Source organism: Pseudophryne corroboree, chromosome 6, assembly GCF_028390025.1.
Source record: "Pseudophryne corroboree isolate aPseCor3 chromosome 6, aPseCor3.hap2, whole genome shotgun sequence".
NCBI lineage: Eukaryota > Metazoa > Chordata > Amphibia > Anura > Myobatrachidae > Pseudophryne > Pseudophryne corroboree.
In genome coordinates, this window is record NC_086449.1 from 778,245,444 (window position 1) to 778,317,532 (window position 72,089).

A 72,089-nucleotide genomic window follows, 5' to 3' on the forward strand; every position below is an offset into this window, starting at 1 on the left:
CCCACACAGGAGTAAAAACACAGTGGCCCCTTACACATGAGTAAAAACACAGTGGCCCCCTACACAGGAGTAAAAACACATTGGCCCCCTACACAGGAGTAAAAACACAGTGGCCCCCTACACAGGAGTAAAAACACAGTGGCCCCCTACACAGGAGTAAAAACACAGTGGCCCCCTACACAGGAGTAAAAACACAGTGGCCCCCTACACAGGAGTAAAAACACAGTGGCCCCCTACACAGGAGTAAAAACACATTGGCCCCCTACACAGGAGTAAAAACACATTGGCCCCCACACAGTAGTAAAAAAACATTGCCCCCAATCAGTAGTAACAATACATTGCCCCCAATCAGTAGTAAAAATACATTGCCCCCAATCAGTAGTAACAATACATTGCCCACAATCAGTAGTAACAATACATTGCCCCCAATCAGTAGTAAAATGGCCCCATACAAGTAAAAAAAAAAGGCTCCCACAAAAAAATAAAACATATACTAAATAAACATATACTAAATTGTCTCAGACCCCGCTCCTCCTCCCTTCCCCTTCCCCATATAACAATTCAATAACACCGCTAATCACTACCTACCGAGCAGGCAGCCAGGCGGAACAGCAGCTCCCTATGAAAGCACGCAATGACAGGCAGGCCAGGCAGTCGAAGGAAGAGAAGCAGCGGCGGTGGGCTCCTCGCAGTGTGCGGGTGACATCATGACGTCACCGGCGTGCCACAGTACTGGGAGCTGGTTAAGTTTAGCTAAGTAGGTCGCGATCTACCAGCAGGTGCTCCGTGAGGTACTGGTAGATCGCGATCTACCTTTTGACCACCTCTGATTTAGACTGTCACATGATCTTGATGCATTCTGTGCCATAAAATACTACTCATACAGTAGGCCTCTGTATTGCAAAGTGAGAAGCTAATGACAAGAATTATTGGGTCGGATGTAATGAAATCCAAGTTGGACAGAAGTGCAGGTCCCTGGCCGATTTCGGACTTTTTTTAAAAATGGCATTCATTTTGCTTTGTAAATGGTTGCTGCTTTAAAAGAAGTCCAAGTTCGTCCGGGAACCTGCACCTCCACCCAATTTGGACTTCATTACATCCAGCTCATTATATGTATAGGGTGCAAAATAACTGAACTTAATTATGAGGAAGGTGGGAGGTGGGGGGGGGGCAGGGCCGGTGCTAGGGTGTTCGGCGCCCTCCTGCAAACCATAAATTTGCGCCCTCCCATACTTTACAAAGGGACAGCGCCGCTGAATAAAAGGATGTGGTCCAGGGCTGTTTTTAGCCAATTTGGCTCCCAGTGCGAGATTTCAAAATGCGCCCCCCCCATTTACATTTAAAAAAAGCGCCCCCCCCCCCATAGCTATAAAAAGAAAAAGCATGGGCGCGCTCCCGGCAAGGGGGCATGGCCTCATTGATATGGGCGTGGTCTCATCTGATATCATCACGGCCACCACAGGGGGGAAAAAACAAACATCAAAAGTCCCCATTTTACACATTACGGCAGGCAAGAGTCCCCATTTTACACAGTGCGGCAGGCAAGTGTCCCCATTTTACACAGTGCGGCAGGCAAGTGTCCCCATTTTACACAGTGCGGCAGGCAAGTGTCCCCATTTTACACAGTACAGCAGGCAAGAGTCCCCATTTTACACATTACGCAGGCGAGAGTCCCCATTTTACACAGTATGGCAGGCAAGAGTCCCCATTTTACACATTACGCAGGCGAGAGTCCCCATTTTACACAGTACGGCAGGCGAGAGTCCCCATTTTACACATTACGCAGGCGAGAGTCCCCATTTTACACATTACGCAGGCAAGAGTCCTCATTTTACACAGTACGGCAGGCAAGTGTCCCCATTTTACACATTACGCAGGCGAGAGTCCCCATTTTACACATTACAGCAGGCAAGAGTCCCCATTTTGCACAGTACGTCAGGCAAGTGCCCCCATTGTACACATTACGCAGGCGAGAGTCCCCATTTTACACAGTACGGCAGGCAAGAGTCCCCATTTTACTCATTACGCAGGCGAGAGTCCCCATTTTACACATTACGCAGGCAAGAGTCCTCATTTTACACAGTACGGCAGGCAAGTGTCCCCATTTTACACATTACGCAGGCGAGAGTCCCCATTTTACACATTACGCAGGCAAGAGTCCCCATTGTACACATTACGCAGGCGAGAGTCCCCAGTTTACACATTACACAGGCAAGTGTCCCCATTTTACACATTACGCAAGCGAGAGTCCCCATTTTACACATTACACAGGCAAGTGTCCCTATTTTACACATTACGCAGGCGAGAGTCGCCATTTTACACATTACGCAGGCACGTGTCCCCATTTTATACAGTACGGCAGGCAGGTGTCCCCATTTTATACAGTACGGCAGGCAAGTGTCAAGTTGGTAGGGAGGAAGCAGCGCCGTAACTAGCGGTGTGCCATCGGTGCCTTGCCCACAGCGCATGTGCACTGTGGGCGCACCACCTGGCAGCACCCGCATGGCCGCTTCCCACCACACTGCCGCTCGCCGCCTTTAGCTGCAGCGCTGCCCGTTGTCCCTCATGTAGTGGTGCGCTCGGCTCCTTCTCTGCCGGGCGCACCATTACATACAAAGTAGCGCTGCAGCTTCTCCCCGAAATGCTCCGCCCCTTGCCGTGTGTTCAGAGCCCAGGGAGAGACGTGATGACGTCTCTCCCAGCCAGTGCCCCTCCACAGTGCCCATCGCTGTGAAGAGCCTCCGCATTCGGGCGGGAGGGGGCAGTGGCATAACTCCTCCAGCCATAACCATTTGCAGATGGGCACCAGCTGTCATGGGAGCACCACAGTACGGGCGCTGCCACTGGGACAAATCTGCCAGCTCTTTCATAAGGTGAAGAGCTATACGGTTTTCTTTCACCTTTATCTGTATTTTTATCCAATTTTTATGTTTATATATATTGTGTGTGTTTAAATTTACACTGTTAACGGTGTAGCAGTGCATTATATCTCTTGGGCTTGATATTAAGGTCTTAGAATATATATTCTGTTTCTTATTATTGCAATTTAATATGTCTTAAATCACAACTGGTTTGGATTATTGTGCCTTTTTTTTTCCCAATCCACCAGAAGCCTATTAAATTTGTAACCCCTCATAAGATTTCAGACGCGGTCCCCGCCTTGACTCTGCCTGCCGTAATGTATAAGCGGGGGCTCTACTTGCCGTAATGTGTAAGAGGGGGCTCTACCTGCCGTAATGTGTAAATGTGGGCTCTACATGCCGTAATGTGTAAATGTGGGCTCTACCTGCCATAATGTGTAAATGGGGGCTCTACCTGCCGTAATGTGTAAGAGGGGGCTCTACCTGCCATAATGTGTAAATGGGGGCTCTACCTGCCGTAATGTGTGAGAGGGGGCTCTACCTGCCATAATGTGTAAATGGGGGCTCTACCTGCCGTAATGTGTAAGAGGGGGCTCTACCTGGTGTAATGTGTGTAAGTAACGCGTAATTTGAAGAATGGAGACTAATGTGCAGCGTAATATGAATTGGTATTATTTTGTGGTCACACCACTTCCCCATTAAGCCATGCCGCTATATTTTTGCAGTGCACCCTTGCCCTATTTTCAGTATGGGTAAGTGGGATTGGGGGGGGGGGCGCCGATGCTGTGTCTTGCACACAGCGCTAAAATGTCTAGTTACGGCACTGGGAGGAAGGGAGAGGGAGGGGGGGAGAGAGAGACTACTTACATTTGAAGAGGATCTTCCCGCTCCTCTGTGGTACTGCAGTCTTCTGGTTCCGTGTAACCCCGCCCCCTTGTCGGCAGTGAAGCCCCGCCCCTTTTTCATCCGTGAAGCTCCGCCCCCTTCGTCCGATCAGTTAGGGCAGGATGTACTCAGCTGCCTTCACTGCGCTCCCTTTGACATTCTCCATGGTAACAGTTCTCCTCCCCCAGCCAGCGCTGCCATACGCTCCCTGTTGTTTTGTCCCTGGGCTTCCCCTCGCTGGTATTACACTTGCTCCGCCGTGGCAACTCAGGTCTCAGCGTCGCTGATGCATACTTGCTTACCTGACCCTGTCCATGAGGGAGAAAATGCTCTGTTCCTGGACTCTCCTGGTAATGTATGATTGCCATCACCTGTGGTGAGCTAGTTAATTGATAAGAAAGGTGTTTCACCGCAGGTGATGGCAATCATACATTACCAGGAAAGTCCAGGAACAGAACATTTTCTCCCTCATGGAGAGGGTCAGGTAGGCAAGTATGCGCTGATGCCGCGCTCCCCCTTTGCTATTTTCTTGTGCATGCGCACATGCCACAGCTTGGGATGTCTGAGTGGCCGCTGCGGAAAAGAGGCGGAGCAAGTGTAATTCCAGCGAGGGGAGGCCCCGGGAGAAAACAATGGGTAGTGTATGTTAGCGCCGCCTGGGGGAGGAGAACTGTTACCGTAGAGAATGTCAAAGGGAGAGGAGAGGAGGCTTTAATCTGCCGGCGCCGCTGCCTGTCATACAGTGACAGGCACAGCAGCCGGCAGCAGGGGGGGACAGGACGGCGCAGCAGCGGGGATTCAGTGCAGGGAAAGCGCCTCTCCTCCCTGGCGCCTACCTGCACTGCATCCCTTTGCTGAGCGGGTAGCGCCGGGCTTGGGGGGGGGGGGGGGGGGGAGAGAGAAAAACGTGAGAGAGACGGAGAAAGAGAGAGATGAAGGATTATATATTACCTCAGATTTCCATGAACTGTATAGAAAGCATTTTTCTTGTGGTATTGTGTCTTTGTATTGTCAAGGAACTTATTAGATGACTTATAATATCCTTGCATTCTCAGGTGTGCAGCACATTACCCCATGTAGCATATTTGATGACAGGAGCTGTCATCAAAAATGGGGAACTGTTGTCCTGAATCTTTCTCCAGTCGGGACCAGGATTCTAAAGAAAGCAACCAGTTTACTCCGAACTGACAGACAACCACAAAAGTGCTATGAGAGCAAATGGTTCCTCTGGGACCAGTAGATGAACGATGCTTAGTGTGATAAAGGGTGAAGGAGAGTTATGGTTTCTACAGTGACTGGTTTATGTCTCTCCTTGTGCCGACCGTACCTACTGTATGACTGCTTTATTATTTAATATTGGAGGCTGCCTAACAATGGTGGTCATTCCGAGTTGTTCGCTCGCTAGCAGTTTTTAGCAGCCGTGCAAACGCTATGCCGCCTCCCACTGGGAGTGTATTTTATCTTAGCAGAAGTGCGAACGAAAGGATCGCAGAGCGCCTGCAAAGTAATTTTGTGCAGTTTTAAAGTAGCTCAAAACCTACTCAGCGCTTGCGATCACTTCAGACTGTTCAGTTTCTGTTTTGATGTCACAAACACGCCCTGCGTTCGCCCAGCCACGCCTGCGTTTTTCCTGGCACGCCTGCGTTTTTTCGAACACTCCCTGAAAACGGTCAGTTGACACCCAGAAACGCCCACTTCATGTCAATCACTGGGCGGCCAGCAGTGCGATTGAAAAGCTTCGCTAGACCTTGTGTGAAACTACATTGTTCGTTGTAATTGTACTTCGCGCGTGCGCATTGCGCCGCATACGCATGCGAAGAAGCGCCGTTTTTTTTGCCTCATCGCTGCACAGGGAACGAATGCAGCTAGCGATCAACTCGGAATGACCACCAATAGCCGCACGTACTTTCTCCACCAATTGTTATTCTGCTACCTTCTGCATTATGTCATCCCCACATCTCTTAGATTGTGCGCTCGTTTTAATGGGGACATATGTACCTACTGTTCATGTCTGTATGTAATTTTCATCATGTCTTGATCCACTTAATGTACAGCACTTCAGAATATGTTGGCGCTTTGGAGAAATCAACAGATAAAAGTAATGATTGATAACAGAGATGAGCGTCTCGGTTTTGTCTGGATCTTCCCAGCAAGTTAGGGTCTGAGAACGAGGCCACATGTCAGTTTTCAGAGGCCGCATTTCACGTTTATAGAAATCCTGGCTGTCCAGTGTTTTTGATCGCCTATAAATTATATATGCGATCCAAAGCCCATAAGTTTGGAGATTTTCAAGGAGATGACCTGTGGCCTCTGAAAGATAACATGTGGCCTGGTTTTCCAGATCTGAACTTGGCAAAACCAAGCCGATCATCTCTAGATACCAATAATACTAAAAAAATAAACATAAATGTTCTCCTTGGGTTTATTAATTACAAAGTTTAATTGTTTAAATAATAAAGCAACATGCAGTACTGAATTTAGTCAACTATGTCCCCTTAACCTCAGAATGTGTGATCTTAGGTGTACCTCTCTAAAAATAAAGAATAATGAGGGGTCTCTGTGTCTTGGGAAAATCACCTGTAGATTGTGTGGAAACACTATGCAAGAATGAATCAGGCTGTTTCTTCTTTGGGAGAATAACATAGACACTATACTTGTATTCTCTAAGGCAGGGGTGGGGAACCTTTTTTCTACCAAGGGCCATTTGGATATTTATAAAATCCTTCGGGGGCCATACAAAAATTATCAGCTTAAAAATTAGCCTGCCCCCAGTTATACCCTATTAGATATGCCCCCAGTCAGTTGTTATGCCCCGTTAGATATGCCCCCAGTCAGTTGTTATGCCCCCTAGTCAGGCCCGGCGACAGGGGGGGTCAAAGGGGACACCCGTCCCGGGCCCCGTTGTTGTGAGGGGCCCCAAGGTCCAGGCAGTGTAAATAATTATATATTGCTCCCGACATCGCGGCAGCCGCTGGCCGCCCGCTGGCCGCCCGCTGTGTGGTTGCGTTTTTTTTTTAATTCAGCACACGCGCCCCCCCAGCCCTCCAAAGTCCTGTGTTCACTCTTCAGTGCCCCTAGCCCCCCCCCCCCCCCCCCCCCAGGTCACCTGTCATCCGTTCAGCCAGTCCCCGGCCGTGCCGTGTGCTGTGCAGTGTACTGACGTTGCACCGCGCACCAGTCACACAGCAGGAAGCTCGTCCGGACCGCCCCTCCAGTGTCTCAGCACACGCGGCCTCCCTGTCTCTGCTGTGTGAGTGAGGAGCCGGACGGAGCGCCAAGCAGGAGCGGCCCGGGACACAGTACTGCAGCGGGACTTGGGGAGGCGAGCCTGGTCAATGAGCGCCGCGGAGCCGGCGGCTGTGTCACTGTCAGTGTCAGTGTGTTGCTGCTGCAGCCTGCTGGTAAGGCTTTTATCACTACATGCATCATGTATAGGGCTTTAGGATTGGTTTGGGGCGGAATGCAGGCGGGCACATTCTGCACATTATGCATGCATCTGCATTCTGCACATATGGATGCATCTGCATGCATGCATGTGCATGTCAGATGAGAGCAGAATGTCTGTGCTGTGGTAGTGGACGTAGATAGGATCCCGGCGGCCGGAATCCTGGCTGTCAGCATACCGACGCCGGCAGGCGGCCCAGGCATGTCGGTGTCGGCATGCTGGGGGCAAGGGGGGTTGGGCCGGGGAGGGGGGGGGGCACAGAGATGTCAGTGTACCGGGCCCCAAGATTTCTGTTGCCGGCCCTGCCCCTAGTAGCGCAGCTTACACACACATTAAAAGAAAAAAAAACCCACAATACTCACTAGCCTCGGTCCTGTTTCCGGACCGCTGTCTGCCCGCTCCTCGGAACTATGGGAGCGCTGCACATGTACACTGCCTGAGCTGGAAGCTGGAGTTCAGGAGTGAGCTCCTGCCTCCGGCTGCTGATGAGGAGAAGGAGCCAGGGGCCCACTGGTAACAAAATATCAGCAGGCGCCCAGCATCTCCCTCGATTAGGTGAGCCTGGCCGGGCCTGATCAAGTAGCTTTGCAGGCCTTATACGGCCCGCGGGCCTGAGGTTCCCCACGCCTGCTCTAAGGGGATGATTCAGACCTGATCGCTGGGCTGCTAAATTTGGTGTACTGCGATCAGATAGTCGCCGCCCAAGGGGAGTGTATATTCGCCATGCAAGAGTGCAATCACATGTGTACACCGTGCTGCTAAAAATCCTGTGTGTGCAGTGTGTGCGCAGCCCAGGACTTACTCCTACAGTGCGATGAGAACAGGCTGATCGTGATCTGGAGCTGACGTCACACACCCTCCCTGAAAACACTTGGGAACGCCTGCGTTTTCCCTGACACTCCCAGTAAATGGCCAGTCATGACCGGTGATGCCTGCTGTTGTCTGCCAAGGAGCATGCGCATTGCGGTGCATGCGCAGTCTATCGCTAATCGCCCGCTGTGCGAAAACGCAGAGCAGCGATCAGATCTGAATCACCCCCTAAATCCGAATTCAGCAATACTTCCAATGTACCACGAGGCACAAGCTTAGATGGTTAGCAGAGTTTCCTCCCATTCAGAGGGATTGAAATAATATCTTCGGGGCGTGGCCAGGCAATGGAGGAGAGCAGTCGCAGCTTCTCAAAGCTCCTGCTTATATAACATCTTTCCTGCCCTCCTTGCTGCCCAGATCCGCTCCTTTTTACTTTCCTGCCCCCTCAAGTCCCTTCATAACCCCCCCCTGCTCATCACTGACCTGGGCCGTGGAGTCGGGGAGCATCGTGACTGCTCCCACGGATTGCGGCCTGGTCCCCACGCCGAGGCCGTGACCTCGATTTCAGAGCTGACCCGCCGGCACCCGGGCACGCTGTGTCTGCATCCTCCAGCCTGACGTCTCTTGGGCGGCGGCGCCGGGCTGGGCGCACCCGTCGTGCCCTGTAGCCGCCTGACCCTGGGTCTGGGAGCCGCCGTGGGAGCAGCCTGACCCTGGCCTCTTCGCCGGAGCTGTGACGCTGGAGCCCGCCCGCGGGACGGACCACTGCAGCGAGTGAGAGCCTGAAGCCTCTCTAACACGGGGAGCAACCCTATGACCACCGGCCCAATAGTAAGTGCCTGGCTCCCGCTGCTGAGGGGGGGTCTCCTGTGTTCAGCCCTCAGCCTCCGTGGAACCTCCAGATAACCGGCTGCCTCCATCTTGCAGCGCCTGGCTCCCCACTCCTAACTCCCTCTGCAGCCATTTGCAGCACTCCCTCTCTCATCTACCTCTCAGAGGTGGAATACAAGGGGACCACCATAAAGGAGGCTTGAAGTGGCCTTGTACACGGGATCTCCTTTGTGCCCCCGCTCCGCTGAACCACGAAACGGGCCCTGGCACCCGACCGCACCATATTGCCGCCATCTATCTGTGCGGAGAAAGCCTGGCGGATACCCCACTAGACACTATTCTCCTGACCCATGGGCCATATTTGGTTTTATTGGCCAGCCGGCCTTCTTTATTAACCCAATACCTGCTGGGCCTGGGGACGACCCTCAATTCCTGCTGGCAGTGGACGCACTTTGCCTCTCTATTGTATTATTCAACGGTCACCCTTTTCATTTCTCCCCCTGTACATCTACATACCTCGACTACTAGGGTGGGGAGACGCCGCACCCCATATCTTCTGTGCTCCCGGCTGGGGGAACCTCACACTTATTTCACCTTTTGAGAGACATGACCAAAATGGGGTTGTTCTGAATACATATGCCTTGTAAGTGAGACCCGTTATACCCTTTACTATTCGAGCTCTTTGTGCCACAAATCTTGCCCTCATAAACTACCCTTGCATGGAAAAGTTCCTGATTCCTCTGCCCGTAATGTCCACAGGCACTACTCAGCACTCCCGAGAGGATACCCCCTGTGGCGATTCATCTGATTCTGACCATTCGACCACGCGTTCATTATCTCAGCGCTCTCGCAAATCACGGCCGCTTGTGAAACAACCTAAGATGAAACACAAGGATCTGCTAGCGGTCTTAGGACCACTCCTCGACGAAAAGCTGGCAGGCATCAAGGAAGCCATAGAATCCTCCTCGACCCTGCTCAGTCAACACTCCACTCGCCTGGACGAGGCGGAGCAGAGGATATCAACCTTAGAGGACAACTTGGAGGAGGCACAACGCTCTCTACAAGCCAAACAGTTGGAGGTCTCTGACCTCTCGGAAAAGCTAGATGACCTCGAAAATCGCAGCATACGTAACAACTTACGGGTCGTAGGCATCCCAGAATCGATCAAAGGTCTTGAGCTTCTGAACCTCCTCTCAGGCATTCCGGAGCAACTTTCTATGGATCTGAAGGGCCTTCCCCTTGTCATCGAAAGAGCCCATAGATTGGGGCCTGAACGCAGAAATTCTTCTGGACGCCCTCGCCCGGTCATAATGAGGATCCTGAATTATGCGGACAAATCGAGACTTCTTGACCACTACCGCAAGGCTGGTAGCCTCTCCGTCAATGGGGACCGCCTCCTCATCTTTCAGGACTTTTCGGCACTAGTGGCTACGAGACGCAAAGAGTTCGCTCCCATCTGCAAACACCTATTTGAGGCCAAGATCAGATTCTCCCTACTCTACCCGGCTCGCCTCAGGGTCTTCGAGGATGGCAAGCCGCGGGTCTTTGATGATCCAGGGGAGGCTGGGCGGCATTTCTCTCTCACCAACATGTGAATGTCTGATCCTGTCTGCTGGTGACCTTTTGCTACCCGAGCCTGCTCTTGGGTCTCACTTACGAACTGTCTTGAGTGTAAATATTACACACTCGAGACTTGTTTTGTTATTTTCTTCTTGTTATTCTTTGTTGTCTCTGTTTATGTTTTTAAGCTTTGTTAGCTTTGTTAGTTTAATCTGCCTAGGACGGGACCCCTACCCTCCATTGGGGAAACCCTCCTCCGCTCGCTGGGACGGGGTGGGACCCTACTTTACCTTTTACATTTTTCTGCTAATGTTTTGTCCAACAGGGGTGGGTTAATATGTCTTCTGACGCCCACCCACTGTCTTATGTAGACGGAGCCCCAGATATCTCATCGCTCCGAATCGATTCTTGGAACGTAGGGGGCTTAAATCACCTGGTTAAACGAAAGAAGGTGGCATCCCACCTGAAACGCATGTCCCTCCATGTCGTCTTCCTTCAGGAGACGCACTGGTTGGACGACCCTAGGCATACCCTACGTGCTCCATGGATCGGAGACTGTATCTCGTCTCCGTATCATTCCAAATCTAGGGGTTGGCGATACTTCTACATACCAATCTCCAATATTCTATACTGAGAAAACTTAGTGATCCTGGGGGTAGATTCTTACTATTAGACATTACTGTCAATAACACTGTTTATACCCTTCTTAATCTCTATGCACCCAATGTTACGCCTGACTCCTTTTTTGCAGATCTCCTAACAACCCTCCTTGTTTGGGGTGGTACAAACCTGATTATCGGTGGGGACTTTAATTTGGTAGCTGACCCATCCATGGATAGATCCGGGGTAAGTACCTCCTCTAACACACCCCAAACCCTACTACTTTCCTCCTTCTGCACACAATTGGACCTGTTAGACCCCTGGCGCATCCTCCATCCCACTCTAAAAGACTTTACTTTCTATTCCCACCCTCATTCCTCCCACTCTAGAATTGATTACATTTTTACATCCACTGGCCTTCTCCCCAAGGTAACCCACACCTCCATTGAGAATATCATTATTTACGACCATGCCCCGATCTCTCTCCACATTCAATTGACTCTGCCTCCACGTAGTACTCCTAGGTGGCACTTCCCTGCCTATTTACGCCATTCCACTGATTTCCTTTTACATTTGAAGCAATCCTGGCTTAACTACAACCTAGATAATAGCGATCAGTGCTCGGATTCGACAATATTCTGGGGTGCTGCCAAGGCCGTTCTCCGGGGTCACGTAATGTCTTATACTCATTCCAAAAGGAAGAAATTCACCTCTCAATTGCAGTCCTTAAGTGCCACTCTTACCTCGGCGTATCAAAGGTATACCCACCATGATACCCCCGCACACAAAGAGTCCTATCTCTCTGCCAAAATCATCTACGATACGTTCCTCACAGAGCGGGCCCAACTGTCATATGATTATCAACGGAACAGATTTCATAGGTGGGGTAATAAATCGGGCAAATTACTGGCCAATCTGATCAAGGGCCCTAAATCCCGCACGTGGGTGAACGCAGTCCACAGCTCTGGCAGGTTGACTACTGATCCCGAAACTATTTGCACTGAATTTAGAAATTTCTACCAATCTCTATATACTAAGGGTCCTGATGATCCAGAGGCAAACAGCTCCTTTCTGGAGAAAGCCTCCCTCCCGGTATTGACCCAGGAGGAAAGGGACTCCCTGGAATCCCCGGTTACGGTTGAGGAGGTGATAGATGTTATTAAAACCTTACCAAACAACAAAAGCCCTGGCCCAGATTGTTTTGGTGCAGAGTTTTATAAAATGCTTCGTGAGGAGCTGGCTCCCACCCTAACATCCCTTTACAACCACATTCTTACCTCTAAGCACACTCCGATTAGATTCAACGAAGCCACTATTATAGTTCTAGCGAAACCTGGTAAAGATCCTTCCTTACCCGGCTCATATAGACCGATTTCCTTGCTCAACCAGGATTTCAAAATTCTCCCAAAGCTTATGGCCAACTGGCTACAACCCTGCCTTTCCCGTGTAATCTCACCCGCGCAGATGGGCTTCATTAAAAATAGACAATCGGTTCAGGGACTTAGAGCTGCCTTTGCAGCCATTACACACTCGTGCACTCACAATTTCACAGATAACATACTGATAAATCTTGATGCGGAAAAAGCTTTTGACAAGATTGCCTGGCCCCACTTAAATAGAGTCTTGCTCCATCAACGATTTGGCAAGAATTTCCGTGGCCTTATTGACTCACTTTATAGTCACTCTACTGCGCAGGTGGTAGTCAATAATATTCCTTCGCCTCCCTTTGTCCTTGAAAGGGGAACTAGACAGGGATGCCCTCTCTCCCCCCTCCTCTTCGATCTGGCTTTAGAACCCTTTTTACGGTACATCCTGAATCTACCTACCTTTAAGGGAATTAAGATAGGCAACAGAGAGATTAAACTGATGGCGTTTGCAGATGACATCCTCCTTTTCACCTCTAATCCGAGACACTCTATTCCGGCATTGCGGGATGCTATTGAATATTTCTCCTCCTTTGCTGGCTTCTCCATCAACTATGACAAATCAGAGGCTTTAGCCATATTTCCTCGAATCACCATGGGTTGGGATACTCCTTTTCCATTTCGTTGGGCTCATACTCATATTACTTACCTTGGGATCCTTCTCCCCTCTGACCCCACCCATCTCTATTCTGACAATATACGTCCTGTTCTTGTCAAAATTCAGACTGAACTGCTGCTCTGGCAAACACTACCCCTCAATCTAATGGGACGATGCAACCTAGTTAAAATGGCTAGCTTTCCCAAACTGCTCTATGTCCTCCAGATGGTTCCGATAATGCTCTCGAAATCTGACTTATCTTCCCTTAACTCGTCCATCTCTAAATTTATTTGGGCCAATAAACGTCCCAGAATAAGCTTTTTCAAATTGTCCCAGATGGTACAGAAGGGGGGTCTGAATCTGCCGGACATAGAGCAGTACAATAGAGCATGCCTTTTACGTTTCGCTATGGACTGGCTTAGAGGCACTTCAGTCTTTACCGACTGGATGATTGACTCCCAGCTCTGTGCCCCTCTATCCTTGCACTTTCTTCTCCATGCGACTAAATCTGAATTATTGTCCTTGCACATTGACAACCCACTTTTGACTTCTACCATCATAGCATGGCGGCTGTCTAGAAAATCTCTGCAGCTACAATACACCTACTCATTATTTTTGCCTTTGGTCGGTAATCTGCAGTTTCAGAATAGTAAAGCCTCTTTTCCCTTCACTGCTTGGCACGCGGCTGGAATTGTGCAGATAGCTGATCTTCTGGACTCAGGGAGGAAGTTACTCTCCTTCGCTGATGTACTGACTAAATTCAACATCAACCCTCACCACATATTTTTCTTCTTTCAAGCCTCGCACTACATACAATCGGCCCTGTCAGATTTTACTAACTCCCTAGACACACTATTGCGCTCTGGTACGTATTCCATCTCAAATATTTACGCCCGCATACGTACAGAACATGTACCCACCTCTGACATACCTCAAGTTCAGAAGTGGTCCTCCCAAATTCCTGCTATGTCTCCTAATGATATCATGGATAGTTTTACGGCTCTCTAAAAATTATCCCGGCCAGCTTATACCAGGAAATGTCCTATAAGATCCTCCATAGAGCCTATATCTCTCCAAAGAGGAGTCATCTGATGGGTTTATCTGACTCGGCAAAATGTATAAAGTGCTCCGCACCGATAGCTGATTTGATGCATTGCTTTTGGCAGTGCCCTCCTATTCAGGCTTTTTGGGCTGAGCTGAAGGCCTATGGTGCCTCCGAGTTGGGCTTACACTTTCAATGCACTGCCTCTTGGGCTCTCTTTGGACATATTCGTGACCAGACTGATCTTCCCTCCCAGGATGCTAAACTGGTAGTAATCCTCTCAGCAGTAGGCAGAAAAGCTATACTTCAGCAGTGGATTCATGACACCCCTCCCACACTACCTCTAGCGACCTCTAGGCTCCTTTTCCTGTTCACAATGGACTGGTTAGAAACATCCCTCAATAAGGAAATACTGACCCCTGCGCTGTTTCAATGCTGGGGTCGATTCATACATAAGCTACCCACCATAACAAAATTGGCTATTCAGCAGAGTTTCTGCTGCACCCCATGGTATGGCCTACAACTCCTGACTGACAACCCTCCGGTTTCTCTCCCATAGGCACCCAACCTCCTTTGCTCTCTTATCTCTGCTGTATACACCTCTTTTCTTTTCTTCTGCTTTCTGGTTCTCCGTCAACCTCATATTTTCTCTGGCTCTGATGATGTCTCCATGGATGGGTCGGCGGTCCCTTGCCCTGGGCAGGTACTATTTTATTTAATTTTTTCCCGTTGGTTTTTAGTTTTTGGTTTCTTGTGTTCCCCGACAGGGAGGATGCATTTAAATGTTATACTGCTGTTATTTTTGTTTTATATTTTTATATCAGATTTGTGACTGTTTATTCTGCAGCATAGCTCTTATATGACTTCTATGATTCTATTGTCTATAATTTTGTTATGTTGTATGAGAAAATGGAAAATGTGAGATTTTACCTTGGGCTCCACCAACTATGTGTTTGGTTAATTTCAATTTGTGATACAACTGGGACTGATATTTGGTTGGTCCCCATGCTATTTCTTGCTACTTTTGTTTGTATTTTGCAAATCTCAATAAAATATATATTGGAAAAAAAGAAATAATATCTTCATTTAAAAAAAAAAAATATATATATATATATATATATATATATATATTATTATGAATATTAATTGTACTTTTATGGATAATAATAATAATAATAATAATAATAATACAAAACAATATTTCTAATAACTTTTTAGTACAATAAAATGATAGTTTATGTATTATGTGTTTTTTTATTTATGTAATGTCCATTATGATTTACTGCCTGTGTAATAAAATATACACTATTTGGATCAGCTGAAGAGTGTGCAGCATACTTTCATTGCTGATTTGTGACTGTGCTACCTTTGATTATAGCATTATAAATTATATAATGCAGTGTTATGCCATTCTGTGGCACAACTATGACGAGAAAAATGTGGCATAAAAACAAAGGCATGATTACACATATGGAAAACTGTTATTTGCTTTTTTTTTAGTTGCCAACATATTCCACAAAGCTGTATAAAATCATAACATTTAATTTATGCACGTGAGCCCTGAATTAAACTCAGCATGTCATTTTTACTGGTACACAAACACTAAAGTTAACCAGAAGTAAATTACCGCACCAATATGTCTTTGACTTTAGAAGAAAATCAAAATACCTCTAAAAACCTCTCATACAAAAGAGAGGGCATATAGGGCCTAATTCAGACCTAGCAGGCGATTTTTGCACTGCTGCGATCAGATAGTCGCTGCCCATAGGGGAGTGTGTTTTAGCTGTGCAAGTGTGCGAACGTATGTGTAGCAGAGCTGTACAAACAGATCTTATGCAGTCTTTGAGTAGCCCAGGACTTACTCAGCCGCTGCGATAACTTCAGCCTGTCCGGGACCGGAATTGACGTCAGGAACCCTCCCTGCAAACGCATGGACACGCCTGTATTTTTCCAACCACTCCCAGAAAACAGTCAGTTGACACCCACAAACGCCTTCTTCCTTTCAATCTCCTTGCGAACGCCCGTGCGAATGGATCCTTCACACAAATCCATCACTGAGCGGCGATCTGCTTTGTACCCGCGCAACGCGCCTGCGCATTGCGGTGCATACGCACGCGCAGTTTAGACCTGATCGCCCACTGTGCGAAAACGCAGCCTAGCGATCTGGTCTGAATTACCCTCATAGATTCCACATAGATAGTTCGCCATTGAACCCACATTAGTGTGCGAGTCAGTAATACTAAATGCAGCTTTCAGAAATACATGGAAATATATACTGTAATTAATAAATTTTATTGCACAGTTTTTTTTCTTCTAACATTTGCAACATTCAGCTTCAGAGTGCCCTTTTTATGAGATGATTGACCAATGTTGGTGGTCTTGTTGCCTAAAGGTTCTACTGTACCGGTTTAACACACACGACACACCCTGCTTTATATCTATCAGTTCTGTCACCTTTCAAGGCATTCGTTAGCTAACCTTATAATTGTGAATGGTTTGTCCATAAAATATGGTTCAGTTATTGCATCAGCAGCTGGAACAGCCTTTGCAATTAAGTGCAAAGTCTTCACCGGTTAAAAAATGTTCATATGCTGATTCATTTAACATACATCTGGTAATTTCAACTGCTGTAACAATTATTTTCACTTTCATTTTTACTGACATGTGAATTTAGGTTACTGGTATAACAACTTTTTTTTTTTTTTTTTGCTAATGGCCAGAAATGCATGTAGAAAATGTAAGACTTTTTTTTCCCCCTATGACTTTTTAGATAGGTTGTGAGTAAAATGAATGAACTTGTATGTTTGCAAGTAATAAAGTAAATCTTCTGGGGCATGTAAATTTACAAATCCTTCAATTTATGGTACACAATTAATCAACAATAGGTAACATGCTCAAACTATGGTTTATGCAATCCAATTGTCGTGTTTGGCTGTTATGCGTAGGCCGTGGGGACGGAAAGCAATGAAATAAGAAGCATCTGTAGAACATAAAGCCAGTCTTGAAAATGAGTTAAGACTATGAAAATCTATGACATGAGCATGCAATTTAGTTGCCATGGTCACCAAACATGAGCAAATAAGTCATTTTAAAGGCCAATAACTAAAGGTCAGATACAGCTTTCACAATTATGATTATAATATGATGGGAAAATGTAATGTGCTGATGTTCGGGCTTGTATGGAGAAAGTGAGCCAACTTGGAGCAAAAACCCTGGTTGTCCAGTGTTGACACAAGAGTACCGAAATAAGTAAAAAAGACAAGATATCCGTCTTACATTATGAGCAAACCCCCTAAATATATCCTTTTAATTTATTAGTGGGCTTGAGTAAAATAGTTTAATGATACAAACCAGACTGTATTGTTCCGAGTGTACATTATGAGCGGTACAATTTGAAGTTGGCCTGCAATCAAAAGTTAAACATGACCTTGCCTGCAGTGTCGGACTGAAGCATGTAGGGCCCACCAGGGGAAAGCAGTGGTAGGGGCCCATGTTTAGGGGTGTGGTCAGTCTGCAGAGGGGGTGTGGCCTGCCATCTCATCGGTTTGACTAACCATTAGAGAGTGCAACGTCTGGACCCCTTCATAAATATATACAGTAAATTCAGCTGCAGCATGCATGATAATGTTCCAGATTAATAACAGATTAATAACAGCAATGCGCTGCAGAAAATACACCATAGTCCAGTATAAGGTAACATATGTATAATGTATAATTCAAGTGCACCATCTGGAACCTCATCCTTAGAGCAGGAGGTGGGCCCCCAGGCAGTGGGGCCCACCGGTGGTTTCCCCTGTACCCCTGTGGGCCAGTCCAAGCCTGCTTGCCTGTATGTATAGGTTATTCTATTGGTAGGCAGACCAAAAATGTGTTGCATTGTGAGATAGAGATATCACAAAAATGATACAGGACAAGGCAATGATTGCATGGATATCCTTAAAACCTGGCCTGTTGGGTGTCTCGATGGTCAGGTTTGGGAACCACTGACTTCAGCTTTCCTTTCTCACTCTCAGGGGTACATTTACTAAAGCTTCTAAAAATAAAAAATGGTGGTGATGCCAATAGCAACCAATCAAATTCTAGCTATAATTTCTATATTGAGTCCTAGATAATGATAGACAGAATTTGTTTGGTTGCTATGGGTAACACCCAGGGGCAAATGCTGGATTTCTAGAGGGAAAGGGGTTCCAAATGCAAATAGCAATCTTCTCTCTGGAACACTGAAGCAAGTGCAGATGTCGGAGGGAGCAGTAGAAGAATCTAGTACTGACCCTGGACATATATGTGCATGTTGGGATTTTTTTTTTACACACTGGATAGTGTATGGAATACAGTAATAATAATTAATACTATAGATGGTGTCGATGGTATAAGCCAGGGTTACCCACCTCGGTTCTCAAGGCACACTAACAATCCTGGTTTTAGGGATATCCATGCTTGAACACAGATTGTAAAATAAAAATAACAGGTACTAATAATAATAATAATAATAATAATTTTATATATATAGCGCTCTTTCTCCAATAGGACTCATGGCGCTTAACAGATACATAGCATAATATAGTACAGAAAATAATAAAGTACAATTTCATAAAATACAGAAGCATGAAGATACTAAAAGGGACATTATGGAAATGCTTGAGTAAACAGAAAAGTCTTGAGTCTACTTTTGAAGGATTCTATAGTTGGGGCCTCTCGCACTGTGCGGGGAAGTCAGTTCCGTAGAGTCGGAGCCGCATGACTAAAAGCTCGACCCCCAGATGAATTACGGTAGATTCTAGGTACAGCTAAAAGTTCTTCATCTACAGATCGCAGTAATTGAGTGGGGCAGTATGGGGTCAGAAGCTGTTTCAGGTACCTTGGGCCTTGGTCATGTAATGCTTTGAAACTCAGTAAGATGATTCGCCATCTTACAGGCAGCCAGTGAAGGGAGTAGAGGATGGGTGTTATGTGGCTAGAACGGGGCTGGTTGGTTAATAGCCTGGCAGCTGTGTTTTGCACCAGCTGCAAGCGTTGCAATTCTTTTGCTGGTAGACCAAGGTAGAGGGCATTACAGTAGTCTAAACGAGATGATACAAATGCATGTATGACTTTTGGCATATCATCTGAGGGAATTAAGTGCTTAATTCTGGCTATGTTCCTCAGGTGAAAGAATGAGAATTTGATTGTGGCTGATATCTGATGTTTAAGTGTCAAGCCACCATCCAGGACAACGCCAAGATTCCGCACATGATCACTGGTCTGTAATTCTGACCCCCGAGTGTAAGTCCAGTTGGTTGGCTATGCTGCAGTCTTGTCCTTTGATGTTGCGGTCGTATCATAACTAGGACCTCTGTTTTATCCGGATTCAGTCGCAGCCAACTGGCGCTCATCTACTCCTGTAGTTTAGCTAGACAGCCATTTAGGGTTGCTATTGGGTTATCAGTGCCCGGAGCAAAGGACAAGTACAGTTGTGTATCATCTGCATAGCAGTGGTAGACAAGGCCATGGCGCCTGATTATTTCGCCCAATGGGAGCATGTATACTGCAAAAAGCATGGGACACCACATGGCAATGGCACTGGTGGTGATGAGTATAATCCAGATGATACTCTCTGTGACCTGCCTGTGAGAAATGATTTGAACCAGCTTAGGACTGTGCCATCCAGACCATAGAAATGTATCAGTCGCTCAATCAGAAGCCCATGGTCCACGGTATCAAATGCTGCCGAGAGATCCAGAAGGATTAATATTGAACAGTCACCTCTGTCTTTTGCCATCAGAAGATCATTTAACACACACACCAGGGCTGTTTCAGTGCTATGTCTTCTCCTGAATCCTGATTGAAATGGATCATAAATATCATGGGTTGTCAGGCGGGTTTCCAGTTGATTTGCAACCACTTTCTCAATAACCTTTCCTAGGAAAGGAAGGTTTGATACCGGTCTGTAGTTGGTCATGCAGTCGGGATCTAAATTAGTTTTTTTAAGAAGCGGTCTAACAATTGCTTCCTTTAGGGGTCCAGGAAAGATGCCTGTCTGCAAAGAGCATTGAACAATTTTTGCAAAGACAGGACCAATTATATCCATACAACCTATTAGAAGCTTGGTTGAGGCTGGGTCCAGTACACAGGTGGTGGGACGCAAAATCCGAGCAATTTCAGCAGTGTCCTTTACATCCACTGGGTCAAAGCTGGTTCATGAAGGCAGGTAGCTTATATTGGCAGGCTTTGTAGTTTGGCCCTCCTTTGATGGCACTGTGGAGATTCCAGCCTGGATGGTGGATATTTTATCTGCAAAGAAGTTTGCAAACTCGTTGCATCTTGCATGGGAGAGGTTTCATCAGTCTGCAGGCATGCTGGCTTGCAAAGCATCTCCACTGTGCGGAAAAGTTGAGCTGGCCTATTGTTTGCTGCTGTGATCTCATTTGACAGGAACTGTGCTTTCTTACGAGTGATTGTCGATTGATATTCTTCGTTATGCTTTATTAGTTTTATTTTGTCATCCACTAGGTTAGTCTTCCTCCATCGTCTTTCCAGTCTACGCCCCCTTTTCTTGAGCTCACTATCACTGTTGTCGAACCATGGAGCTTGACATTGTGGTTTACGAGGTCTTAAACGCACAGGGGCGATAATATCAATTGCAGCCATAACATCCCTATTATAATAACGGACTAGGGAACAGGGATCTTCACAGGCACCCAGTATAGCAGAGAGATCCAGATTTGCTGCAAGAGCCTGCGGAGTCATATTGGACGATACCTGGTCAACTCCACGGGCAGAGATCTTATTTGAGGGGTTGCAACTGAGAACCAGAGGGAGTAGTGGTCTGACCAGATGACTGGGTTTATTTTTAGGTCAGTGACTTTTAATCCAATCTGAAAGACAAGGTCGAGAGTGTGACCACTTTTATGTGTGGCAGAGGGAATGACCTGTGTGAAGCCCAGACCATTCATTGTGCACAGGAGGTCTTGGCCAAGGCGTGAGAGCTCATCATCCACCCATGCATTGAAATCCCCGAGGATGAGCCATCTTTGATGTTCCAGAACCAGGCCAGCAACAGTGTCTGCAATTTCTTGTAGAAATATCTTTCCATCTCCAGGTGGCCGGTAAATGAGAAGTACTCTGAAACCTAATCCTGTCGAACTCCGGGCAGCAAAGCACTCGAATGAGCGAGTAGTTTCAATAGGGTGGACCCTAAGTTTAAGTTCTTTTTTGAAGCAGATAGCCACCCCGCCACCCCTGCGGTCCAGTCTTGGGTTGTGGATGACAGAGTAGTTTGTTGGTACTGCAGCCTCCAATATAGGTGCTGCATTTTCATCTAGCCAGGTCTCTGTAATACAGGCTAGATCTGCAGATTCAATAAGGTCAGCAATTGTTGCAGTCTTGTTTCTTATAGATCTGGCATTACAAAGGACTGACCTGATTGGGCATACCAGAGGGCCTTTAGTTTTCTTTATGTTAAGTGCAGGAGCTCTGGGTATGGGGGTCACAAAGTGAGAGTTGACAGTTCTGTCCTTCCAAATACAGGGCTGTCTTTTCGGTATCACTTCTATTTGATTGTTCTTTGAGTATGGGGGTGAGCAGGTGGGCAAAGGACTTAGATGGTTACCGGGGGAAATACATTTCCGGCCTGCTCGCTTCCCACGAATGAGCCTGTGTTTTCTTTTTAAAATGCCAAGGGATTGGAGAATAGAAGCCTGTGATGGTGTGATAGGAACTGCAGAACGTGGTGGGCGGAGTGAAAGAATGAAGCTGGAGCAATACGTATACATTTGGTCATCAATGACAGATTACTATAAGTTTGAGCTGCATATGATGATGAGAGAGGGAGAGAAAGCAGTGGGTTTTTTTTTTTTGTTCTTGTTATTTTTTTTTTTTTTTTCCTTTTTGTGTTTTGTATTCCCCCAATTCGGTATGTGATCCAAAATTATAATGGGATTATGAACAAAGTTATTGCTATAACCTATTGGGTATATTTGAAGCAAGTAATAAATAAAATAACTACTATTTTAGTCAATTATCCTAGGATAGGCAGACTTTTGGAAAGGTGTTAGAAGCCAATTCCTACTGTGTAGGTGTGAAAAGTCTCAGTGTGAGAGGCATTTGAAGTAGATTTTTTTGGTGGGGTAGTGATAACGTGTCCTGGAAATGGATCCTGATTTTAAACAGTGAGCCTTCAGCAATTCAGAGCCTGAATATACTGATATTAGTAGATTAATGCAATAAGTCAGTTATTTGTTGCTCAGAGAACAGGGGTGGATGATGTCTAAGTGAGGGGCTGGATGTAGCCAAAGATAGGTTGTAATCCACAGTACCTTATCTGGGTAATGTCCAATGCAGAGTACAGCAGCTGCTAAACTGAAGGATTTCTCAGTGGAGATATGCAGAGGATTCAGTCCAGGATTCAATCCAGTGTGTATCTCAGCGCAGGAATGCAATCCGTTGGTTTTGATGAAATGTCCGCGTAGAGTAGTACAAGTTAAAGGTAAATCCTTGGATATTTATGATGATTCATAGGTCAGTTGTGGTGAATTTAAGCTGTTTTATGGAGATGATCAGGAGCATACAAAAGGTGAGGCAGCCATCTTGGGCGCCAGTCACAATACATATACTAATTAAGTATGGCTATCCTTAAAACCTGGACAGTTAGTTTGCCTTAAGAACCATGGTTGGAAACTCCTGTATAGGCTATATCCAGGGCCGTTTCTAGACAATTTGGCTCCCAGTGCGAGATTTCAAAATGCGCCCCCCCCCCCATTGCTATAAAAAAAAATTGCGTGCCCCCCCCCCCCCCATATAGCTATAAAAAGAAAAAGCATGCGCGCGCCAAAGGCGCGCGCGCTCCCGACAAAGGTGTGTGGCCTGATTAAAATGGGTCTGGTCTCATTAAAGTGGGCGTTGCCTCGTCTGATATCATCACGCCCACCACAGGGGAAAAAAAATAAAAATAAAAAAGTCCCCATTTTACACATTACAGCAGGCAAGTGTCCCCATTTTACACAGCACGGCAGGCAGGTGTCCCCATTTTACACAGCGCGGCAGGCAGGTGTCCCCATTTTACAAAGTGCGGCAGGCAGGTATCCCCATTTGATTTTACACAGTGCGGCAGGCAGGTATCCCCATTTTACACAGTACGGTAATCAGATATCCCCATTTTACACAGTACGCAGGCAGGTGCCCCCATTTTACAAAGTGCGACAGGCAGGTATCCCCATTTTACACAGTACGGCAGGCAGATATCCCCATTTTACACAGCGCGGCAGGCACGTGCCCCCATTTTACACAGCACGGCAGGCAGGTGTCCCCGTTTTACAAAGTGCGGCAGGCAGATATCCCCATTTTACACAGTGCGGCAGGCAGGTATCCCCATTTTACACAGTGCGGCAGGCAGATATCCCCATTTAACACAGTACGCAGGCAGGTGCCCCCATTTTACACAGTGCGGCAGGCAGGTATCCCCATTTTACACAGTACAGCAGGCAGATATCCCCATTTTACACAGTACGCAGGCAGGTGCCCCCATTTTACAAAGTGCGGCAGGCAGGTATCCTCATTTTACACAGTGCGGCAGGCAGGTATCCACATTTTACACAGCGCGGCAGGCACGTGCCCCCATTTTACACAGTACGGCAGGCAGGTGTCCCCATTTTACACAGTGCGGCAGGCAGATATCTCCATTTTACACAGTGCGGCAGGCAGGTATCACCATTTTACACAGTACGGCAGGCAGATATCCCCATTTTACACAGTACGCAGACAGGTGCCCCCATTTTACACAGTGCGGCAGGCAGGTGTCAAGTGGGGGGGGGGAAGGAAGGGGGAGAGAGAGAAAGATAGAGATAATACTTACATCTTCCCGCTCTTCGGGTCCCGCCGCCTCACGTCCCTCGCGCCGGCCGCCTCCTCCTTCCAGGCTAATCTCCTCTCCTCCCTCTCCCCGAGCGCTCCTGCTCGGGGGGCGGGGCTTCGCGGAATGACGCGTTTGCGTCGTGACGTCACGACGCAAATGCGTCATTCCGCGAAACTCCGCCCCCCCGAGCAGGAGCGCTCGGGAAGAGGGAGGAGAGGAGATACGGACACATAAAGTGCCGCGGCGGGCGCCCCGTGCGGTTGCACGGCTTGCCCGCCGCTAGAAACGGCACTGGCTATATCAAATATATTTAACTAATACAGGTTGAGTATCCCTTATCCAAAATGCTTGGGACCAGAGATATTTTGGATATCGGATTTTTCCATATTTTGGAATAATTGCATACCATAATGAGATATCATGATGATGGGACCCAAGTCTAAGCACAGAATGCATTTATGTTACATATACACCTTATACACACAGCCGGAAGGTAATTTTAGCCAATATTTTTTGTAACTTTGTGCATTGAACAAAGTGTAAACTATCTACATTCACACAATTAATTTATGTTTCATATAAACCTTATACACACAGCCTGAAGGTCATTTAATACAATATTTTTAATAACTTTGTGTATTAAACAGAGTTTGTGTACATTGAGCCATCAGAAAACAAAGGTTTCACTATCTCACTCTCACTCAAAAAAGTCCGTATTTCGGAATATTCCGTATTTCGGAATATTTGGATATGGGATACTCAACCTGTATAAACATAAGTGGTCAGGAAAAGGGAAAAGTTCCAAAATAAATAAATAAAACATAAACAAACATAATAGAACCAATAGGAGACAGAACTGCACTTTCTAAGCACACATTCTCCCACCTCATGGCAAGGCACCTGTCTCTTCTTCCTGAAATCTGCTCTCTGGTTCAGTGCAGTGATTGAACACTCAGATCTCCACACGCAGAAAACGTGGTGGTAGAAGGAACTGCATGTTGTGGTGGCAGCTGCAATAATTTAAGCTGCTGGCTATGTAGAGGGGGGTACCAGGAAACCCTAAACCACCCTGCATTTGCCTATGACACCATCACTCATTATTTTTAGAAGCTTTAGTAAATCTACCTCTCAGCCTCATCCTATTCATTGCTTCTCAGCTACTCACCCCCACTATAAGACCTTAGTCTCTTCTTTCCTCTTCAGCTACTTTCCCGATGCAGTTATCTTTTTTACCTTTGGTGGAGACAGGTTCTCCTCATGGGTTGTGTATGGGATCCCGGCAGTAAGGAGGTCAGCAGTCAAAATACCAACACTGGCATGCCAACAGCATGAAATCCTGACAGGGGTGCTAAAACACAGTAACCCTAATCCTAAACCTCCTCCTAACCCTAACTCTCCCTCCCCATAGCCTAACCTTAAATATCCCTCCCCATAGACTAGCCCTAACTCTCCTTCCCCATAGCCTAGCACTAACTCTCCCACCCGCAGCCTAACCCTCTCCCCACAAGCCTAACCCTAACCCCCCGCAGCCTAACCCTAACACTCCCACCCCGCAGCTTTACCCTAACTCTACCCCCACAGCCTAACCCTAACCCTATCCCCCGCAGCCTAAACCTAACCCTCCCATTATACTTACATTTGGGATTCCGGCTGTCGGGGTCCTGACCGGCTGGATCCCGTACGCCGGTATATCAACTACATCCCCTCTTCACTGAGGACGCATCCCATTACATTATATTAAATATGAATATAATGCTTTATAGAACAGTAATAAGGCAAGAACAACAAAACAATAGCTATTTTGCCTTACCAGCATTGTTGTACCATAATAAATTGGCTATGCCTAGTCACAAGTGGCCATGGCATCATCTTTACCACAGTGCCAACGGCAATTATACTACCTCAATTGTAGAATTTATTTTTTAAGGAACAACAATCCTGAAACCAGAGGTTCCCAAACTTTTTTGAATCACAGTGCACTAGAGCCTCAGAAGTTTTTTCATGGCACCCCTAGGCCAAAAGTTTCATATTAGGAAATTTAGAAAAGTATTACATACTGTATGTCATCCTTAGGTTTATTTGTGTGGTGAGCGACAGGATTTGCTTCTGCTTGTCCACATATTTTATGATGGGAATCCACAAGGCATCCGGATGATAGGTTGACAGTTTAAAGTCAAAAGGTTGACAGGTTAAATCGTCGACTTGAAATGGTCGACATGGCATATAGTTGACATGAAGTTTTGGGGATATTTAAAACAAAAATTCAACTTTTTCATACTTTACCATCCACGTGGACTATTATTGGGACTAGTAACCTTGCCCAAAGCATAGCAAGCCATGCGAGGGGACGCGGTGCACTAATTGGGGTTCCATGTACTGCACGGTAACATGTGACACAAAAACATGAAAAATTACTGTCGACCTTTTCATGTGTCGACCTTTTTAAACAGTCGACCTTTTGACCATGTCTACCTTGTGCATGACGACCACTTGGTGTTGACCTAGACAATGTTGACCTTTTGACTGTCAACCTATTATGCCATAACCAAGCCACAAGCACTGGTTTTGCCTATTACATTGACCCTCATTTGAATTTGTCCTGGACCACCAGCCCAAGGCAAGTGCTCCACGGCACCCCATGGTGCAACTGCATACAGTTTGGGAACCTTAAAGGGTTATTCCACTAAGAAAATACTGTTATTGATTAAATCCTCTAAGCCAGTGGTTCTCAACCTCGGTCCTCAAGTACCCCCAACAGTTAATGTTTTTCAGGTGTCCTAGCAGGTGCACAGGTGTATTCATTACTCACTGACACATTTTAAAAGATCCACAGGTGGAGCAAATAATTTCACTTGCAATCCTGTGAGGAGACCTGGAAAACATGAACTGTTGGGGGTACTTGAGGTACCGAGGTTGAGAACCACTGCTCTAAGCAATATGACAATACTTTTAACTACTAAATCTGAAAATACACTATTGTTACTAATTGACAGGCCCAGTAGAGTATTAATAAGTGAGCACAAAACAAACATCAAACAGCGCTAAAATGGAGGTGTGTATTTTTAATAAAAATAAATAAATGAATATAAAAATGTGTACAAGTACCGGCAATAATTGCACATAAAACCCTATATGCATACCAATTCCAACTTATTTGTTAGGATAACTTATTAGTAATCATGCACAGATGGTATATTAGTCCAAATAATAGGAAACATCATGCAGTTAAAGTCAGCTGAGATGGTAGCTTTTTTCAGTGCACTAAAATAGATGGTTCCTTGTCCGATTTGGAAATTAGAACAATGTTAGTTTAAAGATAAAACTTGGACAGGAACTGTAATCAAAGATGTTTAAAGTAGTGAAGCACATTGGTATTTGATATCACCTTTTGTATATACGCCCAACTCCCAACAGGGGGCAATTTTGGGAACTCCCGGCTCCTGGTGCCTTCAACACATTAGTGGTGCCATATCCGGAGGATCCAAACAGGGGGCTTTGCAAAGGATGGATTAACCGAGTGACAAGTGCCAGTACTGAACACCGTGGATGACGTCTTACGCGTTTCTTCACCTTCGGTCACGTCAGCGGCTTCTTCAGAGACGTTGTACAGAATGTCCCTGCGCTTCCGTTTATATAGCGGGTCCCGGCCGCTCACACCGGCGTGTTGCATTTGCGTTCCAAGCCTCGTCCTGGGCTGGAACACACGCGCATGCGTGTGGCTACGTTCTCTGTCATTTAGTAATGTATCAGCTTTCCGCGGCCTGACCTAGTTTCAAATACTCTATTACTTTTAACTGCAACTTTGTCACAAGTCAAATGTCCACATTGTAGCATGCAGCAATACATAGGACGACTCATTTTTATAAGTAGAGCATATGGCATGTTTTGACACAAGGACAGGTTTATAAATTAACATGGATCACAATAAACTTAACTCATATACTCAAAATGAGGATTAAAACAAAGCATTGGCTGAAATATATAAACCATTATTATAAAAAGCATATAAACGTAATGGCCACGCACATCTAGATGTGTGCCAGGGCCCCAAATATACGTAACACGATCATAGTCAGTCAGGTGTATCATTATATCGCTACATCTTCCATATAGAGAGTGATGACATTAATATTAAAATGTCTAGCAACCCCAATTATATATTGTTGGTGTCAGAGCTACCAATAAGAATTTTAGCCATTTGGGTAAAATAGATGTCATTATTGTAGATCTAACGACTTGGGACCATATGGTTTTAGATCTGGTTCATTACCCGGCCCGAAAAGGGAAATCTTTAAACCCCTACGTACACACATGCGTATTTGCAGAGACCTACATATACACATGCATATTAAAACACAAGCACATAAATAGTGTACATATTTACACATTTGAATAAAAAAATATATATAGAGAGAGAAGGAAAGGGACAAAACCTTGTGCACAGATGTGCACAATAGCAAAAACACATACATGTATGTGTGCACATTTCCATAAGTGCACACAAGCAAATGCATGGATATAACCTTATCACATAATAATGACTGAAAGAAGCAGAGGGAAGGGGACAGCCAATATAAAGCTGTACTTATACATTATTTAGTTCTACTGTGTCATTCAACCCCCCAGGGGAAAGGGTACCCAAAACATAAATCCAGTAGGCTTCTCTCTTGCATAATTGTTTAAACCTATCTCCTCCCCGTTTTGTTACACCAACATGTTCTATTGCCTTTACTGTTACCTCCGTCATAGTTTGTTTTTGACAACCTGAAATATGGTAGGAAAGAGGGTGCGATTTAAAGCCTTTCAAAATATTTCTTCTATGTTCAGAGAACCGCACATGTAACGTGCGAGTTGTGCGGCCCACATACTGCTTTCCGCAGCCACATGTAATCACATAGGCCCTCATTCCGAGTTGATCGGTCGCAAGGCGAATTTAGCAGAGTTACACACGCTAAGCCGCCGCCTACTGGGAGTGAATCTTAGCTTAGCAAAATTGCGACCGATGTATTCGCAATATTGCGATTACTAACTACTTAGCAGTTTCAGAGTAGCTCCAGACTTACTCTGCCTGTGCGATCAGTTCAGTGCTTGTCGTTCCTGGTTGACGTCACAAACACACCCAGCGTTCGCCCAGGCACTCCCACCGTTTCCCCGGCCACTCCTGCATTTTTTCCGGAAACGGTAGCGTTTTCAGCCACACGCCCCTGAAACGCCGTGTTTCCGCCCAGTAACACCCATTTCCTGTCAATCACATTACGATCGCCGGAGCGAAGAAAAAGCCGTGAGTAAAAATACTTTCTTCATAGTAAAGTTACTTGGCGCAGTCGCAGTGCGAACTTTGCGCATGCGTACTAAGCGGATTTTCACTGCGATGCGATGAAAAAGAACGAGCGAACAACTCGGAATGAGGGCCATAGATTACAAACACTGAATTGCAATTAAGACATTTTTTAATTTGAAATATTTCTCCATTTGTATATGAACAGAAACTTGTACTTTTTCTAAGAGAGTGCATGCAAGTAGTGCATTCTAGCCTCCCACACCTGTGGAAACCAACTGGCCTAACCGGTAACCAGTTCCCTCCACCGGTGCTGGAGGTTGTATAGTTCACAAAGTGATTTTGTACCAATTTTGATGTTAAATTCTCTGACTTTCTGAATACTACATGTCCTTCCAGGCTCACCTCCCCTTTTAGAATATCATCCATACCTAGTATGGAGGTATTGGTTTTTATGATCTTTTTAATTTCTTTAGCATGACTTTTATATTGGGTTACAAAGGAAGCTGATTGCAATTTATTATCTCCCTTTATTTTATTAGAGGTGTGTGAGTCTTGTCTAGACTCCAGGAGTTTTTCCCTCTCTATCTTTTCTACCTCTAAAAATGCTTTTTGCAGCAGATCTAGAGGATATCCTTGTTCTTCGAATGATTTCAACATATTTGCAGCTTGTTGTCTATATACAGAGTCTGTGGAGCAGTTTCTTTTAAGTCTAACCAATTGGCTTTTCGGGATATTGTTTTTCCAGCCCATTAGTTGGGAACTCCTATAGTTTAGATATCTGCTCTGGTCAACTGGTTTTATAAATATTTCAGTGACCAGATGATTATCCTTTACTGTAAGAGTGATATCAAGAAAATTAATAGTGACAGTGCTAATCGTGCAGGTGAACTTTAAACCAAATAAATTCTCATTTAAACTATCAGTGAAATTATGCAGTGAAGGTAAATCCCCATCCCAAATAAGGAATAAATCATCAATATATCTCCCATAGAGGACCAGGCTCGCCCCGAGATCGCAACCCCACACATGTCGCTCCTCAAGGAGCCCCATGTATAGGTTTGCGAAACTCGGGGCGAACCTGGTTATTAACCTGATCAAAAAGTGACCTTCCCCAGATAGATGCACAGCCTTGACCTCTGGACTTAAATTCTCCATCTGGAAATCTATGGCCTCATAAAGAAGGGAAAGTAGACGAAGCTATGCCTTTTAGCGTTGGCCCTTCTGTGACTTTAACCACTCAAAGCCCTACCCTGGTGTGCATCCATACGTATAAATGTGCAAAGACTAAGATACCCACTTTAAGTGTCTGTACACCTGGGGCGTTTTAAGAAAGGAGGAGGCCCATGTGCAGTTTCCGCCCGGGCCACCTCCTCCCTAGACGACAGAACAGAGATTCTGGGCACTAGCGTCACTAAGAAATCCTAACTCCGACCCAGAGTCTAGTGAGCATGTGCAGTTCTCCAGGGAAATGGTGTGGTGGCCATTTTCTCTGCCATTTTCGTACTGCACATGCACGAAATACAGGGAAAATGGTTGCTTCGCTATTTTCACTGTGATTTATACAGCGCTGCTGCCACCGGCGAGGGACATATAAGCGTTTGAATACATACACACTTCAGTGACATGCCGACGACACCCTAATAACATGCCCATAACACGGCCTATCTCCGTGCGTCTGTTTAGCCACCTCCCAGTCACATCTGAGGAAGGTCCTACACTTCCCACAACATTTCTCCTACCACGCATCTCAATTGTGACAGCATTTTTGTGCCTACACACTGGGTTTTTTGTGTTCATCTCCGTCAACATCGGCATTGTCTGAAGATCTGAATCATGCCCTGACCTCCTTGCCGAATTTTCCATGGGATGTGTTTTGCACCTTCCAGTTCCTGGGATTGCAGTTTTAATACTATAACACAATGTTGCCTAGAAGATGTAACTATTACAAGTAATGCAAGCTAGTGTGTGCTTCAGAATTTATCCTCAACAATAAAGATCAACATGGAATTTCTGTTAAATGAATTTCCTTTCAGACTTAGGAGCTGTGAATTTATGAAATGCACACTGGGTATTAGTGAACTTTAGTATGCAGGTTTTATGTGTTACCTAATTCAAATCAGGTGTTTCCCTTTCAAGTTGTGTTAACACCAACGAAATCATCGCCTGTTTTCTTTATGCAAAAATGAATGGTAGCATCAATGTTACTTTAATAAAAACAATAAAGGCATGTTTCACTTAAAGATAATCTAGAGGAGCAATTGTAGATATATATATATATTGATATTTCCCAAAGACTTTAGTGAAGTGCTTGCTTGTGTACAGTACGGTATCCGGTCTTTAGGTCAACAGCACTTAGGTCAACACTAAGTAGGTTGACCACTATTGGTTGACATGCATTAGGTTGACATGGTCACTAGGTCGACACATGAAAAGGTCAACATGAGTTTTTCAATTTTTTTTATTTATTCAACTTTTTCATACTTTACGATCCACCTGGACTACGATTGGGAATAGTAATCTGTGCTTAGTGCAGCGGTAACGGAGCGAGGCACCTTGCCTGAAGCACAGCGAGCGAACAAGGAGATACAGTGCACTAATTGGTGTTCCCGGTCACTAGAGATGAGCGGGTTCGGTTTCTCTGAAACCGAACCCGCACGAACTTCATGTTTTTTTTACGGGTCCGAGCAGACTCGGATCCTCCCGCCTTGCTCGGTTAACCCGAGCGCGCCCGAACGTCATCATGACGCTGTCGGATTCTCGCGAGACTCGGATTCTATATAAGGAGCCGCGCGTCGCCGCCATTTTCACACGTGCATTGAGATTGATAGGGAGAGGACGTGGCTGGCGTCCTCTCCATTAGAAATTAGATTAGAAGAGAGAGAGAGATTGTGCAGAGTCAGACAGAGTTTACCACAGTGACCAGTGCAGTTGTTGTTAGTTAACTTTTATTTATTTTAATATAATATATCCGTTCTCTGCTATATCCGTTCTCTGCCTGAAAAAAAACGATACACAGCAGCAGCCAGTCACACAGTGTGACTCAGTCTGTGTGCACTCAGCTCAGCCCAGTGTGCTGCACATCAATGTATAAAAGGCAAAGCTTATAATAATTGTGGGGGAGACTGGGGAGCACTGCAGGTTGTTATAGCAGGAGCCCCCAGGAGTACATAATATTATATTAATTTAAAATTAAACAGTGCACACTTTTGCTGCAGGAGTGCCACTGCCAGTGTGACTAGTGGTGACCAGTGCCTGACCACCAGTATAGTAGTATATTGTTGTATGTATTGTATACTATCTCTTTATCAACCAGTCTATATTAGCAGCAGACACAGTACAGTGCGGTAGTTCACGGCTGTGGCTACCTCTGTGTCGGCAGTCGGAACTCGGCAGGCAGTCCGTCCATCCATAATTGTATTACAATATATACCACCTAACCGTGGTATTTTTTTTTCTTTCTTTATACCGTCGTCATAGTGTCATACTAGTTGTTACGAGTATACTACTATCTCTTTATCAACCAGTGTACAGTGCGGTAGTTCACGGCTGTGGCTACCTCTGTGTCGGCAGTCGGCAGGCAGTCCGTCCATCCATAATTGTATTATTATTATAATATATACCACCTAACCGTGGTTTTTTTTTCATTCTTTATACCGTCATAGTGTCATACTAGTTGTTACGAGTATACTACTATCTCTTTATCAACCAGTGTACAGTGCGGTAGTTCACGGCTGTGGCTACCTCTGTGTCGGCAGTCGGCAGGCAGTCCGTCCATCCATAATTGTATTATTATTATAATATATACCACCTAACCGTGGTTTTTTTTTCATTCTTTATACCGTCGTCATAGTGTCATACTAGTTGTTACGAGTATACTACTATCTCTTTATCAACCAGTGTACAGTGCGGTAGTTCACGGCTGTGGCTACCTCTGTGTCGGCAGTCGGCAGGCAGTCCGTCCATCCATAATTGTATTATTATTATAATATATACCACCTAACTGTGGTATTTTTTTTTCTTTCTTTATACCGTCGTCATAGTGTCATACTAGTTGTTACGAGTATACTACTATCTCTTTATCAACCAGTGTACAGTGCGGTAGTTCACGGCTGTGGCTACCTCTGTGTCGGCAGTCGGCAGGCAGTCCGTCCATCCATAATTGTATTATTATTATAATATATACCACCTAACCGTGGTATTTTTTTTTCTTTCTTTATACCGTCGTCATAGTGTCATACTAGTTGTTACGAGTATACTACTATCTCTTTATCAACCAGTGTACAGTGCGGTAGTTCACGGCTGTGGCTACCTCTGTGTCGGCACTCGGCAGGCAGTCCGTCCATCCATAATTGTATTATTATTATAATATATACCACCTAACCGTGGTTTTTTTTTCATTCTTTATACCGTCGTCATAGTGTCATACTAGTTGTTACGAGTATACTACTATCTCTTTATCAACCAGTGTACAGTGCGGTAGTTCACGGCTGTGGCTACCTCTGTGTCGGCAGTCGGCAGGCAGTCCGTCCATCCATAATTGTATTATTATTATAATATATACCACCTAACTGTGGTATTTTTTTTTCTTTCTTTATACCGTCGTCATAGTGTCATACTAGTTGTTACGAGTATACTACTATCTCTTTATCAACCAGTGTACAGTGCGGTAGTTCACGGCTGTGGCTACCTCTGTGTCGGCAGTCGGCAGGCAGTCCGTCCATCCATAATTGTATTATTATTATAATATATACCACCTAACCGTGGTTTTTTTATACCACCTAACCGTGGCAGTCCGTCCATAATTGTATACTAGTATCCAATCCATCCATCTCCATTGTTTACCTGAGGTGCCTTTTAGTTCTGCCTATAAAATATGGAGAACAAAAAAGTTGAGGTTCCAAAATTAGGGAAAGATCAAGATCCACTTCCACCTCGTGCTGAAGCTGCTGCCACTAGTCATGGCCGAGACGATGAAATGCCAGCAACGTCGTCTGCCAAGGCCGATGCCCAATGTCATAGTACAGAGCATGTCAAATCCAAAACACCAAATATCAGAAAAAAAAGGACTCCAAAACCTAAAATAAAATTGTCGGAGGAGAAGCGTAAACTTGCCAATATGCCATTTACCACACGGAGTGGCAAGGAACGGCTGAGGCCCTGGCCTATGTTCATGGCTAGTGGTTCAGCTTCACATGAGGATGGAAGCACTCAGCCTCTCGCTAGAAAACTGAAAAGACTCAAGCTGGCAAAAGCACCGCAAAGAACTGTGCGTTCTTTGAAATCCCAAATCCACAAGGAGAGTCCAATTGTGTCGTTTGCGATGCCTGACCTTCCCAACACTGGACGTGAAGAGCATGCGCCTTCCACTATTTGCATGCCCCCTGCAAGTGCTGGAAGGAGCACCCGCAGTCCAGTTCCTGATAGTCAGATTGAAGATGTCAGTGTTGAAGTACACCAGGATGTGGAGGATATGGGTGTTGCTGGCGCTGGGGAGGAAATTGACCAGGAGGATTCTGATGGTGAGGTGGTTTGTTTAAGTCAGGCACCCGGGGAGACACCTGTTGTCCGTGGGAGGAATATGGCCGTTGACATGCCAGGTGAAAATACCAAAAAAATCAGCTCTTCGGTGTGGAGGTATTTCACCAGAAATGCGGACAACAGGTGTCAAGCCGTGTGTTCCCTTTGTCAAGCTGTAATAAGTAGGGGTAAGGACGTTAACCACCTCGGAACATCCTCCCTTATACGTCACCTGCAGCGCATTCATAATAAGTCAGTGACAAGTTCAAAAACTTTGGGTGACAGCGGAAGCAGTCCACTGACCAGTAAATCCCTTCCTCTTGTAACCAAGCTCACGTAAACCACCCCACCAACTCCCTCAGTGTCAATTTCCTCCTTCCCCTGGAATGCCAATAGTCCTGCAGGCCATGTCACTGGCAAGTCTGACGAGTCCTCTCCTGCCTGTGATTCCTCCGATGCATCCTTGCGTGTAACGCCTACTGCTGCTGGCGCTGCTGTTGTTGCCGCTGGGAGTCGATGGTCATCCCAGAGGGGAAGTCGTAAGCCCACTTGTACTACTTCCAGTAAGCAATTGACTGTTCAACAGTCCTTTGCGAGGAAGATGAAATATCACAGCAGTCATCCTACTGCAAAGCGGATAACTGAGTCCTTGACAACTATGTTGGTGTTAGACGTGCGTCCGGTATCCGCCGTTAGTTCACAGGGAACTAGACAATTTATTGAGGCAGTGTGCCCCCGTTACCAAATACCATCTAGGTTCCACTTCTCTAGGCAGGCGATACCGAGAATGTACACGGACGTCAGAAAAAGACTCACCAGTGTCCTAAAAAATGCAGTTGTACCCAATGTCCACTTAACCACGGACATGTGGACAAGTGGAGCAGGGCAGGGTCAGGACTATATGACTGTGACAGCCCACTGGGTAGATGTATGGACTCCCGCCGCAAGAACAGCAGCGGCGGCACCAGTAGCAGCATCTCGCAAACGCCAACTCTTTCCTAGGCAGGCTACGCTTTGTATCACCGCTTTCCAGAATACGCACACAGCTGAAAACCTCTTACGGCAACTGAGGAAGATCATCGCGGAATGGCTTACCCCAATTGGACTCTCCTGTGGATTTGTGGCATCGGACAACGCCAGCAATATTGTGTGTGCATTAAATATGGGCAAATTCCAGCACGTCCCATGTTTTGCACATACCTTGAATTTGGTGGTGCAGAATTTTTTAAAAAACGACAGGGGCGTGCAAGAGATGCTGTCGGTGGCCAGAAAAATTGCGGGACACTTTCGGCGTACAGGCACCACGTACAGAAGACTGGAGCACCACCAAAAACTACTGAACCTGCCCTGCCATCATCTGAAGCAAGAAGTGGTAACGAGGTGGAATTCAACCCTCTATATGCTTCAGAGGTTGGAGGAGCAGCAAAAGGCCATTCAAGCCTATACAATTGAGCACGATATAGGAGATGGAATGCACCTGTCTCAAGTGCAGTGGAGAATGATTTCAACGTTGTGCAAGGTTCTGATGCCCTTTGAACTTGCCACACGTGAAGTCAGTTCAGACACTGCCAGCCTGAGTCAGGTCATTCCCCTCATCAGGCTTTTGCAGAAGAAGCTGGAGGCATTGAAGAAGGAGCTAACACGGAGCGATTCCGCTAGGCATGTGGGACTTGTGGATGCAGCCCTTAATTCGCTTAACAAGGATTCACGGGTGGTCAATCTGTTGAAATCAGAGCACTACATTTTGGCCACCGTGCTCGATCCTAGATTTAAAGCCTACCTTGGATCTCTCTTTCCGGCAGACACAGGTCTGCTGGGGTTGAAAGACCTGCTGGTGACAAAATTGTCAAGTCAAGCGGAACGCGACCTGTCAACATCTCCTCCTTCACATTCTCCCGCAACTGGGGGTGCGAGGAAAAGGCTCAGAATTCCGAGCCCACCCGCTGGCGGTGATGCAGGGCAGTCTGGAGCGACTGCTGATGCTGACATCTGGTCCGGACTGAAGGACCTGACAACGATTACGGACATGTCGTCTACTGTCACTGCATATGATTCTCTCAACATTGATAGAATGGTGGAGGATTATATGAGTGACCGCATCCAAGTAGGCACGTCACACAGTCCGTACTTATACTGGCAGGAAAAAGAGGCAATTTGGAGGCCCTTGCACAAACTGGCTTTATTCTACCTAAGTTGCCCTCCCACAAGTGTGTACTCCGAAAGAGTGTTTAGTGCCGCCGCTCACCTTGTCAGCAATCGGCGTACGAGGTTACATCCAGAAAATGTGGAGAAGATGATGTTCATTAAAATGAATTATAATCAATTCCTCCGCGGAGACATTGACCAGCAGCAATTGCCTCCACAAAGTACACAGGGAGCTGAGATGGTGGATTCCAGTGGGGACGAATTGATAATCTGTGAGGAGGGGGATGTACACGGTGATATATCGGAGGGTGAAGATGAGGTGGACATCTTGCCTCTGTAGAGCCAGTTTGTGCAAGGAGAGATTAATTGCTTCTTTTTTGGGGGGGGTCCAAACCAACCCGTCATATCAGTCACAGTCGTGTGGCAGACCCTGTCACTGAAATGATGGGTTGGTTAAAGTGTGCATGTCCTGTTTTGTTTATACAACATAAGGGTGGGTGGGAGGGCCCAAGGATAATTCCATCTTGCACCTCTTTTTTCTTTTCTTTTTCTTTGCATCATGTGCTGATTGGGGAGGGTTTTTTGGAAGGGACATCCTGCGTGACACTGCAGTGCCACTCCTAGATGGGCCCGGTGTTTGTGTCGGCCACTAGGGTCGCTTATCTTTCTCACACAGTCAGCTACCTCATTGCGCCTCTTTTTTTCTTTGCGTCATGTGCTGTTTGGGGAGGGTTTTTTGGAAGGGACATCCTGCGTGACACTGCAGTGCCACTCCTAGATGGGCCCGGTGTTTGTGTCGGCCACTAGGGTCGCTTATCTTACTCACACAGCGACCTCGGTGCAAATTTTAGGACTAAAAATAATATTGTGAGGTGTGATGTGTTCAGAATAGGCTGAAAATGAGTGTAAATTATGTTTTTTGAGGTTAATAATACTTTGGGATCAAAATTACCCCCAAATTCTATGATTTAAGCTGTTTTTTAGGGTTTTTTGAAAAAAACACCCGAATCCAAAACACACCCGAATCCGACAAAAAAAATTCGGTGAGGTTTTGCCAAAACGCGGTCGAACCCAAAACACGGCCGCGGAACCGAACCCAAAACCAAAACACAAAACCCGAAAAATTTCAGGCGCTCATCTCTACCGGTCACTTTACGAAGAAAACGACACCAAAAAATTTATAAAAAACTCATGTGGTGTTCACCTAGTCACTGTCAACCAATAGTGGTCAACCTAATGACTGTCGCCTAGTTACTGTCGACACTATGATCCACACCCATGCAGTACAGTGAGCTGTTTTTTGGGAACTGTGAAAAGCAAATAGTTGATTGTGCTCAATAAAAGAAACAAATCTTGCAAATGTTCTTCTAGTATAAGGATGGCCTACGGTGGGTTAACCTTGATAGTGTAAAGCTACTTGCAAGGGAACCATCAATGGTTTCATCCACCAGTGGTCATCCCTGCTTTTCATCTATTTACTGGGCAGCAGACCAATCAGAGCCTGGAGGTGGGGCTTTGCAGGTGTCAAGGGGCGGAGCTATGCTCAGTGTCCCGGCACCTTGTAGAAAGAAAAAACAAAACAATCAAGTGTATTTTTTTTCCATCGATGGGAATAGTAACCTTTGCCTGAAGCATGGCCACAGCTCTGAATAAGGAAACTGGAAATATAGCCATCTGGGGATGATGACCTATGTGCTAGATTGCGCACCAGACTTTGGATCCATGCAGAGCCGGCCTTAGCTATAGGCAGGCTAGGCATTTGCCTAGGGCATTCAAGCATGTCTAGGGGCATCCAAGCATGTCCCTGCAGCATCTCATGCTGAGAGGGACAGTCCGCAAACTGTTACTTTCCAAATGTATTCAATCAGTACTTGTATACACTGCTGTTTACATTTGTCAAAAAAATGCACACTGTGCCTTAAACTTCCTCTGACATGCTTGAATGCCCCTGACTTGTGAGACCTCAGACAGACAGCAGAAGCCCAGTAAATGCAATTCCTGGACCTGTGACATTTTTACTGACTATATAAGGTTATTACTAGTGATGAGCGGGTTCGGATCCTCGGGATCCGAACCCGCCCGAACTTCACCTTTTTTTACACGGGTCCGAGCGACTCGGATCCTCCCGCCTTGCTCGGTTAACCCGAGCGCGCCCGAACGTCATCATCCCGCTGTCGGATTCTCGCGAAATTCGGATTCTATATAAGGAGCCGCGCGTCGCCGCCATTTTCACACGTGCATTGAGATTGATAGGGAGAGGACGTGGCTGGCGTCCTCTCCGTTATATTAGAAAAGAGTAAACTGAGTGACTTAGTTATAATTGTGGGGAGGATTGGGGACGGGGAGCAGCTGTTAGGGAGTACAGTGCAGGGTTTACCACCAGTGAGTTTAATCCTTTGTTTCTCTACATGAAAAAAACGCTCGACCATATCTGTGCTCAGTGTGCTGCACTGCTGCATGATATATCTGTGCTGAGTGCACTGCTCAATCTGCCTAATTGTGGGGACTGGGGAGCAGTTTAGTGATGAGCGGGTTCGGTTCCTCGGAATCCGAACCCGCCCGAACTTCACCTTTTTTTACACGGGTCCGAGCGACTCGGATCCTCCCGCCTTGCTCGGTTAACCCGAGCGCGCCCGAACGTCATCATCCTGCTGTCGATTCTCGCGAGGCTCGGATTCTATCGCGAGACTCGGATTCTATATAAGGAGCCGCGCGTCGCCGCCATTTTCACACGTGCATTGAGATTGATAGGGAGAGGACGTGGCTGGCGTCCTCTCCGTTTAGAATAGATAGAGAGTGAGACACTTGATTTACTGGAGCATTAGGAGGAGTACTCAGAGAGTGCAGAGTTTTGCTGATAGTTATACTAGTGACTGACCACCAGTGCAGTTTTATTTATTTTATTATTTAATACAATCCGTTCTCTGCCTGAAAAAAAACGATACACTGTCACATACCATATCTGTGCTCAGCCTCAGTGTGCTGCATCATCTATGTATATCTGACTGTGCTGAGTGCTCACTGCTCACACAGCTTAATTGTGGGGGAGACTGGGGAGCAGTTATAGCAGGAGTACATATTTAACAGTGCACACTTTTGCTGCCAGAGTTCCACTGCCAGTGTGACTGACCAGTGACCACTGACCACCAGTATATTGTGATTGTCTGCCTGAAAAAGTTAAACACTCGTCGTGTGGTGTTTTTATTCTATAAACGCATTCTGCTGACAGTGTCCAGTAGGTCCGTCATTATATAATATATACCTGTCCTGCAGTAGTGATATATATATATTTTTTATATCATTATCATCCAGTCTATACTAGCAGCAGACGCAGTACGGTAGTCCACGGCTGTAGCTACCTCTGTGTCGGCAGTCGCTCGTCCATCCATAATTGTATACCTACCTGTGGTGTTTTTTTTTTTCTATCTTCTTCATACTAGTAGTTTACTTTAGGAGTCTGCAGTGCTGACAGTGTCCAGCAGGTCCGTCATTATATAATATATACCTGTCCTGCAGTAGTGATATATATATATTTTTTATATCATTATCATCCAGTCTATACTAGCAGCAGACGCAGTACGGTAGTCCACGGCTGTAGCTACCTCTGTGTCGGCAGTCGCTCGTCCATCCATAATTGTATACCTACCTGTGGAGTTTTTTTTTTTTCTATCTTCTTCATACTAGTAGTTTACTTTAGGAGTCTGCAGTGCTGACAGTGTCCAGCAGGTCCGTCATTATATAATATATACCTGTCCTGCAGTAGTGATATATATATATTTTTTATATCATTATCATCCAGTCTATACTAGCAGCAGACGCAGTATGGTAGTCCACGGCTGTAGCTACCTCTGTGTCGGCAGTCGCTCGTCCATCCATAATTGTATACCTACCTGTGGTGTTTTTTTTTTTTTCTATCTTCTTCATACTAGTAGTTTACTTTAGGAGTCTGCAGTGCTGACAGTGTCCAGCAGGTCCGTCATTATATAATATATACCTGTCCTGCAGTAGTGATATATATATATTTTTTATATCATTATCATCCAGTCTATACTAGCAGCAGACGCAGTACGGTAGTCCACGGCTGTAGCTACCTCTGTGTCGGCAGTCGCTCGTCCATCCATAATTGTATACCTACCTGTGGTGTTTTTTTTTCCCTATCTTCTTCATACTAGTAGTTTACTTTAGGAGTCTGCAGTGCTGACAGTGTCCAGCAGGTCCGTCATTATATAATATATACCTGTCCTGCAGTAGTGATATATATATATTTTTTATATCATTATCATCCAGTCTATACTAGCAGCAGACGCAGTACGGTAGTCCACGGCTGTAGCTACCTCTGTGTCGGCAGTCGCTCGTCCATCCATAATTGTATACCTACCTGTGGTGTTTTTTTTTTTTTCTATCTTCTTCATACTAGTAGTTTACTTTAGGAGTCTGCAGTGCTGACAGTGTCCAGCAGGTCCGTCATTATACAATATATACCTGTCCTGCAGTAGTGATATATATATATTTTTTATATCATTATCATCCAGTCTATACTAGCAGCAGACGCAGTACGGTAGTCCACGGCTGTAGCTACCTCTGTGTCGGCAGTCGCTCGTCCATCCATAATTGTATACCTACCTGTGGTGTTTTTTTTTTTTTCTATCTTCTTCATACTAGTAGTTTACTTTAGGAGTCTGCAGTGCTGACAGTGTCCAGCAGGTCCGTCATTATATAATATATACCTGTCCTGCAGTAGTGATATATATATATTTTTTATATCATTATCATCCAGTCTATACTAGCAGCAGACGCAGTACGGTAGTCCACGGCTGTAGCTACCTCTGTGTCGGCAGTCGCTCGTCCATCCATAATTGTATACCTATCTGTGGTGTTTTTTTTTTTTTTCTATCTTCTTCATACTAGTAGTTTACTTTAGGAGTCTGCAGTGCTGACAGTGTCCAGCAGGTCCGTCATTATATAATATATACCTGTCCTGCAGTAGTGATATATATATATTTTTTATATCATTATCATCCAGTCTATACTAGCAGCAGACGCAGTACGGTAGTCCACGGCTGTAGCTACCTCTGTGTCGGCAGTCGCTCGTCCATCCATAATTGTATACCTACCTGTGGTGTTTTTTTTTCTTTCTATCTTCTTCATACTAGTAGTTTACTTTAGGAGTCTGCAGTGCTGATAGTGTCCAGCAGGTCCGTCATTATATAATATATACCTGTCCTGCAGTAGTGATATATATATATTTTTTATATCATTATCATCCAGTCTATACTAGCAGCAGACGCAGTACGGTAGTCCACGGCTGTAGCTACCTCTGTGTCGGCAGTCGCTCGTCATCCATAAGTATACTAGTATCCATCCATCTCCATTGTTTACCTGAGGTGCCTTTTAGTTGTGCCTATTAAAATATGGAGAACAAAAATGTTGAGGTTCCAAAAATAGGGAAAGATCAAGATGGACTTCCACCTCGTGCTGAAGCTGCTGCCACTAGTCATGGCCGAGACGATGAAATGCCATCAACGTCGTCTGCCAAGGCCGATGCCCAATGTCATAGTACAGAGCATGTAAAATCCAAAACACCAAATATCAGTAAAAAAAGGACTCAAAAATCTAAAATAAAATTGTCGGAGGAGAAGCGTAAACTTGCCAATATGCCATTTTACCACACGGAGTGGCAAGGAACGGCTGAGGCCCTGGCCTATGTTCATGGCTAGTGGTTCAGCTTCACATGAGGATGGAAGCACTCAGCCTCTCGCTAGAAAAATGAAAAGACTCAAGCTGGCAAAAGCACAGCAAAGAACTGTGCGTTCTTCGAAATCACAAATCCACAAGGAGAGTCCAATTGTGTCGTTTGCGATGCCTGACCTTCCCAACACTGGACGTGAAGAGCATGCGCCTTCCACCATTTGCACGCCCCCTGCAAGTGCTGGAAGGAGCACCAGCAGTCCAGTTCCTGATAGTCAGATTGAAGATGTCAGTGTTGAAGTACACCAGGATGAGGAGGATATGGGTGTTGCTGGCGCTGGGGAGGAAATTGACCAGGAGGATTCTGATGGTGAGGTGGTTTGTTTAAGTCAGGCACCCGGGGAGACACCTGTTGTCCGTGGGAGGAATATGGCCATTGACATGCCTGGTGAAAATACCAAAAAAATCAGCTCTTCGGTGTGGAAGTATTTCAACAGAAATGCGGTCAACATTTGTCAAGCCGTGTGTTGCCTTTGTCAAGCTGTAATAAGTAGGGGTAAGGACGTTAACCACCTCGGAACATCCTCCCTTATACGTCACCTGCAGCGCATTCATCATAAGTCAGTGACAAGTTCAAAAACTTTGGGCGACAGCGGAAGCAGTCCACTGACCAGTAAATCCCTTCCTCTTGTAACCAAGCTCACGCAAACCACCCCACCAACTCCCTCAGTGTCAATTTCCTCCTTCCCCAGGAATGCCAATAGTCCTGCAGGCCATGTCACTGGCAATTCTGACGAGTCCTCTCCTGCCTGGGATTCCTCCGATGCATCCTTGCGTGTAACGCCTACTGCTGCTGGCGCTGCTGTTGTTGCTGCTGGGAGTCGATGGTCATCCCAGAGGGGAAGTCGTAAGACCACTTTTACTACTTCCACCAAGCAATTGACTGTCCAACAGTCCTTTGCGAGGAAGATGAAATATCACAGCAGTCATCCTGCTGCAAAGCGGATAACTGAGGCCTTGGCATCCTGGGCGGTGAGAAACGTGGTTCCGGTATCCATCATTACTGCAGAGCCAACTAGAGACTTGTTGGAGGTACTGTGTCCCCGGTACCAAATACCATCTAGGTTCCATTTCTCTAGGCAGGCAATACCGAAAATGTACACAGACCTCAGAAAAAGACTCACCAGTGTCCTAAAAAATGCAGTTGTACCCAATGTCCACTTAACCACGGACATGTGGACAAGTGGAGCAGGGCAGGCTCAGGACTATATGACTGTGACAGCCCACTGGGTAGATGTATTGACTCCCGCCGCAAGAACAGCAGCGGCGGCACCAGTAGCAGCATCTCGCAAACGCCAACTCTTTCCTAGGCAGGCTACGCTTTGTATCACCGCTTTCCAGAATACGCACACAGCTGAAAACCTCTTACGGCAACTGAGGAAGATCATCGCAGAATGGCTTACCCCAATTGGACTCTCCTGTGGATTTGTGGCATCGGACAACGCCAGCAATATTGTGTGTGCATTAAATCTGGGCAAATTCCAGCACGTCCCATCTTTTGCACATACCTTGAATTTGGTGGTGCAGAATTATTTAAAAAACGACAGGGGCGTGCAAGAGATGCTGTCGGTGGCCAGAAGAATTCGGGACACTTTCGGCGTACAGGCACCACGTACAGAAGACTGGAACAACACCAAAAACGCCTGAACCTGCCCTGCCATCATCTGAAGCAAGAAGTGGTAACGAGGTGGAATTCAACCCTCTATATGCTTCAGAGGATGGAGGAGCAGCAAAAGGCCATTCAAGCCTATACAACTGACCACGATATAGGAGGTGGAATGCACCTGTCTCAAGCGCAGTGGAGAATGATTTCAACGTTGTGCAAGGTTCTGCAACCTTTTGAACTTGCCACACGTGAAGTCAGTTCAGACACTGCCAGCCTGAGTCAGGTCATTCCCCTCATCAGGCTTTTGCAGAAGAAGCTGGAGACATTGAAGGAGGAGCTAACACAGAGCGATTCCGCTAGGCATGTGGGACTTGTGAATGGAGCCCTTAATTCGCTTAACAAGGATTCACGGGTGGTCAATCTGTTGAAATCAGAGCACTACATTTTGGCCACCGTGCTCGATCCTAGATTTAAAACCTACGTTGTATCTCTCTTTCCGGCAGACACAAGTCTGCAGGGGTTCAAAGAACTGCTGGTGAGAAAATTGTCAAGTCAAGCGGAACGCGACCTGTCAACATCTCCTCCTTCACATTCTCCCGCAACTGGGGGTGCGAGGAAAAGGCTCAGAATTCCGAGCCCACCCGCTGGCGGTGATGCAGGGCAGTCTGGAGCGACTGCTGCTGCTGACATCTGGTCCGGACTGAAGGACCTGCCAACGATTACGGACATGTCGTCTACTGTCACTGCATATGATTCTCTCACCATTGAAAGAATGGTGGAGGATTATATGAGTGACCGCATCCAAGTAGGCACGTCAGACAGTCCGTACGTATACTGGCAGGAAAAAGAGGCAATTTGGAGGCCCTTGCACAAACTGGCTTTATTCTACCTAAGTTGCCCTCCCACAAGTGTGTACTCCGAAAGAGTGTTTAGTGCCGCCGCTCACCTTGTCAGCAATCGGCGTACGAGGTTACTTCCAGAAAATGTGGAGAAGATGATGTTCATTAAAATGAATTATAATCAATTCCTCCGTGGAGACATTCACCAGCAGCAATTGCCTCCACAAAGTACACAGGGAGCTGTGATGGTGGATTCCAGTGGGGACGAATTGATAATCTGTGAGGAGGGGGATGTACACGGTGATGAATCGGAGGATGATGATGAGGTGGACATCTTGCCTCTGTAGAGCCAGTTTGTGCAAGGAGAGATTAATTGCTTCTTTTTTGGTGGGGGTCCAAACCAACCCGTCATTTCAGTCACAGTCGTGTGGCAGACCCTGTCACTGAAATGATGGGTTGGTTAAAGTGTGCATGTCCTGTTTATACAACATAAGGGTGGGTGGGAGGGCCCAAGGACAATTCCATCTTGCACCTCTTTTTTCTTTCATTTTTCTTTGCGTCATGTGCTGTTTGGGGAGTGTTTTTTGGAAGGGCCATCCTGCGTGACACTGCAGTGCCACTCCTAGATGGGCCAGGTGTTTGTGTCGGCCACTTGGGTCGCTGAGCTTAGTCATCCAGCGACCTCGGTGCAAATTTTAGGACTAAAAATAATATTGTGAGGTGTGAGGTGTTCAGAATAGACTGAAAATGAGTGGAAATTATGGTTATTGAGGTTAATAATACTTAGGGTCAAAATGACCCCCAAATTCTATGATTTAAGCTGTTTTTTAGGGTTTTTTGAAAAAAACACCCGAATCCAAAACACACCCGAATCCGACAAAAAAAATTCGGTGAGGTTTTGCCAAAACGCGTTCGAACCCAAAACACGGCCACGGAACCGAACCCAAAACCAAAACACAAAACCCGAAAAATTTCCGGTGCACATCTCTACACATAGTGCCCCTACACATTTGCTGCACTGTATTAGTGCCCCTATACACATAATGACACACATACAGTAGTACCCTGTTACACATATGCCGCACATTATTAATGCCCTTATACACATATTGGCACACATAGTGCCCCTTACACATATGTTGCACATTATTAATGCATTTTTACATGACACACATAATGCTCCTTACACTGCACAACCAACCCATTCACATGCACACAGCACTCACACTGCCACTAACACTGTGACCTCTGCCTCTGCTTGGATACAGATGTGTCCTCATAAATCTTGCATCAATGCTAACGTCGGGCACACCTTTTTTTATTGTTTTATTTTATTTTTATTAAAATGCATCTTATTTGCATTGATATGTGGCTAGGATGCACAAGCAGCTTCTGCTGATTAAAATGATATGCAGCATGCCTATATACTGTGAGACTGTGGCTGTATCTGCATATGAAATGCTACACACAGAATATAGGCATGCCACATATCATTTTAATCAGCAGAAGCTGCTGATGCCCCTAGGCCTATCAAATGCCCTAGGCAATTGCCTAGTTTGCCTATGCCTATGGCCAGCTCTAACCCTCACACTACCCATGTTGTAAGTTCTATTTTTCAAAACATGTCCAACTCCCCAGTAGAATATATGGAGATGGAATCTTGTGCTGTTAGATGGTTGTGCATCTTTTCCCATGCCTAGTATATGTCAACTGTGTTACCCCAACTTCCCTGACCCTTCCATATATCTGAAATGTGTAAGTTACTAAAGGACTCACTCTTCTATAGATGTGTTCATTTATTTTGGCAAAATGTAAAATCAGTTCATGATCAGGGAGTTCTCCTGTGCTGTGGAAGACTTTGTTTGATCACCTGAGCCCACCCATCATTTCTGGTAAGTTCCCCTGGTCTTGCTGTCAGAACGTCATGGCAAGCACTGAAATCCAGTGCACTTCTTATCAGTGGCAGATTCCCATGAGGTACATGCCTACAGGCACCACCTGCTGGGGGAGGCACTACAGGCCTCTGCCCACCACTTCAGACCGAGCCATAACTAGACTTTTTGGTGCCCTGTGCCAGAAAGAGAATTGTCACACTCCCAATTTTTCCAGAAAGGACATAAGGCGCAAGCCCTCATGCTATGATGCCCCTTCCCATATTATATACAGCATACAGGCCAGTAATGTGCGGTGGGGTAAGCAGGTGAGGCAGAGCCTTTCCTATCATACTAACGTCTGTGACATCAAATCCGGAACTGAATAGTCTGAAGTGATCGCAAGCGCTGAGTAGGTTTTGAGCTACTCTGAAACTACACAAATTTTTTTTGCAGGCGCTCTGCGATAAAAACGTTCGCACTTCTGCTAAGCTAAAATACACTCCCAGTGGGCGGCGGCATAGTGTTTGCACGGCTGCTAAAAACTGCTAGCGAGCGATCAACTCGGAATGACCCCCTAGGCCCATATAGTACAAATGTACTGTGTATAATTTCTTCATATTTTTATTTTATCTTTTTTACGCTTATGGAGCATGAAATTAATAGAAGATACTTTTTTCCCTTTTTTTTTTTTTTAAAGATGTTGAAACTTCAGACAGAATGAACAGTTTAATTTCTACTAAAGTACAGATCTTACTAGAGATGTGCCGTTCGGTTCCCCAGAGATCCACATCCACCCAAATTTTGTGAATCCAAACCGAACCAGAATCCGGTTTGGATTCCCCGAAGAGATCCGAACTGAGGCCCGGTTTGGAATTCATATTTTAAATTCAAATTTTCGGGTTGCCACTGCCGGTTTTATGACTAGTAAGTCATTTTCAATAGCTACATTTTCTTTTTGTGATTTTTTTTTTTGCATGTGACATTTTTTAGTTAATTGTATATAATAAAAGGCTAACACTGCTCCTCACCTTTATGGGGGGAATTCAAATGTTGTGCGCTCCGGCAGCCACTAGATGGTGGCCAGCAGAACAATTCAAGTGTTGCTCCATTCGGGGGCGCACAGCTGCCGGCACTAACATTACTGTTATACTGTTCTGTTTGACGGGCTGGTAACTATTATTATTTTTTTAATTAAAATTAAATTTACTTTTCTATAGAATTAGACTTTTAACTCACTGCAAAGCACCATTTTTAGTTTAATAGAAAAACGAATGGTAACACCAAAAGTAGGCCCTTCCGCTTTACATAAAAAAATAAAATTGAAAGTTATTAAGAAGGTAAATAATGTATCACCCTGAGTGATTAGCCATAATATCCATATTTAAAACCATTTTTATATATTGAAATACTGAGAACATCAGCACTGTTCTCTTAGCTACTTCTAAAAACATGGGCACTGGATTAAATGAAATATAATTTTGCAAAGTTTGAGCCTTATAAACCCTTTAAGCATTTCTACAGACTTTACTATGTTGTCTTAAACCTCTAGTGCTTATTTTGAGTGACTTCCACGATGTAAAAAAAAATCCTCTAAAGTGTTTTCCCCGTTAAATCAAAGAGCAAATCAGCACTTTAATTGTTGTAAGTATGATGTTATAACCAAATGTTACGTGAAAGTAAAACATCTCCCTCTCGCTGTCTACAGGCGCTTCTTACTACAGTATGTAGTTATGCTAATAATATTTTCATTGCCAATAATACTTACAGTTTACAAAGCATTCCAAGCAGACACACGGTCCATGGCCCTCATTCCGAGTTGATCGGTCGCAAGGCGAATTTAGCAGAGTTACACACGCTAAGCCGCCGCCTACTGGGAGTGAATCTTAGCTTCTTAAAATTGCGACCGATGTATTCGCAATATTGCGATTACTAACTACTTAGCAGTTTCAGAGTAGCTCCAGACTTACTCTGCCTGTGCGATCATTTCAGTGCTTGTCGTTCCTGGTTGACGTCACAAACACACCCAGCGTTCGCCCAGGCACTCCCACCGTTTCTCCGGCCACTCCTGCGTTTTTTCCGGAAACGGTAGCGTTTTCAGCCACACGCCCCTGAAACGCCGTGTTTCCGCCCAGTAACACCCATTTCCTGTCAATCACATTACGATCGCCGGAGCGAAGAAAAAGCCGTGAGTAAAAATACTTTCTTCATAGTAAAGTTACTTGGCGCAGTCGCAGTGCGAACATTGCGCATGCGTACTAAGCGGATTTTCACTGCGATGCGATGAAAAATACCGAGCGAACAACTCGGAATGAGGGCCCATGTGTCTATCTGAATAGGTGTATTCTTGCAGTTACCACAAAGATGAACTTATTTTACCCTCTTTTTTTGGCAGAAAATAGGATTTCTTACCAAGGATTCAATAGATTCGGAAAAAAGTATTTAATTTTTAAAAATTATTATTTTATAATTTAATCGTTGAACTATAGCAAAGCTCTATTTAGAATTAAAAATGTATGAAATACAAATACAATTTTTTTTTTTTTTTAGTACACAAGCATCTAATCCAAGATTAGCGGCTCATTCTCATGTTGGATGTTTGTCCACAATGTAGTGACATTCATTGGCCACTAAGCAAACTTATATAATGAAGAAACATTATTATTATTATTATCCTTTATTTATATGGCGCCACAAGGGATCCGCAGCGCCCATTACACAGTACATAATAAAATGAGCAAACAAGAAAACCGCACTTACAGTACAGGACAAAATAGGACAGGTATAGAAAACCCGGGGTTAGGTGCCATCAAAGGGAGTATGGAGTATAAGATAGTGTAAGTAAGAAAAGGAAAGGCACATGAGGAAAGAAGTCCCTACTCTTGCGAGCTTGCAATCTAAAAGGCGAGGGGCTAACAGACCAGAGTGACCCAGATTTATATATATATATATATATATATATATTTTTTTTTTTTTTTGTATGGTCCCTTTGTGTTAATTACTGTTATTTGGTATATGTACTATAATAATATAAACAATAAAGTATATTGGGACAGATGTATTAACCTGGAGAAGGCAAAAGAAAGTGATAAACCAGTGATAAGTGCAAGGTGATAAATGCACGAGCCAATCAGCTCCAATATGTAAATTAACAGTTAGGAGCTGATTGGCTGGTGCGTTTATCACCTTGCACTTATCACTGGTTTATCACTTCCTTATGCCTTCTCCAGGTTACTACATCTGCCCCAGTGTACCATACATTTGGAAATATATTAGAAATTACTTTGAAGTTTCTTCACTCCTTGGTGATGTCTAAAATCTCAACAATCACAAACATAGGGGGAGATTTATCAAAGCTTGGAGAGAGAGAGAGAGAGAAGAAGTAGAGATATAAAGTATTAAACGATCTGCTTCTGTCGTTTTGCAGACTTTGTTTAAAATAAAGTAAGAAGCTGATTGGTTGATACTTTTTCTCACTCCACTTTATCTCTCTCCAAGCTTTGATAAATCTCCCCATAGTTTAATATTCTAAACTACCAATTAAAATGGCTATACATTTCCTAAAACAATTATAACTAAAGAGGTGTAACAGTAAAATGTGTTGCTTGCAATATTAAATTATTAAAGCTTATTTACAAAGCCAGTCCCATTACTACAGATGTACTGTATTACTTACAGCTTACAGGTAAGAGATGTGCCTACTCATTGGCTATTCTCCCACTTATTGTTCAGTTCCCTACAATGTACTTCCATTAGAGCACAGATGGTGTAGAATGTATTTTCATTAATAGTGCAGCGCTGCATTATTGCAGAGTGTGTTTTGGGTGTGCAAATGTCAGAATGAGATATTATTATTTATTATTACATTTTATTTATAAGGCGCCACAAGTGTTTCGCAGCGCCGTACAAAGGACAGAACAGGGAGACAGAACTTAGCATTACAGTAAATAAATAACAAAAATAGAGGACAGGTAACAAAGAGCACAACAATTCTCAAAACATAATACAGCTAAGATGTAAGTAGTGAGGGAGAAATCATTGTACTACTTGGGGCTGGTGGCCATAGATAGAGAGGAGCCTTTACTAGTAGGAGAAAAAGCGGGTAAAGATGGTCGCTGAGTAGGAGAGAGCTGTGAGTGAAATGTGTCGAGAAGATGGCTTTGACAACAAAAGGAAAGAGGGCCCTGCTCTGAAGAGCTAACAATCTAGTGGGAAGGACTAGGTCATGCATCGGCTTTGATGAATTGAATAGGTGGGGTTTTAGTGCCGTTTGAAGCTTTGCAAGTGAGGGGAGAGTCTAATGGAGCGGGGGAGCGCATTCCACTGAAGAGGTGCAGCACGGGCAAGATGTTGAACTCGAGCAGATATAATGTATCATTTGAATTGTTGATGATGTCTAGTGAAAATCTAGTTCCAAGCCATTGTTATTGCATCTATCCAGAGAACTCATCTGGATTCACCTCTGCTTAGGAATCAGAGTCTTCACCACCAGTTATAGTTTAATACACAATACATCAATTATAACTTCATTTCTCCATGTAGCAATCTTGATAAAATGCCACCAATCAGTTCTCTGTAACCTCTGTTGGATTGTCACTGTCCACCACTTTGGAGACTGCAGGTGACGACAGACCTAACAGTAGCATGGAGAAACGTGTAGAGTCGGTCCAGCTCCTGAGGTCCAACTGTGAGATTAAAATGACCCTTTCAGGCAATCAAGAAATGGCTCCTGGCCAGGGATGAATTTCAGCCCGGACACAGACCTGGTTGGACTTGTTCACATGAATTGTATTAATTCTAACCACGTGCCAAGTCCCTTAGTTGCTATCAGCTGTGATTTTATTGGCTCAGTATAGTGCTCAGTTTACTGTCCTGCACTGAACTTTGGCAGCCAGTCAGAGTTCATTGCAGGACAGCGAACATCACTGTATCAGCCAATAATGGTGCAGCCTGATAGCTTGTCAGGAGTAAATCCATGGATAGGTAACTACATGGGATTATTGCTAGAGATCCTGGTTATCTAGTGGGCACTTTATCAGTAAGACATCAGCCGCTGAGGTTTTAGAAGAGTGCCGGAGGTACATACAATTTGTGTCTAGGTAATTAGTCGCTAGGAAGGAAAAAGTGTCTATTCTACATAAGCATGCAGCATGTGTCTATATATTATAATAGAACAATGAAAGGGTCTGTTCTTTAAACCAGCTGCCCAATTATTATGCATAACTTAATTAGAAAATCCATAATTGTTAAGTTTTTGGCATTGATATGGGGATATTTTCATTTAATAGAATGTCAACTCACCTACAGATTATGGGGGTCATTCCGAGTTGATCGTAGCTGTGCTAAATTTAGCACAGCTACTATCAGGCACTCAGACACGCAGGGGGACGCCCAGCACAGGGCTAGTCCGCCCCGCATGTCAGTGCCGCCCCCCAGCAGAAATGCAAAAGCATCGCACAGCGGCGATGCTTTTGCATTTGAGGAGTAACTCCCTGTCAGCGCAGCTCCTGCAGCTGGCCGGGAGAACCTCTTCGCTGCCCGAGTTGCAGCGGCTGCATGTGATGTCACGTAGCCGCCGCAGCGCACTCCCCAACGGTCCGGCCATGCCTTCGTTTGCCAGCCCCCTCCTGCCCAGCGACCGCCTCCGCCTGTCAATCAGGCAGAGGCAATCGCTAGGGAACAACGGCCGTCGGCCGTCCAGCATGCGCCGGCACCGCAGATGCACAGATCCGACCTGATCGCTGCGCTGCGATAAACTTGGTTCGGAATGACCCCCTATGTTGTTTATGAAAAGCAGTGAAGATGGGTTGTACTTTTTATTTATTTATTCAGCACTAGGGGGGTTATTCAGGTTGGATTGGAGATTCTGCTAAAAAGCAGCATCTGCAATCCTTTCTATCGCGTGCAGGGGGCCGCCCAGTGCAGAGCAGCCAGCGATGCGATCGCATCACTGTGTCCAGAATTAATGACAACCACCTACAGCGGCAGCTAGACTGCATATGCGTGAGGTCTGCCGCCATTTAATTTTCATCGGAGTGGCTGCATGTGATGTCACACAGCTGCCCTAAAAAGATCTGGCCACTCCTTTGTTTGCCGGACTACTTCTTCGCAATGCCGCCCCCGACGGCCGCCGCTGTCAATCATAGTGTAATTGCATCATTCAGGGAAGCAGCGGGGAGCCAGGAGAGCTGCAGAGAGGAAGTGATAGAAGGAGAGAGGACTTAGACGACTTATCTTCTGCCTCTCACCAGCTCACTCCCTCTCTCCCACCACACACACACACGGCGCACATCACACATATTGCACAAAACACACACACGGGACACAGGATGCGCACACACACACAACAACACACACACGGGGCCGAGGACCGATGGCGGGGAGGAGGTTGGACGCTGGAGAGAAGGTGGTGGAAGGCAGACCAGCACAGATGCTGGTGCCGATGATGGTTGTGGTAGGTGCCCAAATATCTGAGGAGGGAGGGCGGCTGTGTCTGCCACGACCTCTTTGTCATCCCACTCCCCCTTATACCTACTGCACATGTGCTGGAAAAGTAGAGACAGACGGCGCATGTGCAGATTGCATTACTTTAAAAAAAAACTTTATTCGTCAGCACTGGTTGGATGTGACAAACAGCGCTGTTTAGTGTCTTAACGTTACTGCTCGCCGGCTGCAGCATCAATGCTGATTTCAAGTAAAAAAATGCTGCAAGCGGTAACGTTAATTATCAAAAGAGAAAATGTTCATTGATAAATGGGGGCACTAGTGTGCTTATTTTTCCAGGAAATAATTTCTTATTCCACACCTAGACCAAGAGAAGATGGCGGAAGTTTCTAATCCTAAAGCCAGAAAGCACCACAGAATTTTCTAGAATTTGTTATATATTGCCAATTTATCAACAATTATTCCTTAATGATTCCTGCTATTATATTCTTCACATTGTTACATTGTTACAAATGGGCTGTAAAATTATCTTTTAGATGTTCTATTAAATTATCATTAACTGTATAAATGAAAGTAATCTAAGTTCTAGGAAAATATGTATTGAATGCAAATCCTGGTAACACAGACCTTACAGTACTAGTGCTACATCATTGGGCTTTATAGTATATAAAACATAAGAATCCACCACAGTATAGCATTGCTAGCTGTATCAGATGTAGCAAATAAAGGGGGTCATTCCGAGTTGCTCGCTAGCTGCTTTCGTTCGCTGAGGAGCGATCAGGCCAAAAATCGGCAGTTCTGCGCATGCGTATGCGGAGCAATGCGCACGCGCGTCGTACTATTACAATGAACAATGTAGTTTTACACAAGGTCTAGCGAAGCTTTTCAGTCGCACTGCTGGCCGCAGAGTGATTGACAGAAAGTGGGCATTTCTGGGTGTCAACTGACCGTTTTCAGCGAGTGTTTAGAAAAACGCAGGCGTGGCAGGAAAAACGCAGGCGTGGCTGGGCGAACGCAGGGCGTGTTCGTGACATCAAAACAGGAACTGAATAGTCTGAAGTGATTGCAAGCGCTGAGTAGGTCTGAAGCTACTCTGAAACTGCACAAAATAATTTTGTAGCCGCTCTGCGACCCTTTCGTTCACACTTCTATTAAGCTAAAATACACTCCCATTGGGAGGTGGCATAGCGTTTGCACGGCTGCTAAAAACAGCTAGAGAGCGATCAACTCGGAATGACCACCAATATCCTTAAAATCACTGGGAAGATGGCGCTGCGGATTGGGAGGGACCCTCTTGCTGGCACAATGTGATAAACAGGGCTAGGGTGGGAAGTGGTTCAGAGGAGGAGGGGTCTGCTGCACACGAGGCCTCCTTGGGCGTTCATTTTCCCCTTTACTGAAGTACGTGTGATGTAGAGCCCTACACATTCCATTGCATTTACACTTAAGAGGTAGAACAGGGTTGTAATGAGGCTTTGCCTTATAGGCAAATTCCAGTAACGGTTTGCGCAAATATGGGCTATACAGATTGAAGACATTTCTTTTGCACCTCCTATAGGACAGATGGGAGTGTACCCTGTTAATCATGATTTGTAGAAAAGTAGGTAAACACGCAGACGTGTTCAAATCTTGAGATGGGTACGACTCTGCACATTGGGGAATGTATGTATTCATCATGCACACTTCTTCCGAACAAATGCACTCGATTTACTTCCAGCACTGCATCGTAAAAAGGGAAATTATTTGAAAAAAATATTTTTTCAATAAAATATAATTAAAATCAAGTAACCAACTCAAGTCACCTAATCACAAACATATAAGTAATAAGCAGTATTACCAATCTACATATACTAGAGATGTGCGCGGACCCCTGTGTTTTGGTTTTGGCTCTAATTCATCATCATGTTTTGGCAAAACCACCCTCAAGTATTTTTGTTCGGATTCGTTTTTTGGTTTGGTATAAAAAAATAAAGAGATTTAAAAAAATAGATCAATAAAAACAGCTAAAATCATGTCATTTATGCAATCCAAAACCCCAAATTTGGATTTAAAATCCAATTTCCAAACTGCAAGATGATCCAAACTGGGACTCAATTCGGATCGGATCTCCTTGGGAGATCCTGACCGGGTTTTGGTTTGGTTTGGATACACAAAATTCGGGTGGATTGGGATTTTCGGAGAACTGAACCGAACATCTCTAATCAAAACCTCTATGTGTAATTTATTAAAAAGTTCTAAAGGACTTGCTTATTTTGGCTAGAAATTGTAGAAATCATCTCTGATCAGCACTATGCTGTATTTGTTGACGGGTTACATTCAAGATCCCGTCAACCGAAATGCCAACACCGGAATCCCAAAAGCTGTCTGAACACCAACGTAGGAATCCAGAAAATTTCATGATCCCGATGCCGGAATCCCAAAGGTAAGTATAGCCAGGATTTTTAGAGTTAGGCTGTGGGGCGTGGTTTGCTGTGGCCTCCACCCGGGAGGCTTATGGATAGGCTATGGGGGAAGGGGAGAGGTTAGGGTCAGGCTGCATGGAAAGGTGCTTAGGCATATTGGGATGGGGTTATATTTAGGCACTATGGCGGAGGGGTTAGGGATAGGCTGCAGGGTGTGGGGTATTAGGTTTAGGCTAGAGATGTGCGGCGGGCACTTTTCGTGTTTTGGTTTTGGTTCTGGTTCCATGCTCGTATTTTGAATCTGGATTGGTTTTGCCAAAACCACCCTTTCGTGTTTTGGTTTTGGATCTGGTTGATTTTTGAAAAAAACATAAAAAGAGCTAAAATCACAGAATTTGTGGGTAATTTTGATACTATGGTATTATTTTCCTCAATAACAATTATTTCCACTCAATTCCAGTCTATTCTGAACACCTCACACTTCACAATATCGTTTTTGGGCCAAAAGGTTGCACCTAGGTGGCTGGATGACTAAGCTAAGCAACACAAGTGGGCGGCACAAACACCTGGCCCATCTAGGTGTGGCACTGCAGTAGCAGACATGATGGCAGATTTAAAAAAATAGGCCCCAAACAGCACATGATGCAAAGAAGAAAAAGAGGTGCAATGAGGTAGCTGGATGACTAAGCTAAGCGACACAAATGTGCGGCACAAACACCTGGCGCATCTAGGAGTGGAACTGCAATGGCAGACAGGATGGCACTTAAGAATACTAGGCCACAAACAGCACATCATGCAAAGATGAAAAAGAGGTGCAATGAGGTAGCTATATGACTAAACTAAGCGACACAAGTGTGCGACACAAACAACATGGGACGTGCTGGAATTTGCCCAGATGTAATACACGCACAATATTGGTGGCACAGGAGAGCGTACCCCTAAACCAGACACACAAACGGCAAAGCGTGTAAAATTAATATGGCTAATAATAACCCTTTGATTTGGAGTTATTATAATACAGGTTGAGGATCCCTTATCCAAAATTCAAAATCACACATTTTTGGTTCCCCTACTGAGATAATGACACATATTTATATATATCATATTATATATCTATATATCTATATATACACATAATATATAATATGTATGTCATTATCTCAGTAGGTCATTATCACATTTTTGGGTCCCCTACTGAGATAATGACACATATTTATATATATCATATTATATATCTATATATCTATATATACACATAATATATAATATATATGTCATTATCTCAGTAGGGGACCCAAAAATGTGGGGTTTTGAATTTTGGATAAGGGATACTCAACTTGTAATATGCAGCACAGGCGAGCGTACCCCTACACCACCCTTTAAAAACTTTTTGGATGATAATATAAGTAATGTATATAAGCCATTTATTTGGAGTAAATAATATACAGCACAGGACACCACCACTAGACTTATGGCAACACAAGACACCACCACTGGACTGATGCAGCACAAGACAGCACCACTGGACTGGACTTATATGGCAGTACCCCTGGATTTATACGGCAGTACCCCTGGAGTTTTACGGCAGTGTCAGACAGGATGGCACTTTAAAAAACTAGTCCCCAAACAGCACATGATGCAAAGAAGAAAAAGAGGCGCAAGATGGAATTGTCCTTGGGCCCTCCCACCCACCCTTATGTTGTATAAACAGGACATGCACACTTTAACGAACCAATCATTTCAGCAACGGTCTGCCACACGACTGTGGCTGAAATTACTGGTTTGTTTGAGACCCCACCAAAAAAAGAAGAAATCGTTCTCTCCTTGCACAAACTGGCTCTACAGAGGAAAGATGTCGACCTCATCCTCCGATTCCTCACCACTTTCAGTGTGTACATCCTCCTCACAGAGTATTAATTCGTTCCCAGGTCCCTGTGTACTTTCTGGAGACAATTGCTGGTAAAGGTCTTCCCGGAGGAATTTATAATTCATTTTGATGAACATCATCTTCTCCACATTTTGTGGAAGTAACCTCCTATGCCGATCACTGATAAGGTTACCGGCTGCACTAAACAGTCTTTTGGAGTACACACTGGAGGGGGGGCAACTTAGGTAAAATAAAGCCAATTTGTGCAAGTGCATCCAAATTGCCTCTCCTTCCTGCCAGTATACGTACGGACTGTCTGACATGCCTACTTGGATGCTGTCACTCATATAATCCTCCACCATTCTTTCAATGGTGACAAAATCATATGCAGTGACAGTAGACATGTCAGTAATCGTTAGCAGGTCCCTCAGTCCGGACCAGATGTCAGCACTCAATCCCGACTGCCCTGCATCATCGCCAGTGGGTGGTCTAGGAAATCTTATCCTTTTCCTCGCAGCCCAAGTTGCGGGAGAAAATGAAGGAGAAGCTGTTGACGGGTCACGTTCCGCTTGAGTTGACAATTTTCTCACCAGCAGGTCTTTGAACCTCTGAAGACTTGTGTCTGCCGTAAAGAGAGATACAACGTAGGCTTTAAACCTAGGATCGAGCACGGTGGCCAAAATGTAGTACTCCGATTTCAACAGGTTGACCACCCTTGAATCCTGGCAAAGCGAATGAAGGGCTCCATCCACATGTCCCACATACTTAGCGGAATCGCTCTGTCGTATCTCCTCCTTCAATCTCTCCAGCTGCTTCTGCAAAAGCCTGATGAGGGGAATGACCTGACTCAAGCTGGCAGTGTCTGAACTGACCTCACGTGTGGCAAGTTCGAAGGGTTGGAGACCCTTGCACATGACGGAAATCATTCTCCACTGAGCTTGAGTCAGGTGCATTAACCCTCCTTTTGTTATGATTCCCGTACTCCAGACCAGATGAGATCTTATGGCAGAGGTCTGAGTACTGGAAAGATATGCTGGTTACGGGAGCAGGAAAGCCTAGTAACCCCTGGCGCCCTAACTCCGTTGTCTCGCCCGTGTTATCAGAAATCCCCTGCGAGACTATGGTTGCTTGAGCCCATGGCAGCCGCGTTCGAAGGGCGGATTATGTCTGCCCAACCCCGATGCCCCCTCAGGTCTTAATGGGAGACAAAGGGAAATCCGAGACAGGGTGATAACAAGGGGCCCTCTGACTAAGCAACCAGACCAGGGGTTACAAGCTATCTAACTTAACCAAAAGTATGTGCGGACAAACCGCCAGGGAAAAGGACAACCAAAGATCCACTGATCCGTTACTCCTATCCAGCACCGCTGGATACCAGAGTGGACTAGTGGGAGCGGAATCCTCCGCAAAAGCTCCGGAACACAATAAAACTAAATAATAAATAGTAAGCGGTCAAGCCGCAACACACGGCTACGCCGCGACTCACGAACACCACTGGATGTTAAAGGTGCTCGGTAGGACTCCAGGAAAGATGACAAATTCCGAATACTGGATCACTGAGGACAGGAACAACCGGATGGAGCAGGACTGGAAACTCTCTGTAACAGACACAGCAACAGGAAGCTAACACCGGCGTCTGTGAGAAGTCCTGAGAGTGCTTTTATTTAGAACCCCTCCAATCCGGATCCAGACAGGGTAATGTTAATTATGCCGTGCAGCTGCATGCTGCACGGCCAGGATGCAATTTGACCTGATTCATTAGACCTAGCAACGGGGAACGCGGTCCGACAGTGGCGTCCCCGTTGCTATGGTCAGAGCGGCTCCGTGCGCCCGGCGTCTAGCGTTGCTAGGGAGCCGGCGGCTGTCTGCCTGCGGCATCCCTAGTTGCTAGGCGCCGGGCCGCACTGACGGGCGGACCCTCGGCGCCTAACAGTACCCCCCCCCTTGAGGAGGGGTCAAGGAACCCCTAAGGCCAGGCTTCTGAGGAAATTCTCGAAAAAACGCCCTTTTGAGCCTCGGGGCATGGAGATCCTAATCCAGGACCCAAGACCTTTCCTCTGGACCATAACCTCTCCAATGCACCAAAAAATAACGCCGACCCCGGGACAACTTGGAATCGAGAACCTTCTCCACTAAGAACTCCTGCTGACCCTGTACGTCTATTGGTGATTTCCCCTGAGAGATCTTGCGAGGAAATTTACTAGACGAAACATAAGGTTTTAACAAGGAGCAATGGAAGGTATTTCCGATCCGTAAAGTTTTTGGTAACCGTAACCGGAAAGCCACTGGATTGACTTTTTTGATAATTTGAAATGGTCCAATAAATTTAGGACCCAATCTGGCTGAGGTTTGTCGAAGTTTAATGTTGCGAGTCGACAACCATACCCTATCTCCAACTTTGAAAGTGCACGGCCGCCGGAGCCTGTCAGAAATTTTTTTCTCCCGAAATGCCGCTTTTCTGAGAGCCAGGTGCACTTTTCTCCAAATGAGTTTGAGATGAGAGGTCAAGGTCAGTGAGGAGACAGAGGAATGTTGAAAAAAGGAATTAGCTCTAGGGTGAAAACCAAAAACTGTAAAAAATGGAGATACATTGGTGGAGGAATGACAGGCATTGTTGTAAGCAAACTCTGCTAACGGAAGAAACTCAGACCAGTCATCTTGGAGTTTGGCCGAGTACAAACGCAAATATTGTTTTAATGATTGATTGACTCGCTCAGTCTGCCCGTTGGATTGGGGATGGTAGCCAGACGTTAAAGATAATTTCATCTTCAATGAGGCACAAAAAGACTTCCAAAATTGTGCAATGAATTGTGGACCCCGATCAGAAACAATATCAGTGGGTAACCCATGGAGTCTGAAAACATGGCGGAGGAACAAGACTGCCAATCCCTGGGCAGATGGCAATCGGGGAAGAGCAATAAAATGGTCCATTTTGCTAAAACGGTCCACTACCACCCATATGACTCGGCATCCGGCTGACAGAGGGAGGTCCACCACAAAATCCATGGAAATATGAGACCATGGCCTAAGAGGAACATTCAAGGGCATAAGTTGACCGATAGGCAAGGAACGGGGAACCTTATGCTGTGCACAGACCTGACAAGAAAAAACAAACTCCTTAATGTCTTTGGAAAGACCAGGCCACCATACCGAGCGGGAAACTAATTCAAAAGTCTTAGCGATCCCCGGATGCCCGGCAACTTTGTTATCGTGAAACTCTGTCAAAACCGTTGCTCTCAAAAACTCGGGGACATAAAGACGACCAGCAGGAGCATTACCAGGATCTTGATGTTGAAGCTGCTTCAACTGGGTAAATAAATCTTGTGTGAGGCCTGCCCGAATGACTGAAGACGGAAGTATGGGAGTAACAGGACTGTTGTCTTGAACTGGAAGAAAACTGCGTGATAGGGCATCTGCCTTGGTATTCTTGGAACCTGGCCTGAAGGTGATAATGAACTTGAAACGAGTAAAAAATAAAGCCCAACGAGCTTGCCGGGCATTAAGCCGTTTGGCTGATTCAATGTATTGAAGATTTTTGTGATCAGTCAAAACTGAAATGATATGAGTGGCTCCTTCAAGCCAATGCCTCCACTCCTCAAAAGCCCATTTAATAGCCAGTAATTCCCGGTTACCAACATCGTAGTTGGATTCAGCAGATGAGAATTTCCTGGACATGAAGGCACAAGGATGTAATTCTAGGGAATCCGGATCCTTCTGAGACAGGATAGCCCCTACTCCAACCTCCGAGGCATCGACCTCAACAATGAAAGGCAATTCTGGGTTGGGATGTCTGAGGACAGGGGCTGAGACAAAGGCTTGTTTCAAGGCCTGAAAAGATAACTCCGCATCACGTGACCAGTTGGTAGGATCTGCTCCCTTCTTAGTCAGTGCCACAATGGGAGCAACTAGGTCAGAGAAAGAGTGAATAAATCTTCTATAGTAATTTGCAAACCCTAAAAAGCGCTGAATTGCTTTTAAATTGGTGGGTTGCGCCCAACTAAGGATGGCTTGGAGCTTCTTTGGTTCCATACAGAATCCCCGAGGGGAAATAATGTACCCTAAAAAGGATACCTCCGTGACATGAAATTCACACTTCTCCAGCTTGGCATATAGGTGATTTTCACGTAATTTTTTTAGAACCTGACGCACCTGGGTAACATGTTGTTCTATAGAGTCAGAATATATCAAAATATCGTCTAAGTAGACTACAACGAATTTTCCAAGAAATTCACGGAGCACATCGTTAATGAGATCCTGGAAAACTGCCGGAGCGTTGGACAGGCCGAAAGGCATAACCAGATACTCATAGTGGCCTGACTGAGTACTGAATGCCGTTTTCCACTCATCCCCTGACTTGATTCTGATGAGGTTATATGCTCCTCTCAGGTCAATCTTAGAAAAAATCACCGCCGAACGTAGCTGATCAAAGAGGACAGAAATCAGCGGCAAAGGGTAAGTATTCTTTACAGAGATTTTATTCAAGGCTCTAAAGTCGATGCAAGGTCTGAGTGATCCATCCTTCTTCTCCACGAAGAAGAAGCCTGCACTTAAAGGGGATTTAGATGGCCTGATAAATCCTTTCCCTAGGCTTTCTTTAACATACTCATTCATGGCCACAGTTTCAGGTCCGGACAATGCATATAACCTTCCCTTAGGCAAAGTGGCACCAGGAATTAACTCAATAGAACAATCATAAGGCCTATGGGGAGGCAGAATATCCGCATTGCCCTTGGAAAATACATCAACAAAATCCTGGTATACCACAGGAATGGGTGCAGGAATGACAGCAGCAATTCTGATGGGAAGCGTAATACATTCCTTATTACAGATGGTACCCCATTGTAAGATCTCCCCCAACTGCCAATCAATGATGGGATTATGAAAGGCCAGCCAAGGGTGACCCAGAACCACAGGAACTGCTGGGCAATGGGTAAGGAAAAACTCAATCTTTTCAGAATGCAGAGCTCCTACCGAAAGTAGAACAGAAGGTGTACAGAGAGAAATAACCCCATTGGACAAGGGACTCCCATCTAAACCATGCATGGTGATACACCTACCCAAGGCTAACTGAGGAATACCTAAGGCCTTGGCCCATGTTAAATCCATAAAGTTCCCTGCAGCTCCACTGTCCACAAAAGCCGAGACCGAAGAACAGAGGCTGCCAAAGGAAACTTTAGCTGGAACCAACAGTGAATTATTTGAGGAGATAAGCTGTAGACCAAAGTGAACCCCCTCACAACTCACTTGGACGAGGCGTTTCCCGACTTGTTCGGACAACTACGGGCAAAATGTCCCTTACCCCCACAGTATAAACAAAGACCAGAATTTTGCCTTCTGGTTCTTTCTTCTGGAGACAGTTTGGAGAGGCCTATCTGCATGGGCTCCTCTATGTCCACAGGAATGGAAAAAACACAAGGAGTAGACCCGACAGATGCTCCTTTTTCAGCCCTCCGCTCTCTGAGACGACGATCAATCTTAATAGAGAGCTCCATGAGTTTATCGAGAGTCTCAGGAGCGGGATACTGAAGGAGACTGTCTTTTATAGACTCGGATAAGCCGAGGCGAAACTGACTGCGCAAGGCTGGGTCATTCCATCCACAGTCGTTCGACCAACGGCGAAACTCTGTACAATAAATCTCTGCGGGATTCCTACCCTGTCTGAGAGCACGCAACTGACTCTCGGCGGATGCCTCTCTATCAGGGTCGTCATACAAAAGCCCTAAGGACCCCAGAAAGGCGTCTACAGACAATAAAGCTGGATCGTCTGTCTTTAAACCAAAAGCCCAGGTCTGAGGATCCCCCTGTAGCAGAGAAATAATAATTCCTACCCGCTGAGATTCCGTACCTGAGGATACTGGTCTTAAACGAAAATACAGTTTACAAGACTCTTTAAAATTAAAAAACTGCTTTCTATCCCCAGAAAAACGGTCAGGCAGATGCATTTTTGGTTCAGGAATGACCCTCGGGGAAGTCCGTAACAGATCTTCCTGTGACCTCACCCGAAGGGACAGATCCTGAACCATCTGAGTAAGCTCTTGGATCTGGCTAACTAAAAGCTGGCCAGGATTTGGCCCAACACCGGTGGGATTCATGAAGCTGACAAAATCTCCCAACTGAATAAGGGAAAAAATTAACTCCTGTTAATTTTAAATTTTAGTCTGGCCGGTGTTAATGTTATGATTCCTGTACTCCAGACCAGATGAGATCTTATGGCAGAGGTCTGAGTACTGGAAAGATATGCTGGTTACGGGAGCAGGAAAGCCTAGTAACCCCTGGCGCCCTAACTCCGTTGTCTCGCCCGTGTTATCAGAAATCCCCTGCGAGACTATGGTTGCTTGAGCCCATGGCAGCCGCGTTCGAAGGGCGGATTATGTCTGCCCAACCCCGATGCCCCCTCAGGTCTTAATGGGAGACAAAGGGAAATCCGAGACAGGGTGATAACAAGGGGCCCTCTGACTAAGCAACCAGACCAGGGGTTACAAGCTATCTAACTTAACCAAAAGTATGTGCGGACAAACCGCCAGGGAAAAGGACAACCAAAGATCCACTGATCCGTTACTCCTATCCAGCACCGCTGGATACCAGAGTGGACTAGTGGGAGCGGAATCCTCCGCAAAAGCTCCGGAACACAATAAAACTAAATAATAAATAGTAAGCGGTCAAGCCGCAACACACGGCTACGCCGCGACTCACGAACACCACTGGATGTTAAAGGTGCTCGGTAGGACTCCAGGAAAGATGACAAATTCCGAATACTGGATCACTGAGGACAGGAACAACCGGATGGAGCAGGACTGGAAACTCTCTGTAACAGACACAGCAACAGGAAGCTAACACCGGCGTCTGTGAGAAGTCCTGAGAGTGCTTTTATTTAGAACCCCTCCAATCCGGATCCAGACAGGGTAATGTTAATTATGCCGTGCAGCTGCATGCTGCACGGCCAGGATGCAATTTGACCTGATTCATTAGACCTAGCAACGGGGAACGCGGTCCGACAGTGGCGTCCCCGTTGCTATGGTCAGAGCGGCTCCGTGCGCCCGGCGTCTAGCGTTGCTAGGGAGCCGGCGGCTGTCTGCCTGCGGCGTCCCTAGTTGCTAGGCGCCGGGCCGCACTGACGGGCGGACCCTCGGCGCCTAACACCTTTGCCTATATCGTAGGTGGATGTATAGGCTTGAATGACCTTTTGCTGCTCCTCCATCCTCTGAAGCATATAGAGTGTTGAATTCCACCTCGTTACCACCTCTTACTTCAGGTGATGGCAGGTCAGGTTCAGGAGTGTTTGCTGGTGCTCCAGTCTTTGGCACGCGTTGGCTGAATGTCGAAAGTGGCCCACAATTTTTCAGGCCACCGACAGCATCTCCTGCTTGCCCCTGTCATTTTAAAAAAAAAATTCTGCACCACCAAATTAATTGTATGTGCAAAACATGGGACGTGCTGGAATTTGCCCAGATGTAATGCACGCACAATATTGGTGGCGTTGTCCGATATCACAAATCCCCAGGAGAGTCTAATTGGGGTAAGCCATTGTGCAATGATGTCCCTCAGTTTCTGTAAGAGGTTGTCAGCGGTGTGCCTCATATGAAAGAGGTGATACATAATGTAGCCTGCCTAGGAACGAGTTGGCATTTGCGAGATGCTGCTACTGGTGCCGCTGCTGTTGTTGCTGCGGGAGGCAATACATCTACCCAGTGGGCTGTCACAGTCACATAGTCCTTAGTTTGCCCTGTTCCACTTGTCCACATGTCCACATGTCCATGGTTAAGTGGACAGTGGGTACAACTGCATTTTTTAGGACACTGAGGACACTTTTTCTGACGTCTCTGTACATTCTCGGTATCGCATGCCTAGTGAAGTGGAACCTAGATGGGATTTGATATCGGGGACACACTACCTCCATCAATTTTCTAAGTTCCACTGAACTAATGGCGGATACCGGATGCACGTCTAACATCAGCAAGGCCTCAGTTATCTGCTTTGCAAAAGGATGACTGCTGTCATATTTCATCTTCCTCAAAAAGGACTGTTGGAGCGTCAGTTGCTTAGTTAAAGTAGTACAAGTGGTCTTCTGACTTCCCCTCTGGGATGACGATTGACTCCCAGCAGCAACAACAGCAGTGGCAGCAACAGCAGCAGTAGTCGTACCACTCAAGGATCCTCTGGAGGAATCCCGGTTAGGAGTGGACTCCTCAGTCTTGGCAGTGACATGGCCTGTAGGACTATTGACGTTCCTGACTGAGGAGGAAGTTGACTTTGAGGGAGTTGGTGGTGTGGCTTGAAGGAGCTTGGGTACAAGAGGAAGAAGGGATTTAGGTGTCAGTGGACTGCTTACGCTCTTACCCAAAGTTTCACAACTTGACACTGACTTCTGATAAATGCGCAGCAGGGGACGTATAAGGGAGGATGTTCCTAGGTGGTTAACGTCCTTACCCCTACTTATTACAGATTGACAGAGGCAACACACGGCTTGACACCTGTTGTCCGGATTTGTGGAGAAATAATTCCACACCGAAGAGGTGGCTTTTTTGGTATTTTGCCCAGGCATCACGTTAGGCTTATTCATCCCACGGACAACAGGTGTCTCCCCCGCTGCCTGATTTAAACAAACCACATCACTATCAGAATCCTCATCGTCAACTTCCTCCTCAGCACCAGCAACACCAATATCCTCATCCTGGTGTACTTCAACAGTGACATCTTCAATTTGAATATCAGAAACTGGACTGTGGGTGCTACTTCCAGCACTTCATGTGAAGCTGAACCACTAGTCATGAACATAGGCCAGGGCCTTAACCGTTCCTTGCCACTCCATGTCGTAAGTGGCATATTGGCAAGTTTGCGTTTCTCCTCAGATTTCTTTTTTTGGGTCTTTTTACTGAACTTTGGCTTTTTGGATTTTACATGCCCTCTACTATCACATTGGGCATCGGCCTTGGCAGACGACGTTGATGGCATTTCATCGTGTATGTGACTCATGACTAGGGGCAGCAGCTTCAGCACTAGGAGGAAGTGGTTCTTGATCCTTCCCTATTTTATCCTCCATATTTTTGTTCTCCATTATTTTTCTGGAGTTATATAACAATATGCGGCACAGGACAGCGTATCCCTACACCACACAGGGCAAACCTTGTAAAAATGATTTGGATTAAATATTATTAACCCCTTTAAATGGAGTAAATAATATACAGCACAGGTCAGTATCACTGGATTTATACGGCAGTACCACTGGACATATACGGCACTATCACTGGACTGGATTTATATGCCAGTACCACTGGTTTTATACGGCATGACCACTGGACATATATGGCAGTATCACTGGAATTATATGGCAGTACCACTGGACATATACGGCAGTATCACTGGACTGGATTTATACGCCAGTACCACTGGATTTATACGGCAATACCAATACGGCAGTATCCCTGGAATTATATGGCAGTACCACTGGACATATACGGCAGTATCACTGGATTTATACGGCAGTACTGCTGGACATATACGTTAGTATCACTGAACATATACGGCAGGACATATACGGCAGTACCACTGGACATATTCAGCAGCACAGGGACACTACCACAGTACTTATGCAGGACACAGAGGACGGAGACACGTCCTCTCGCTACACTCTCCAATGCTGAAGTGAAAATGACAGTGACGCGCGGCTTATTATATGGAATCCAAACCCCGCGAGAATCCAACAGCGGGATGATGACGTTTCGCCTCGTTCTGGTTTCTGTGTCAGGCGGGAAAACCCGAGCTGGGCTCAGATCCGGGATCGGGTGGTGAAGTTCAGGGGGTTCAGTTCTAAGGGAACCGAACCTGCTCATCTGTAGTTTAGGCACTAGCCGGTGAAGTTAGGGTTGAGCACTAATGCGGAAGGTTAGGGTAAAACTGCGGTAAAAGAGGGTTAGGGTTAGGGGACAAGGGGGTGAGTTAGAATAACCAACTCACCCCTGTTGGGATCTTCATCATCGGGATGCCGGCATCATTTTACTTAACACCGTCATCCCATGCACCAGGATCTCATACACAACCCTTGTTGACAACAGGTGTGGTACAAAATGCTGACATTCAGAATTTTGACATGAGAATGTTGACATGGCCTGAATGTCGAAATTAATGTGAAAAAACACCATTCACAACTTCAACATTAACATAAAATATTAATATTGCCATAATGTTTACATTGTAGGATGTTGACATTTGGCTCATCAACATAACATTTCTCATGCGTTTAAACCTTAACATTAGCCCTAACCGAAGCCTAACCCTAACCCTTACACTAACGGAAGCTGTCAACACAGTGCCTGCCGACATTCTGAATGACGCTATTTTGACTATGGGGGTAATTCTGAGTTGATCGCAGCAGGAACTTTGTTAGCAGTTGGGCAAAACCATGTGCACTGCAGGGGGGGGGGGGCAGATATAACATGTGCAGAGAGAGAGAGATTTGGGTGTGGTGAGTTCAATCTGCAATCTAAATTGCACTGTAAAAATAAAGCAGCCAGTATTTACCCTGCACAGAAACAATATAACCCACCCAAATCCAACTCTCTCTGCACATGTTATATCTGCCCCCCCCCCCCCCTGCAGTGCACATGGTTTTGCCCAACTGCTAAAAAAATTCCTGCTGCGATCAATTTGGAATTACCCCCTTTAACCATTGACAATAACAATAACAAATCTGTGATAATGGTAAAGGCTTGTTCTGATTAGTGATGAGCGGGTTCGGATCCTCGGAATCCGACCCGCCCGAACTTCACCTTTTTTTTACACGGGTCCGAGCGACTCGGATCCTCCCGCCTTGCTCAGTTAACCCGAGCGCGCCCGAACGTCATCATCCCGCTGTCGGATTCTCGCGAGACTCGGCATCTATATAAGGAGCCGCGCGTCGCCGCCATTTTCACACGTGCATTGAGATTGATAGGGAGAGGACGTGGCTGGCGTCCTCTCCGTTATAGTAGAACACAGAGTGACTTAGTTAGTTATAATTGTGGGGAGGATTGGGGACAGGGAGCAGCTGTTAGGGAGTACAGTGCAGAGTTTTGATTATACCACCAGTGAGGTTAATCCTTTGTTTCTCTGCCTGAAAAAAACGCTCCGACCACCATATCTGTGCTCACTCAGTGTGCTGCACTGCTGCATGATATATCTGTGCTGAGTGCACTGCTCTGCTCACACTGCCTAATTGTGGGGACTGGGGAGCAGTTATAGCAGGAGTACAGTGCACAGTTTTGCTGACAGTGACCACCAGTCCAGTATACGTTTGTCTGCCTAATAAACACTCCTGTGTTTTTTTTTTCTTCATACTAGTTTAGCAGTCTGCTGACAGTGTCCACCAGGTCCGTTATACAGTATATTATATATATAAGCAGCAGTACGGTAGGCCACGGCTGTACCTACCTCTGTGTCGTCAGTGCACTCGTCGTCCATAAGTAATATAATAGTATACTATCCATCCATCTACATTGTATACCTGTGTTGTTGTTTTTTTCTTCATACTAGTTTAGCAGTCTGCTGACAGTGTCCACCAGGTCCGTTATACAGTATATTATATATATAAGCAGCAGTACGGTAGGCCACGGCTGTACCTACCTCTGTGTCGTCACTCGTCGTCCATAAGTAATATAATACTATACTATCCACCCATCTACATTGTATACTTGTGGTGGCTTTTAGTTGTGCGCAAAATATGGAGAACAAAAATGTGGAGGTTAAAAAAATAGGGAAAGATCAAGATCCACTTCCACCTCGTGCTGAAGCTGCTGCCACTAGTCATGGCCGAGACGATGAAATGCCATCAACGTCGTCTGCCAAGGCCGATGCCCAATGTCATAGTACAGAGCATGTAAAATCCAAAACACAAAAGATCAGTAAAAAAATGACCCAAAAATCAAAATTAAAAGCGTCTGAGGAGAAGCGTAAACTTGCCAATATGCCATTTACGACACGGAGTGGCAAGGAACGGCTGAGGCCCTGGCCTATGTTCATGGCTAGTGGTTCAGCTTCACATGAGGATGGAAGCACTCATCCTCTCGCTAGAAAAAAGAAAAGACTTGCGGCAAAAGCACAGCAAAGAACTGTGCATTCTTCGAAATCACAAATCCCAAAGGAGAGTCCAATTGTGTCGGTTGCGATGCCTGACCTTCCCAACACTGGACGGGAAGAGCTTGCGCCTCTTTTTTTCTTTGCGTCATGTGCTGTTTGGGGAGTATTTTTTGGAAGGGCCATCCTGCGTGAGATGGGCCAGGTGTTTGTGCCGGCCACTAGGGTCGCTTAGCTTACTCACACAGCTACCTCATTGCGCCTCTTTTTTTCTTTGCGTCATGTGCTGTTTGGGGAGTATTTTTTGGAAGGGCCATCCTGCGTGACACTGCAGTGCCACTCCTAGATGGGCCAGGTGTTTGTGTCGGCCACTAGGGTCGCTTAGCTTACTCACACAGCTACCTCATTGCGCCTCTTTTTTTCTTTGCGTCATGTGCTGTTTCGGGAGTATTTTTTGGAAGGGCCATCCTGCGTGACACTGCAGTGCCACTCCTAGATGGGCCAGGTGTTTGTGTCGGCCACTAGGGTCGCTTAGCTTAGCCATCCAGCGACCTTGGTGCAAATTTTAGGACTAAAAATAATATTGTCAGGTGTGAGGTGTTCAGAATAGACTGGAAATGAGTGTAAATTATGGTTATTGAGGTTAATAATACTATGGGATCAAAATGACCCCCAAATTCAATGATTTAAGCTGTTTTTTAGGGTTTTTTGAAAAAAACACCCGAATCCAAAACACACCCGAATCCGACAAAAAAAATTCGGTGAGGTTTTGCCAAAACGCGTTCGAACCCAAAACACGGCCGCGGAACCGAACCCAAAACCAAAACACAAAACCCGAAAAATTTCCGGTGCACATCACTAGTTCTGATTGCTAATATTTAATGTGCACTAAAAACATTATAGAATCGTATCGATCTCCATATACAGTACTTCCATATAGAGGATGGATTTTTACTGAAATATGGCATTATGGAATGAGCAACTTAATATTTTCAAAAGAAACCACACTTTTCCCCATAAACTAAGGATGGTGACATGGTGCCATTCAGCCTATGCTTCATCATAGACAAATATTCAATTAAGTTTAACTTGATTATACGCCAATCTCCGCTCTGTTGAACAAATGGTATTGTTACTATTGATCCTTTCAACAGAATCTGCTGTTGACAGCGAGTGATTTCTACATGTATAAGTGGTTCCAAGTTATGTTGGTGGCCATAATTTTTAGTCTTTAATAAGTTTCCTTATGGATTTACATTTTCCACACGGTCCCAGAACTTCCATGCTTTTGCTCCTATCTCTCAAAATAATAGCAGTAATTTGTTGAAAGGGCAATACTGTCAGTCATCCTTAATAACAGTGAAATTATGCACAACATATGGCTGCTGTTAAAGAGATTAAAGCAAGACTTCAATAGGGACCGGCTCTTTTTCCCCCTTTTTTAGTGTTATGAACTTTTAATTTAAAAACTCACATTTCAGTCAGTGAGGTCATCAGACAAGAAATTTAGATGAAAAAGCAAAGTGCAGACTGTATAACCTGTGTTTTACTATGGCAATAGCTGGAGGGAATTCCTACTACGGAGAGATGATTGTAACCAAAGACTTTCAGTAAATCCTTCAGTGTTATGAGGAAAGTTGCAATATACACCGTGTAACACATGTCTATGTGATCAAATGTATAATGTATTTAGATTATATACCTATCTAGATGTCCAAAGGTGCTATTTAAACTTGCTGCTTCTACAGTATGCTGTATTTTTACCCATTTTGGAAATGGTATGCCGGTGATCATGTGACTGATGCTGGAATCTCGCCACCACTCAAGAGACTGGTGCCGGAAAACCGTCATCCGACATCACGAAGGTAAGTATCAGGGTTTCGGTTAGGGATAGGGCCTGGAGGCTGGGGGTTAGGGTTAAGCACTAGGTGAGGTTAGGGTTAGGCATTAGAGGGAGTGGTTAGCCCTAGCCGCCAACTCCAGAGGGTCAACCCTAGCCACCACCCCCAGAGGGTTAGACCTAGTGTCATCCACAGAGTGTTAGAGTTAGGGTAGGGTAAAAATACTTACACCCTCCGATATCAAGATTTTCAGTGTTGGAATGCTGCTGTCGGTCATGTGACCACTAGCATCCCGACCACCAGTATTTCATACTGAACCCTTGGAAACATGGAACACTAGAAAGGCAAGGTTAATAGACAGAAATATTATTACACTGCTAAAAATTTATATTATTACCAGATATGAGTATCATCATGTTTTGGTGAAACCACCCTCAAGTGCTTTGGTTTGGATTCGGTTTTTTGTTTGGTTTGGTTCCTTCAAAACAATAAAAATCTATAATCAGCTATAAAAATTCATAAAAATTGATAAAACAGCTAAAATCATTTAATTTGGACCTGTTAAATGCAATCCAAAACCTGAGTTCAGTTTTTC